Consider the following 72,089-nt stretch of genomic DNA (forward strand, 5'->3'; position numbering starts at 1 on the left):
TCAAAGGGAAAAAATACAAAAGATCGAAAACGAAATTGAACAAATGGAAAATAAGCACTTTACAGAAATAGATATGATACGAAAAAAAGATCTTGAAAATCAACTCGATAATTATTATGAAAATAAGGCAAAAGGAGCGCAGATTCGATCAAGAGCAAGATGGATAGATGAGGGTGAAAAGAATACAGCATACTTTTTAAGGCTCGAAAACAAACATCAATCACATAACGTTATAAACAGAATCAGAGTCAATGAAGAAACCCTTACCAAGACTGACGATATACTTAATCAACTATGCGTATTTTATGAAAATTTGTATTCATCTCAGAAAATTACAGTTGAAAGAATAGATAATTATCTACGCGATATTGAAATGCAAACTATACTTACTGATGACGAGATAGATTTTTTTGACAAATTTCCTACATTAAAAGAATGTTCCGAGGCAGTATTTGAAATGAAAAACAACAAGTCCCCTGGACTCGACGGCTTACCGGTTGAGTTTTACAAAATGTTTTGGAAACATTTAAATCAATACATGTATGATGCGCTTATTAAATCCTACGAAGAACAAGAATTAACAAATACACAAAAATGTTCCGTTTTGTCTTTAATTCACAAGAAAGGTGATCTTGATAAACCTCAAAATTACCGTCCCATAAGTTTAACAAATTGCGATTACAAAATTATAGCCTGCGTCTTTTCTCGGCGTTTAAAAAAAATTCATAAATAAATTAATTAACCCGGATCAGTCTGGGTATATAAAAGGACGATATATAGGTAGTAATGCAAGACTTATTTTAGATATCTTTGAATACTGGGAGAGAAACAATGAATCGGGTATACTGTTATTTGCTGACTTTCAGAAAGCGTTTGACTCAGTTGAATGGGAATTTCTGATTCAATCAATGAAGAAGTTTAACTTCGGTGACAACTTTGTCAGATGGATCAAGATCTTATATACAAACCCTTACTTTCACATAAAAAATAATGGCTGGATTTCTAGAAAATGTCAGATGAATAGAGGCATCAGACAGGGTTGTCTTGTCTCAGCTATATTATTTCTATTTGTAATGGAAATCTTATCTACAAAGGTAAATAAATCAGAAAATGTTCAAGGTTTTAAAATATGTAATACGCAAAAGGAAATAAAATGCATACAGCATGCGGATGATAAATGTTGTAGTACTTTTCCAGTCAAAGATGAAGAATCTCTTAAACATGTAATTAAAATCATTGAAGATTTCGGGTCGATCTCCGGCACAAAGTTGAACTTATCAAAAACAGAATGTATTCTATTGGGAGATCTTAAACAAGACATGGAAGAGGAGACATCTCTACATGGTGTCAGAATTAACTCTATAACAATAAAATGCCTCGGCATATACATTGGGCATGACAAAGCAGAAAAAAATGAGAAAAACTGGCTATGCAAATTAAGAGATTTTGAAAAAATACTTGACTCTTGGCGAAGCAGAAAATTAACTATTTTTGGAAAATGTCAGATTATTAATTCTCTATTAATTTCAAAAATATTATACACTGCTTCTATATTAGAGAATCCAGAGCAATTTTTCATCAAAAGTCTAAACAAAATAATATTCTCCTTCATTTGGGGTAACCGTGAAAGAATAAAACGCAAAACCTTAATAAGAAGCATAAACGAAGGCGGAATTGGTATCACTGACTTTGAGTCTAAAGTCAAAGCTATTAGAGCCTCATGGGTTACAAAGATTACGAAAGATAAAAGTAGTCTACTCTCTCTTGTAAATGCTGTTTTATACAAAAATAATATAGATTTTGCGTTTTTAACAAATTCAAGTGTTACAAATTACAATGATCTCATACTAAACCCCCTTCCTGAGTTTTACAAAGAGGTTGTCTTGGCTTTTAATGAATGTAAGGATAATACTTTTACAAATCTTGCAAATCAGAATATTTGGCTTAATAAAAACATTTGCTTCAAAGGTAAACCACTATTCTTTCCGAATTGGACTAAAGGGGGTATTTTGTTAGTAAAAGACCTCTTTAGTCACAATGGTTTCAAAACTGTGAATGAAAATAAAGAAAAATTAGCATCCACTAATAATTTCCTTTGCGAATATCTAATGGTAAAGACCGCCTTAAAGAAACACTATTCACGCATAAACCTGCAAACTATAAACTTCGTAAACACAAACGCTAATCAACAATTCTATTTTGATGGAAAATTTGAAGATATTTCTAATAAAAAAAACTTGTTTTTTCTACAACATTTTAATAAAAAAGAAATCGCACAATCCAATCATGGAAAATATCTGGTGTAGAGAATTCCAAATAGATAAGAGTCATTTCGATACTATATATGAAAATAAAGTTCGCTCATTATTTGATAAATCTGTATCAGAATTTAGTTATAAGCTACTACATAATCTGTTGACTACAAATCTATCCGTTAGTAAGTGGGATAAAAACAACAGTGGCAACTGTGATTTCTGTGATACACACGAAAATATCAAACATTTGATCTTCGAATGTGACTGGATAAAGCCAATCTGGAGTAAAATTTCTCAATTAATAAAGATAGATATAACATGGAAAATGATTGTTATAGGCTTTATTTTTTTCAACAACAAATACACTCTTATTTTAGATAATACATTGTCATTCTTGGCGTGCAAGATTTACAAATATAAAATGAAATGTAGAATTGTTAAAGACCAGGTTACATATGAAGGAGTGTGTCGCTTTTTAAAAAGCGCGCTGATGCAAATGTATTTTACTATTAAAAAGACAAAATGTATAAATTCAGATTTTAAAATTCTTGAACTTTTGTCACAAAACTTATAATAATATGTATATTAATTGAATCAATTTTATATGTACTAGAGGGTGAGCTGGCCCTCTGCATGTACATCCATGTGGCAGGACAAAATGGACTATGAAGTGAACTGTTAATGGAAGTCCTGCCGCATGATATTACTGTCATCTATTCTGTTTGCAAAATTTATGTATATTCTACTATAACATTATATTGTTTTATTAAAATGATGTCACTGCTGCATGTTTTTGAAGCAGCTAATTATCGTCTATTGTATTGTATAATCATGATGTCAATGTTACCAACTATATTTATAATAGAGCTACTTTTTACTAAATACATACACTATATTATATAAGTTTATGCTTGATATATTTACTTAACAAAATTACTCTTGATTTACCTATTATGTATGTATAAATTTTGTTACCGATCCAGGGAGCCCCTGGCACCCCAGGTGAGGTATATGATGAGGGCCTCTGCGGAGGTGATGCCTCAAATATCAAACTATGTATGTATTTGAAATAAAATCTTTTATCAAAAAAAAAAAAATAAAAAAGAATAGTGAATTGGAATGATTTTGTATATTTTATTTATACTTAGATGGTTACTCGGGGGGGGGGGGGGGATTAATTGTGAATGTCGCATTACAGATTTAAGACTGCTTATCTGTACTGAGGATAAACCTTTTCAAAAATACTTTGATATTCTTCTCACATTTAAAATGTTCTTACAACATATTTGCTACGACATTCTAAAAAATGTTTCAAAAGTTTAAAATGCCAATTCATGTGAACAAATCAGTTGTACTTGTATACAGAAGCAAAAGCAAATATATCTACGCTATAACACGCTTCTGAAATGAGAAAATAAATGGAAAAAAACTATAATAATACATATAATTTGATAATAATTGTTAAAACAATAGAACTTTGAATGCGTAATTTTAACATTTTAATATTCTAAAACAAAATAGAAAAATCTATTTAATATAAAATTAGATATTCATATTTTATGCTTAAACAGTCATATCTATCAAATTTCTATCTATCTATATTTTTCTCTATTTAAATAAAATTATACCAGAAAATAAGCTGTTTACTATTACTATGGTTACTGTTTTTAGCTGTTACTGAACATACCCATAATTAATTATTCTTTATACTTAATTTAAAGAATGGATCACAATCCCCGCTTATCAGAGATCCTCTATGCCTGTCTGAGTCGTACGATAGGGACACCAAGTAAAGTGGCCATCAGAAGGGATGTGATGGATATTGATGACACTTACTGCTAAGAAACGATTTTATGTGTAAATGTTATACCTGTAAGGGAAAACACCACCCTTGTCAAAAGGAACCATGCTAAGCGGAAGTTATAGAGAAAAATTTAGGTTTGATACATCTGACCAGGATTATATGGGATGTTCTTCTTGTAATAAAATAATAGATGATATTTCTCAACTATGAGATTACAATTCATCGAAACATCAAAATGTTATGCTGATGGAAGCCACAGATAAATCGCCAGGATTTGTTAGACTACAGCTTTTAACACCACCTTGCTCCGAATCCATCAAATCGTCGGTCATTTTTTTTTAAATGATAAAACTTATGTATCAAGTTTTCTTATGGAGAAAAGACTCTCACAACTTAAGAGTCATTCTCTGTAAGCATCAAAATGGGCTGGAAATTAAAAAACACGGATTTTGCTGAAACTTTGTGAAATAGTTACATTATAGGCACAATTTACAAAAATATTATTAAAAGTGATCAATTGGTCTTGTTTCCATGGCAACCAGGTTACCTGTTTTTTTCACATAGTGGTAAATACCTAAATTGATATTTCTTCCCATTCATGTACATTTAATTAAATAAAGGTGATTATTCTTATTTTTTCCTTTGAGATAATTTGTTATTTATATTTTCTATTAAAAAAAATGAAAAAAAAATTTTGGACTTGCTGTTATATGCCAAATAACATAAAAAATTGCTTTAAAAAAGGGGGGTTAACCATAACAATGTGTACAAAAAACGCAGGCACTGGTGGAATATTTTGATGCTCTGAATTTCACCTTACACATTTATGAAGAACATATGAAAAAACTGGAGAGGCATTATTTATCTTAAGAAATTAAATTGATTGTAAAGTTTGTAAAAATCTCTAAATTTACACACATTTTTGACAAGAGTTATTTCCCCTTTCGGAAATCTTTTGCTTAAATCAATGAAAATGAAAGTGAAAGTAAACAGCAGAAAACGACTTTGAGGAGTAAATACTGTCTGTTTTGGATATTTTTAGGGGTTTTAATCAAACTTGTGAAGTATTTAACATTACCCATAGTTAAACTTTTAAATGATTGTTTAGGCTTTACTGTGACTGAGAGATACATGTTTTTGTTTAACGTTAGATGTGATAAACTTAAAAATAGATTGCATCTTATGAAATTCTTGCCTCTGTGACAACAAGTGCTGCATCATTGGAAAAAATTAATTAAAAACAAAGTAACATCAGTTAAATAGACTTCAGACCTATTAGGGTGGGATAATAAGGTTGTGATGAAGAAATATACATGGCATTAAGTTTGCTGTCTTTGGGCGACACTACTAAGAACGAAAAAGATCCTCCAGGAACTTGTTCTTCTTGTTCTCAAGAACAAACGCCCTAACAACCAATTTTAAGACTAGTTTTAACAAATAGCGACCCTAGCTGTTTCAATATATTTGGTCGTATCAGTACCCCAAAATGACCCTACACCAAAAGTAACAGTGTTTTTTGAGAATGTTGTTAATATATGATCAGAAAAAGAGTGAAGTAGACACTTTAAAGTTAGTAAATCAATGTTATTCCATTTTATAAATGAACTAAGGGACCCGTATAATTTTCTAGAAAAAAACCTAAAATTTCTTTTTTATTTTTTTTTTTAAATTTAAATGATTAATTTTGATACACAATACATTACATTAAATTTTTTATTGGACAAGATTTTATCTCTTCAAATAATCATTGACATGCACTACCAGAAAATGATCTACCAATATTATTGTGGTAATATTCTTGATTCCTTGAATTTTACTTTTTATTTAAGTACCGCTACTTTTAATCTCACCAAGGCTGAATTTTCAAGAATTTATTTTTATTAACCCTTGTCCATCGTCCATCCGTTTATAGCTGTCCGTCCGTTTGTAAACTTTTCACATTTTCGAATTCTTTTCAAAATCCACAAAAGCAAATTTAACCAATGTTGGTACAAAGCATCTTTCGGTAACAGAGAATGAAAATGGTTAAAAGGAAGGGATAAACCATCTTTCAAAGGGGGATAATAAAGAAAAAAGAAAAATAGATTGGGCTCATTAAGAAATCTTTTCAAGAATCACTGGGGCAGAAAAGCTAAAACTTGTGTGGATGCATCCTAAAAAATAAAGCTTATTCTTAATTGTTCATATCTTGACCCCCTGGGTAGGCTGGGCCACAATGATTATCGCAGGGGGACAATGTTGTATCGAACAACAGGGCCAAAATTAATCAGGTTAGCATTGTAGCTCCTGGACCTTTTCCTTAAATTTAATACAAAATAGGCGATAATTTATTCATATGTATTTCTTGTTACTAAATAGCTTGGACAAAAAGAAATTTTATCGGTAAAAATATTTTTTTATAACGAATTTAACTATATATTCATAATTTATTAATTATACAAATTTATCCCGAAATTCCTCTGAATCTTTGTTCTCCAAGTTCCTGCAACTGAGGTGGTGTGAAATTTTTGTTCTAGGAACAAGTTCTTCAAGATTGTTCTTGTCGTTTGGGTGACACAGATTTTGTTCTTGTTCCGAGAACAAACGAGAACATAGTTCTTGCTCTCGCCCAAGGACGGCCCTTAAGAAGATCACTAGGCAAGTACCAATGAAATATTTACCTCGTACATTGAAAGTTGCACATATTTTTTATGAGTTTATTGATAATAAGGTATGCCTATTTACATTGATTTACTTTAAAAAAAACATTAAAGTAACCGAAGCATAAATAATGACATGATTCTAATTATATCAATAATTTATAGTATAGACATTCTTCTCAATCTTATTAAAATCAGATGTTGATGAAAATTATATAAACCATCTGTTGATAAAAATCTTTTATGTAAACCTAATTAGACTAAATTAATTCTGTATGCATGATAAAAGCTAAATACCTCATAACAACAGCTTTTGAATTCTGTGCTTGAAAAAAAAGGGGGGGGGGGGTAAAAAGTTATTGCCATGTAAGGTAGTTCATCATTTTTTAAAAAAAATAATTTCATTTATACATTTAAGTTTATAGGGAAATACGGAATTTTTCAGTGGAAAGGAGTTCATTTTACGTGCATGCAGAAATTTGGGATATGTAAAATGGTTGTTGTTGAAATAATGGATTTATGTGCCCAAATTATACCAGAAAAAAAATTATATTTCATTTTGTCATATTTTATAAGGACATCTCAGTATTCCATTTATTACAGACTTTATGTTCTGAAAAATATTTCTAATCATCTTCGCTAGCCAAGGGTTTCTGATACGCTTCTCTCCTCATAAACCCTGGGTTTATGAGGAGAGTAGCGTATCAGAAACCCTTGGCTAGCGAAGATGATTTCTAATAAGCTTTCCAAAAAGTGTTAGATAAAAATAAGTTATTTAACTTGAAAAAAAAAACTAATACAAATAAATTAAACCCCCCCCCCCCCCGCTTTGTAACATATTGGAGGGGGTGGTGGTAACATTTTCACCCCCCTCTCACTTTAACCCCCCAGAAAACTATTTCAGATTATTATATTTTTCCTGCCATATTTCGATGAGGTTCTCTGTAGATTGAATTTCAAAAGCTTGTAGGGAGTTCACTCCCAGGGGCATAGACCCTACGGATAGTGTTTTGGAACGAATAAGAGTGGCGGTGGTTTGTATAATTATTTACTTTTAATCTAATTGCACTTTCCCTACTACTTATTTTACCCTCTGTGCCTTAATGAGGGGGAACAAAATCTTTAAATAACATACTGAATTTTGTTTGTCATTCTTAATGTGTATGAATCACGCTTATCTCGGCTGGGGAATCTTCAACAAAATTTTTTTTATGTACGGTAGGACAGACACACGAATAAAGAGGAAATGGACATCAGATTTAAGAAACTCAAATGTTACCCACCTATGCCACAATACATGCCTTAGCAAATACGGTGCTAAAATTTCAAGCATTTTCAATGAATAGTAATTGCGGAGAAAACTGCAATTAAATATTTGCTACGTTCAGACATACAGGCAGCCAGACAGACAGACGAACAGACTGACACACAAAGGTAAATCAGTATACCCTCCTCAATACATATATATGTATCAGTGGAAAACGGCATTTTTAAAAACAGCTTGTAGAGACAAAAGAGTTGCATTTTTGATAACATATAGTGCATATTAGAATAGAAAAAGAGGAAAAAGATGACTTGAATCCTGATTTAAAAAGAAAAAAAATGGAAAAGGGGGGGGGGAGTCCATACCCAAAGTGCCTATGATTTCAATAACAGCAAAAACAAGTCGAATTGAGGAGGGGGGCACTCTTGACTATGTGCTTGTCCTACTTAAACGAAGAAGCGCATGTACACGTTAAAACATATTATATGTGTTTCAATTAATAAAGCAAGTTGCTTCCAAAAGATCGGTCATGATTTTATGTCGGTATTTATTGTTTCCATGGAAAAAAATACCGCTGCAGTAATTCAGATATATGTCAGTTTAAGTGTGAGTTCATCTGTTTTTGTCCCCGTAAATAAATTAATTAGAAGTATAAACAAACATTGGTGGCAGTGCTATGAGTTTTGTGTACTGGTACATCAATACTTATTTGGATCATTCCTGAATATTTGGTTACCATAGCAACTGGTTTTTTTTTAATTAAATTATGAATTTATAGTCTTTTTTCATGTTAGTGAAGTGACAAGGTTTATGGAATTTATTTTATTGAAGAAGACACATAATCGTGCAATAAAGCAGTAGATTTTGTATATAAAACATATCAATGAAAAAGGATTTTCCTGAACTATTGGCTGCCATAGCAACCATTTTAAAAAATAAATTATGAATAACTATTTAGATATTTAGTGAAAAACAATTAAATTCAATTCATTTTACTGAAAAGGAGAAAAAAAATAATGAATGAAGCTATGATATTATTTGTTGTATACTTGTCAGTATAACAAAATTTGTGAAAGCAACCAATATAAGGAAGTGTTCAAAAACTATTTGGTTACCAAAGCAACGTGATTTTAGACGCTTGAATTTATTATTTATTTTTATTTAAAATGTGTATTAAGTGAAATAACAAATATAATAAGTGTTGTCTATTTAAATTTGAAGAAATTAAATCATGCACCGAGGCCACAGATTTGCATAATGATAACGTCAATAGCTATATGATTTTTCCTGACTTTTTGGTTGCTATAGTAACAGATTTTTTTGTTTAATTTATGAACTTACATATTTATCATAATATTTTAAAATTATGATGTTTAGTAGTGTGATTTGGTTTACTTTTGACCTTTTTTAATGTAATGATGTACAAAAAGGAGCCAAATGTTGAATCTACAAATTAATCCAAAATCTCCATAGCAACCATTTTCATTTTCGTTTTATTTTATTTTAAGAAATAATACCTCTCTAGAAATTTTATATTTTGTTGAGTTAGGAATGACCTTTTCAGTGATGGTAGTTGTTTGTTATGGGTTGCCCGCGTTTTCTTGCTACTATGCTTAGAAAATGCCAAATATTGGCATTTTTTCAAATTTGTAAAATTTTGAAAAATTCACACTTTTCACTGGAACACAACTCTTTTATGACCAACTACAGAATAATTTCATCAATTGTGGTAGTTACTCCAACAAATAGTCTACCAGAGTAGACAACAATTAAATCTGTAAATAATATATAGAAAATAGAAATTTATGACGAAGATGGTATACTTTCAGTAGGTTGCTCTGTATTTTTGGCCTCAAAATGGTGGTTTTGGTTACCATGGCAACCGGGACTCAAAATAAAAAATTAACCCCAAAAATGTTCTATACATGGTGTTTCTACATTGCATGCAAAAAATCAGCAAAATCTGTGATGTACCATTTCCAACTTTTTTCTAAATTCTTTGATTCTTACAGAGAATGACTCTTAAAAGTCACGGTATAAAAATATAAATCTTCATGGTCCTTGTTTGGGTGGTTACCGTTTATAGACTCAAGTTGATTTAACATTTCGTTTTAGCTGCAAGTACTGGCCAAGTACTACAGAAATCTGGATACAAAGATGCCATAAGCATAAATGGTCTCCTGCAAGTGTACCGAAAGATATTTTTTACGATGGTTTTCACTGTGTGACTATTGGAAGTAGATGTACCACCACTAGAAATGATCTAGAGTGGAGATTGTCTTTTTCTCTGGCAGAACAAAAACTAGTTTACACTATTAATCATACTCAGTTTATGTGCTATGGACTCCTTAAAATATTTCTCACTGAAGTAATTAATAAGAACATAAAGGAACCATTACTGTGTTTTTACTTCATGAAGACTACGACATTTTGGTTAATACAGGTTGGAAATGTGCACTAACTATCTACTGAAATTCTTTTGGATGTGTTTAAAATATCTCATTCTCTGTGTGTATCGTGGTAAATTTGCAAATTTTTTCATTCCGGAAAACAATATGTTTATAAACAAAATTGTTGGTGCTGCACGTGAATCTCTTTTAGAATCACTTGGTCAGTATTACAGACAAGGACTGTCCTGTCTTCTATCATGACAATCAGATCTATCCTTGAACCAGCCCTTTACAATCTGTCATTGGTGATCCCCTCATCAGAAGGACATTGTAACGACATTGCATGTAATGATCGTTGTGTTTTGAGGGAAATTGTGGGGTTGAAATTTGATTTTTATGATGAGGTTGTAGATGTAGAATATCTTATTTTTAAAAAATCTGTTGACACTGTGTTACATTTGTCACTGTCACCATACCAATCAGTAACATTACAATACTTGACAGCTGATTGTCTTCTTCTGGCAGCCTTCATGATTGTAAGCAGTGTCCAATATTTTGAGCATAAATATGTTTACTGTTTGGACAGAAAAAATTGTTGAAATTATCATTACAGATAGGAACCATCTCACATTCGCTGTATTTAGCTTTGTATTACTATAGGACAGTGAGATATATTGAAACACTGTATATAACTAACCAAACCAAACGAAGACTTTCAGAGCCCTATGTTATGCATAACAGTGAGGGAGACAGTTATAGATACAGGGAATATGTGTGTGGTCTGTCGTTGTCTAGGAGAATTAAAAATGCTTGGGCATTGTCAATTATACTTCATCCTAAGATATGCTATATTGAAGAATTAACATTAGAACAATCGGCTACATTTCAACATTCACGCTTTTTACATATTCCACCATGTGTAATACTACAAATGCTGTCAGTGTTATCTCACTATAGACTGGGAAATAGATCCCAGTGTTCACTGTCACTGAAAGACCTAAAGACACTGCTGCTCTACGATGAGGGGACATATGTTCCTTTAGAAGAAAGAGATATCCTGGCAGATACTACGAATATGTCAGCAAGTTATGGAAGACTTACACGGTGAATTGTAGCTTAAACAGGAAGCTTCAAAACATAGAATAGACAACTTAAAAAATTAATTGTGTAGAAATGTTTTTGAATAATTTAAGATTCTGATTGTCATTTCATTTTTGCAGTATATCAGATATGCAGTGTTTTAAAGAATGTCTAGAAACACCTACCAAAAAAGAAGGAAATAACTTGTAAAATACTATTACTGTATTGATTTGGTACATACTGTATGCACCATTTTATATTTCTTCTTTTTATTGTTTTACAAAATGTATATACTTATACATAATTGTGTATACTCTACATTGAAACACTGAAAAATAAATTCAAACCTAAAACATTAGGTTTCATACTTTCCCACCCATATTATTGCAGAGGTGTTATGTAAATCTATATTTCTGTGGGGAGAGTTTGCAGAGAAAATGTTAAGTGTAATCCCACTACATGTAATGTCTTACTGTGAATCAAAATAAGTCCATATGTGTACTGCATATTAAAATAAAGCCACTGCACATTAAAATAAAGCATACATTATTAACGTATGTGGTCATTTACTTACTTTCAGCTTATATGAACCTTAATAATTATCAAAATATAATAAAGCTCATGGGTATTTGCTTAAAGCAATATGACCTGCATTTTTGAGAATTTTATTTTTCCATTAAAATCTGTTATAATAATAGATTTGTATGTAATTTAAACCTTTATGTTCAATTATACTAAAATAAAGCATCAAACTGTTTCAGAAGAAAGACTTCTGTATAATCAAATACATAGTATTATGTAAGAAATCAATATTGTACATGACTACAATAAAGCAATTTTACTTCAATTTTCATGATCATAGATTAAAAACAGTTCTTCTACCGAAAACATGATACATAGAACATTACGAATGTTCTTTTTATATTATTAAAACACTTAATCACAGATCTGCAATAATAAACTCCAACATCAAAGTTGCAGCTCATATTGCTTTAAATATCACAACTAACTATCTCTCAGTGGGATTAATGCACAAAAATGATGTTATTTATAAAGTTATCATGACTTGACGAGATAGTTATCCTGATATCCTATGCTATGTTGAAAAAAAAATTGTGGATGGCATACATATGCCACCATAAAACACATCATTAATTTCTTTTAAATGTGCAAGAGATTTTAAATACAATGGACATTTTGTAATTAATTGCAATGAAACAATCCAACTATAAACGTTTTTTTGTACTCTATGTTACAAGTCATTAAATCATCAAGCTTCTTTTCCATTTTTGCACTTTTCTTTGCTCCTTTCACCAAGTTGGTAAAATGACCAGACATTTTTATTTTCACTTTTTTCTCAACAATATGTGTTATCAAAACACTAGACTGTATACCTAGGTTAATTCATTCTTTATTTTCTGTACATTATCATGACTTATATATATTACAATAGTTTTTCTTACGAATTTATAATTAAAAGCTTATTTTATCCGAAAATTATTGCGACGTTGAATTCTGAGAAGCGTTTGTTTAACCAGAAATTCAAGGTTTTAATAATTCGAAAGGAAATAAGAATTTAACTGTATTTTAGTACAAAATGCTGAAGCAATATATAAGACATTAAAATATACAGAAATTTTGAGAAAGTATTAACTTCAAATCTGTATTTAAGGACTTTTAATCTTGTTTTCACTTCCGAGCACAACTTCAATTTTTTATCTCTTGTTGAGAGCTTGAATTTAAATCTCACAGGAAGATATACTAGTATGATTTTCCAGTCTTTTTGATGCCCCGCTTGCTATCTTGGCTCTGTATTCACTGCCAGCTTCCCTGACGGGGGGGGGGGGGAGATCTTTTGATTTTTGCAAGTCTTAAAATCTGTGTATACCCCCTCCTCCAGCTATTATAGAAAAATCTTTTCTACATCTTTTGTATGTGTAATTAATACAATGATAGCATGGTCAGTGAATAAATTCACGGGAATATATTAAGGCTACACTTTACTTTCTTATACATTTGTTATTTGTTATGTTACATCGATATCTTTGCTTGTATGATGTCAAATACTGGCATTTCCGTATTTATTTAGTAAGGAAGCAAAATTACAACTTATTTCTATAAAAAGAAATGTAAGTAACTCGAATGTGACATAATAATTATGCATGTATACATATTTATTTTGCATTTTGACATACTTTTCTCGCATGTCAACATAATTCATTAAGCATGCAGGAAACAAAATATGCAACAATATAAACAAATAACACTGGAGTTAGTCTTTAAAAAGAGATCTATGGGCCACATCGCTCACCTGAGTAACTTGGGTGATGCAGTTCTTTACCAGATCCCCCCTCTTGCTATACCTATCATGCCCAACTACACCTTTCCCTTTTATGATTTTAAAACTTTAGAATCAACACTACCCAAGGATGCTTCACATAAGTTTCAGCTTTCTTGGCCCAGTGGTTCTTGAGAAGATTTTTTAAAATTAAGATTTGTTCTATATATTTATTTGTAAACTTGGATTCCCTTTTATGGTCCCACCCTACCCCCGGGGGTCATGATTTTAACAATTTAATATCTACTCTACTCATGGGTTCTTCCACATAAATTTCAGCTTTTATGGCCCAGTGGTTCTTGAGAAGATTTTTAAAAATCTGTTCTATATATTTCTATGTAAAAATTGGATTCCTTAATGTGGCCCCGCCCTACCCCCCTGGGGTCATGATTTTATTAATTTAATATCTACATTACCCAAGGATGCTTCCACGTAAGTTTCAGCTTTCCTGGCCCAGTGATTCTTGAGAAGAAGATTTTTAAACATTTGTTCTACCGGGTATATATTTCTATGTAAAACTTAGATTCCCTATTGTGGCCCCACCTTACCCTCGGGGGTCATGATTTTAATAATTTAATAACTACACTATCCAAAGATGCTTCAACGTAAATTCAGCTTTCATGGCCGAGTGGTTCTTGAGAAGAAGCTTTTTAAAGATTTGTTCTATATATCTATTTGTAAAAATTAGATTCCCTATTGTGGCCCCGCCCTACCCCCCGGGGTCATGATTTTAATAATTAAATAATACACTACCCAAGGATGTTTCCACATAAGTTTCAGCTTTCCTGGCCCACTGATTCTTCAGAAGAAGATTTTTTAGTGACCCCACCCTATTTTTGTCTTTTCTTGATTATTTCCCCTTGTAAACGGACTTGGCCCTTTGTTTTAAAAATTTAAACTTGCCTTTAACGAAGAATGCTTAGTACCTAGTTTGGTTAAAATTTGCCCATTGGTTCTTGAGTATAAGTCGAAAATCTGAAAAGTTTACAGAAGAGACGGACGGACGACGGACAAAATGTAATCAGAAATGCTCACTTGAGCCTTCAGCTCAGGTGAGCTAATAAACTGCAACACGAATTCTAGCTACTCTGGCAAGTACAGATTTCAGTCAAAGATAAGTGAATTCTATGGAAAAAAATATTGAATGAGCATCATGCAAAGTTTAATACTCGGTATTTGCATCAATTTTAGAGAAGCTTCCAAGGACGATAGAGTCGAGGTAGGTCGTGATAGCCCTGAGACTTAGATTGGTTATAATTTAGAGACATGTTTCTGCTTCTGCTATGGATTGAACCCGGGGCTCTGTCCTGTCAATCCAGTGCTCTACCAATTGACTATCGTATAAACGGTTAACCCTCTAGCCCAAGCTAGTATGAAGCAGGTTTTATTTCCCCCACTAAAACACATTTTTTTATTTAAGTTTATATTTTTACTAGGAGATTACACAATTTGTTGATTCAATATGGTGACTTTGAGATTTGTTTACCCAAGGAGTGCTAAATTGTTGTAGAATCTCAAGAAGTGAAAAATACACCTTGACCTAAATATTGGAATATATTTTCAAAATCAAAACATACGTCGATGATTTCTCCTGAATGACAAATGATATGGCGATCATATTTGACACAATATGCCATAAATAATGGCATCCTATCCACTAAGACGCCGAAAGCATGAGACCACAAATCCTTGAATTTGCTTGTTTTAATTTAAACAAAATGTTTAACCAGTTACTTTTTAATTGATTTTCAATTCTGTAAATCCTTTTTGTATTTTATCCATGCCCCATTTATCAGGATTAATACAAATTCAAATTACAATTTTAAAAAAAATGCTAGTTAGTACATTCAGCAATTTTAATTCCAATTGTTTTAACCTATTTCTAAAAGAATTTTGGGCTATATTTTTATCCATTTAAAAATTTTAGAAAGCTTACTGTCGTCAATTTTAAAAAAAAATAATCACCTTCACTCCTTTAATCAGAGTACCTTGTCAAGAGAAAATTGGTAAAAAAAGACATCTGATTTATTCTCTAAATTATTTAAAGACATCTGAAGACTCGAGTGCTATAATTAAAAATAATATCCACGTTAAATATCAAATATTTTCTCATTAATTACATCGCTAGTAAGAAATAAATGTCATATAAAAATGAACAATAAAAATTAAAGGTAAATACAAATAGTTGCAATGTGAAGATGTCTGTGATATGAAGTCACAACTTTTCAATATTTCTATGGGGTAGGGAATAAGAGACTAGCATGGTTGATTGTGTGTTATATGAATATAACTGAATTACTACAGGTATTTCATTTACAGATGCTGAAATTTCAGGACTTCTTAATTCCTTTTAACAAACAAATAATTTAGAGAATAATAAAAAAGTTTTATTAGGTGTTACATGTATTACATGGTTACAAATGTAAAAAATCAACGATATAATTAGTATTAAAAACCCATATCCCACACAAAAAAGTAAACGATATTGTTTTCTGATGGAAAAAAACAAGATGTGTTTCTGACACACAGATGCTCTCGTATGGAAGCTATGATACAAGGTACTTTGAAAAATGACCCACTTTTTAAAAAAAAATTAACATGTGTTAAATTTGGGACTAAATCAACGCACTTTGAAAAAATAAATTTCTTTTCAAAGTGCGTTAATATCAACCATATTAACGCACTTTGAAAAAATGTGTTTGGTTGATATTCTTGCAAATCTTAGATATGATAAGTAATTGAACCTGTTGAATACATTTTTGGTGATCCAGTCATTTCAGGATGTGAACGTGGGCGATTTTTATTTTTACATACTTTCTCTCGTAAATGTTTTCTCATAGGCGTCGGAATCGTCGAGGGGGGGGGGGCACATAATATTGGCATTGAAAATTAGGGTTTACCTTTGTTGAATTAGCACCCCTTTTAATTTGCTTCCGATACCTATGTTTAATTGTAATTTTTTTCCTGATTGCATGCATTTAATGTTAACTGAAATTTATCGAAAGTTTCAACGTCATGCTAGGTATGCAAATATATTTGGGTGAAGCATAGGCATCACAAACGGGAGGGGGGCTTAGGCACACATGTGTTTTACAAATATATAGTTACATAATATAAACATTGAAAATTAGGGCTTACCATCGGGTGGGGGGAGGGAGACACGTTCAATTAATTTGTTTCCCACGGCTATCTATAAAATAAAGAGTTTGATTGAGAGACCTACTCGTCTTTTCCTTGTTCTCATTAAGGTTAAATCAATACATATTTACTATGAAGTTTTTTTTATTATATATCTTTAACAAATTAACTCTCTCAATTATACATTTGAAGTCTAGAATTTTTGTTAATGTACACTCTTAACGAACTTTGAAAAAAAAATTCATTGTGCGTTGATTTTGTCCCAAATTTAACGCAGTTTGATTTTTTTTTCAAAGTGCGTTGAGTGTCCCAAATTTAACGCTCTTTGAAAAAATTTTCAAAGTGCATTGGTTTTGTCCCAAATTTAACGCACTTTGAAATTTTTTTTAAAGTGCGTAATTTTTTCAACGTGCGTTGCCACACAGCTTATATCATGGCGAGGATTGAAGATTTTCAGATGCAAGTTCTAGCTCCAAATGTCAATGTTATAAATTCAAAAGTTGTTGGTACCCAAAGGAAGGTCTTTTCACAAAGAATAAACCTGTGAAAAAATTGAAGCCCTAATTCTAACTGTTCAAAAAGTGGCCACGATAAAATTAATTTAAAAGTTGGCCAAACTCTAAGATCAAGTTCAAAAGGTAAAAATATTTATTCTCATTGAAAGGTCTTTTAACAAAGAATAAACAGATGAAATGTGTAATCACTAGCACCAGCCGGTTAAAAGTTATGACCTATGTAAGAGTTTATATCTTTAAGTGGTTCAAACTTCAAGAGGTCAATAAACGCTTTGATGGTAGCCAAGAAAGACGGACAGAGCAAAAACTTTTACTGACGAATCTTTGACATGGGGGCATAAAAGGCTTATAAGCAATTTTAACGATTTTTGCTCCTGATATTTAAAGGCTTAAACTTTTTTGTCAAGCATATATGTACTTTCTACACACACAGCTAATTAAAAATCAAATCAAAATATGAGGGTCAAAAAGCTTCTTTTGGTGCTACAATACATTGAATATTACCTTTTTGCACTGAATTCTATGTCTTAAACCAGAAGTCTCTGTCGAGACTGAAGCTCTACTGGTTTGAACTTATAGCAAAGGAAGAGAAAGTACTTAAGCAGCTGGGATTTGAAACTTTATAAACAGCATTAAATAGAATAATGATCGTTGATAAAGTCTCTTTATGTTCTTAGTGTAGTCTACTTGTGTGCTAAGTTATACTGAAATCAGACCAAAACTGTAGGAGGAGTAGCATTTTGAAACAATTTTACAGACATTTCTATTTTTAGTAACCACGGCAACACCGTTCATCAAAATTAAAATTCGATACACAGAATTATGTGTCTTAGTGTATTCTACTTGTGTGCCAAGTTATATTGAAATCAGACTAAAACTGTAGGAGGAGTAGCATTTTGAAACAATTTTACAGACATTTCTATTTTTAGTAACCACGGCAACACCGTTCATCAAAATTAAAATTCGATAAACAGAATTATGTGTCTTTGTGTATTCTACTTGTGTGCCAAGTTATATTAAAATCAGACCAAAACTGTAGGAGGAGTAGCATTTTGAAACAATTTTACAGACATTTCTATTTTTAGTAACCACGACAACACCATTCATTAAAATCAAAAACCGATATACAGAATTATGTATCTTGGTGTTTTCTGCTTGTTTGCCAAGTTATACTGAAATCAGACCAAAACTGTAGGAGGAGTAGCATTTTGAAACAATTTCACAGAAATTTCTATTTTTAGTAACCACTGCAACACCGTTCATCGAAATCAAAAACCGATGCACAAAATTATGTATCTTAGTGTAGTCTACTTGTGTGCCAAGTTATACTGAAATCAGACCAAAACTGTAGGAGGAGTAGCATTTTGAAAGAATTTAACAGAAATTTCTATTTTCAGTAACCACGGCAACACCGTTCATCGAAATCAAAAACCGATACAGAGAATTATGTATCTTAGTGCATTCTACTTGTTTGCCAACTTATACAGAAATCAGATCAAAACTGTAGGAGGAGTAGCATTTTGAAACAAGTTCACAGAAATTTCTATCTTTAGTAACCACGGCAACACCGTTCATCGAAATCAAAAACCGATATACAGAATTATGTATCTTAGTGTAGTCTACTTGTGTGCCAAGTTATACTGAAATCAGACCAAAACTGTAGGAGGAGTAGCATTTTGAAAGAATTTCACAGAAATTTCTATTTTTAGTAACCACGGCAACATCGTTCATCGAAATCAAAAACCGATACACAGAATTATGTATCTTAGTGTAGTCTACTTGTGTGCCAAGTTACATTGAAATCAGACCAAAACTGTACGAGGAGTAGCATTTTGAAACAATTTCACAGAAATTTCTATTTTTAGTAACCACGGCAACACCGTTCATCAAAATCAAAAACCGATATACAGAATTATGTATCTTAGTGTAGTCTACTTGTGTGCCAAGTTATATTGAAATCAGACTAAAACTGTAGGAGGAGTAGCATTTTGAAAGAATTTCACAGAAATTTCTATTTTTAGTAACCACGGCAACACCGTTCATCGAAATCAAAAACCGATACAGAGAATTATGTATCTTAGTGTAGTCTACTTGTGTGCCAAGTTATATTGAAATCAGACCAAAACTGTAGGAGGAGTAGCATTTTGAAAAATTGTTTACAGACAGACAGACAGACAGACGGACGGACGCCGGACGCATTACTATCGCATAAACTCTTCTGGTCTCTGACCAGTAGAGCTAAAAATTACATCTTCAACATTTCCCCATTAATATTTTATTCCAAAATCAGGGAACAAAATAATCATATTTCATCAAAAGAATTAATATGAATAATTTCATAAATATTTTAAACAAGCACAACACATTTCATTGCAAATAAAAGCTTTGTGTGCAACCAACATGGAAAATAAGAATTAAAAATAATCAGTACTTGATATAATTTTCAAAAGTGAAAAATTGATAACTTTCTTCTAAAAAACCTTCCGCCACAAAATATAGTTCCTGGCTTAATCCTTCTAAACTGGAATATAATTGCTGTTTTTGCAATAGATATATTTTAATTTGCATTGTAGACTCTTAATTCAATGTTGAAACTTAAAAAAATTGAATGCAGAATTTTAGAAGTAAAGAGCTAGACCAAAATCGACTCAAAAGTACAGGAGCAAACGTCTCTAAGGTACACATTAAGGTCAGACGAGACGTTCCTCAAAATCTGTTTTGTATATCTTCGTAATGTATGAAAAATATTCAAAATTTTCATGAAATTCTGATTTCAAAACCAGTTTCTAGACGTTTTTAAAAAATCCAAACACTTAAACATTTGAAATTGGAAAATTATTTTTCTTCCCCAAAGGATTATATAAGAAAAACTACCCCTGGTATCTTGCAGAAATGCCTGGTAAGGTACCTCAATTTTTTGTGAGTAAACATGTTTCAGTAGCAACACTTCAATGACAAACTCTTAGAAAAATTTATCTATTATTAAGGAACGTCTCGTCTGTCCTTAACTCAGATGACAAAAAATTGCACTGATAAGAACGAAAAGCCACTTATTGCTCATTGTACATCTATGATTCTTGTGTTACATATTGATTTCAAATAAATTTGTCCATGACAACTTTCATGCTAGTGGCCGCGGTGTATATTTGGGAAAATACCTGAATTTTTCAAGCTATGAGTAGTTTTTCCTTGACACAAAATATTACATGAAACATAACTCTTTAAATAATGAAATATTATTGGAACGGAACAACGTTGCTTCATATAAATGTGATTAGAATTTGGCCCAAACTTTTATTAATTATTTCCTCCGTCATTTTTCTATTTTTTCTCTTTTTTTAATCGAATTTTATCAAAAAATTTAAAAAAATAACTTGTAGACTTTTTTTGGTAGAATATGTGAAAACATCAGTTTTTCCTTAAAAAAAATTCAGTTATGATGCATTAATGCAATTTTTCTATGGCGCTTTTGAAACATGTAGGCCTACTTCCTTGTGGTAAAGCAGCAGGTTATACTATTCAATATTCGGGAAAATTGAATAAAAATAACACTTTTCAAAATTAAAATCGATCATGGAATATACAAAATATATAAACACGTGTGTAATTAAGAAATTAAGAAAAAATTACATTCTTTGAAAGCTTATGTGCAAATGATATTTTTTTTACTTCCTTTAATTATTAAATAATGCATAGTGTGAAAAAGCCTTTGTTGTCATTGCAAAACCCACAACTTCTTCCTAATTTTATATCATCCTGATTAGCATATTAGCTTCAATAATTTCTTATTTCTCTAATACTGAATTAATGTTTTGAATTTTAATTAATCATATTTTTTCATTTAAATAAAAAAGGACAAAAGCAAATGTAAAAACACACAATCCTCAAATTTCCTTATAAACAAATCTTTGCGATGATAAAACTAATTATCCAATAGATGCCATGTCGATTATTTTGAATATACGATATCATAACTCCTACCTATTTATTAGAAAAAAAATCCACTTGTTTTATTTTGCTCTTCAGATTGTTTTCAATTATTTCTTTTAACAAAAGTAATCAGGTAAGATGGATATCCCTGAGTGTCATTAAAAATGATGTACATCAGGGGATTTGGTAGAGGATATACCACAGAATCATATAAAATATGAGGCTGTCTTTTATCTTTGGCTGGCGGTACCCTCATTTTTTCTTCTCCAAGTGTAAACTCGCCTGTCAGGACCTTGCATAAATAAACTCTTTTGTGTCCATTGGGATCAGGCTTAGAATAGGTATCATGAGCTGAGTAATCAGCATTTACGGCAAAATAAACGCCATTGCCATGAAGAGCAGCTGGAAAATGTAATTAAAATAATCAATAAAACTATTTTGAATTTTACTTATTTCTGTCATTAAAGAAATTAGTAGTTATATTCAACAATCTTTCGTTAATAACAAAATAAAACATTGCAAATAGAGAAAGAAAAATTGTAACTGTAACACCTTTCGAGAGGGTACTAGTATCAAAAAGTTCGTGGACTAGCGCAATAAAATTAATACCGCATTAGCTACATCAATAAATTTTAAAATATATAGTAAGCATCATCTTTTCAATCTTAAGAATAAACTGCAAATCATAATTTTTTTTTAAATAAATAGGCAAATTAACAGTTTTTGTAAGCATTGGTATGCCAAGGCGGCGAAACCTCGAAAACGACGTTTTTTCGAACTTAGAAAAAAACTCTTTTGCTAAGAACAATTGACATCCTAAAATCCCGTTGACTCAGGTGGGTATTTGGACACTATTGTTCCACAAAAATAGGAAATTCTGCCTCATTTTGGAAGTTCTGTGAAATTTTATTGTAAAAGAGGTGGGGGGTTCCTTTTCCTTTTCCAAACTTTCTATACAATTTTGTCCCTGAAAAAACTGATTTAGACCTTGGAAATATTTCAACTGTCTACAGAAAAATAATATGTATCCAGGGTGCTTGTTTTTTTAATGCTAAAATAGATCCAAAGAGGAAAGGGATGCCCAGTTAATGTTGATTTGTAGTCAAGATGTGAAAAATCAATCACGTCAAAAATGACGTTGATCATATGTTGTAGCTATTGAACACCAGAAAGCAAAAAAAAAAATAATAAAAATAAAAAATAAAAAGCTGGTACAATCGAGCAAGGATCTCTCTCTATGTATAAATACATTTGCAATATTATACGCATTGGAACTTGCCGTTCATTTCCTTGTAAAGTCATATAAACAAGATGGATTTAAGCCCTTACTCAGCTCTAGGGAATATATTAGTATTCAAAATTAGTGCATGACGTAGAAAAAGCGGACATTTAAAAACAATGACGATAACGGACGTCATGAAACTAAACGACGAAGGCACCAGGTGATCATAAAAATGTCGTTTTAATTTGATGATAATTTGGCAAATAATAAATGTATCAAGCTAAGATTTTCAACATTTCTTTATTTTTTGTTTTATCTTCCTTATAAATTTTCAAAGCACTGCTTCTATATTACTTATTTTATAGCCTCAGTCCACTCACTTTTTGATAACCCCTCGTATAGAAAAGTGATTTTATTTAAATGCCATTACAATCTTTCTAAGAAATTACATAGAACTTTTTTGATCGTTGTGACAGTGTTAACACCTAAAACAAAAATTAGGGATTGATATTTATTTAATAGCATTCACTTAAATTGAAACAGGACTTAATTAACATTGCCCTGACTACATGACCTACTTTATCTTGAACTTTGAACAAAGTCAGATAAATGTATGATTGGTGGTATGTCGTTACATGTAAAACAAAGTTAATAGGCCGAGTAAAGAGAAACAAATTAATCACATTTTCAAACATGCTATTTGAACGCACTCGGACTTTTTAAAAAGCGACAGAGAGATAAAACCATATAAAATAACTTGGCAAATCCGAAGCTGTTTATACATACATGTATCACAATGTAAACGTGTGTCGAACCAGGTCTTTTTTTAGTATATATTTATTGATATCGAGGGCATTCAAGAAATCCTCATTGCTGATTCCTTGTCAAGAGTATCTTTGGGTGTTTTAATAAGCTTGTTATCATATATTTTTCTAAAGAAGGTCAGAGCAATGAATCTTGATAGATTTTATTTGAGGCTAAGACTTTCTGCAGGCAATATCATAGGAAATAATATTTTGATAAAATAAGATTTAGAAGAGTCAAGAAATTATTTACCATTAGCCCCACAGTAGCTCCTGTTGAATCCTAAGGCGTTGATGCTGTTGACTGCTCCTGGGGCAGTACCATGCCAAAGTTCTCTTTCGTTCTGTGTACTGGAGGGGTTCTGAGTATCTAACAACTTCTTTTTGGCCACATATTGCTGGTACAACATCTTGTTCTGTATTCTCTCCAACTGTATAAAACAAATTTTATAAATCTTGAATATTTCACAAAAATATCATTTCTGAGCTGTGAAATGCATCATCTACTGTTATTTTTATCACAATCAAACTATATATGAATACTGTCACCTACTTTAATGATGTCAGATTTTATTCCCTTTGACCTCAATTCCCTTTGAAATCTGTCGATAACATTTAGATACTCCAGTGATCCGTTGGGAACTGGAACAACCAAAAGATTTTCTGACTCCTTCATATTTGTCCATTCAGATGGTGGCTCAAAAGTAGAATCTGATTAGATGAACAGCGATAATTTAAGAATAATCATTATCTGTGCACCAATGAATTTTTTTATTAAACAATTTTTTTTAAAAATGTTTAAAATGAGATTCAGCTCAAATCAGCGTTCAGATACATTATGTGTCAGTGAAACATTGATCCTCGGTGATTATGTATATTATCATAATTCATATAACTAATCACTAGTAAAAAGGAATCTGATTGCTCGAGCCAGTCTCTTGGCCTTCGTTTTTTTTTTCCTTGCAACAAAAGAACGTATTTCACGATGGTGACGTCATAATGCATTGACTAATAGGGTTAGGACTGAATCAGATTTTTTATATCGTTGATTGATTATGTCGATTTAGAATAGTGTTCTCATGGGTGGGTTCGAATATTGCTGGTGTGTAAGTCACGAAGGATTTTTTCTGAAACACGGCTGAAGTGGTATTACTTAGAGCTGTTTCATATTGTTCTTATTAAATGTTCACTTTATTCATTTGATCTTTCTTTATATTTTCTGCATTGTGTTCGAATCATTATAATAAACAGTTAATTAGTGATAGGGTGGGAGACATGAAGAATACTTCCCCCCGTGGAAAGAACGGGCCCTCGAGAAATATGATTTTTATGAGCGAAGAAATCTTCATGTCTCCCTCACTATCATGTAATAAATGTACAGTATATTGTCCGTTGTTATCAATGCAATTGTATAGAGACTTCATCGAGGTTTATTGTGTCAGAAAATCAAAGTTAGAGTGTCTTTTTTTCATTTCATTTGTTGTAACTATCGAAAATTCAAAATACATTTCTTAATATTTCATTCAAAAATTGTCGTTGTTGGAAATTCTACATTGACAAGGAGTTCATCTTATGATTAAAATGAAATAAACGTGACAAAATATTAAAGGCTTGTGATACCATATGAATATAAAAACAGCATTTAAAGGATGTTCAATATCGGTGGTTTATAAAGGATTGTAAAACCTGGTCACTCATCAGGAAAATGTAGGTCAGATTTAGCATCCAAAGCAAGTCTGGAAGTTTCCATCCCTAGATGTATCATCCATGCAAGTTTGGTTTAGATACGGCTTATAGTAACTTGGGAATGGACTTGCTCCTAAAACTTTAACCTGGGACACCAATGCCAACGTCGGGGGTATAGCATAAGCTCATCTCGACTTCGACTAGAAAAAAGCATTTATACCTTTAATTTTGTCTCGTCTAGTCACAGTCACGACATCTCTAGGATCGTCGATCGGGTACTCCTCCATTTTGGAAAAATCGATGATGTATTGCGTCTTCTTCTCATCACGGAAACTGACACTTGGCTCCTTATTGCGATAAGCTTTTTCCACAAGGGAATTTATGTTCTTTGGGTATTCTTGGAGTTTGTTTTCGCCCAAATCATTTTCAACGTAATACCACGTCACGACATCTGATATATACTCAGCCTCAATTATATTCCGATCAACATTTCGCAGCAAATCCTTAACAATATTAGTAGCTTCTAATAAGGCTTCATTGGTTCCATGGAGAGTTACAATTCTTTTTTCTTTATTTATACAAACTTCCACATCAAACTCGTTCTTTAAGTTTTGTATAGCTTTAAACTGTCAAAAAAGTACTTCTTTAATTGAAGATAATTAAATAAGAAAATTAGAGGAACTGACTGTTATTAGCGCTGAACTCAAAAAATGATACCCCACCTCTCATATGATTATAGTAGCAATATCAGATTTTGTTTTGGGAAAACCGAAATATGTGTTTGATTAAAGAGTGGAATAACAGGTGCACAATGACATTACATGTACATGTATGTAAAGATCTATGAAAGTAACATTAATTTTTATTCAGTGGATAGCAGGAGTAGCGGATGAGATAAGTAAGTTGCAATGTTATAGAAAGAATCGCAAATTCCAGATTTTCTACGGGAAACCAAATAAGTGTTGGATTATAAAATAAAACAAGATGCCCACGGGCCTTATAGGTCACTTGAGTATCATGTAACAACTTTTCAGCAATTGTATTTGGTTCAATCCAAAATTCATACAATTCACAAATTTTGAAGGAGGCACCATTGCTTATCAAAGGACATATTTCAAAGCATTAATTTATTTTTAGTCAAAGTATCTCCCTGGTACCCCTGACCCAGCGGCCCTGAAATTATCTATTTTGAAAGAGGCCCCTTTCTTCATTATAAGGCCAGCATTTTTTTTATGTTCAGGTTTATTTATGAACATGAGAATAAAAGTTTTTTTAAATATGTGTTAGTTAAATGTGTAGACATTGTTCTAAAATTTACTTGATGCCTAAAATTATAATTCCTATCATAAAACAGACAGGGATGAATTGGGGAGTAGAGTGAACATTTTTTCAATTAAGTGTAAAATAATTTTTCTGGCTGATACAAATGATACTACATGCCTGTATATATTTGTATATTCTTGCCTTTTAATAGCTGATTTTTTTTTTTTATTTCTTCAGGTTATTGTTTATTTCTTTCTCAAATGGACTTAACTTCTCCCATAGTTTTATTCTTTACATCTGATGCATAAGCAACCCTTTTCCGAAGAATGATGCTTAGACTGTAAGCTATAACAGAGTCCTAAAAAATGTCGCTGGCAATATGCAATAGCTACCATGGGCAGTTTAAAACCTGGGGGAGGAAAATAATTTACAGACAGATACTTTTGAAACGAATACATAATTATCTCACCAGCGTGTCATTGTGCAACAAAGTAGTCAGCATTTTATTTGTCCTTTGAACGGGTGAAACGTTTTGAATGGCACTCGTATCGAAGAATTTTACACTAAACCAAGCTATCTTCTCAGACCATCTAGCTTTATTTACCCGCCGTTTCATTGTTTCATCAAAACCGGAAGTGCAAGTTCGTAAATTTGAAATCTCGATCTCGACCAAAATTTGTTTTTTTTTTCCTGAAAATTCAAAACCTTGAGCGGAGGGTGTGTAAAACTGAAAATAAAATAAATCCTGGCCTTAAATATGTAATTATATCATTAGTATATTAACCAGGAGCAAAGGATAAGATGTTCAAAGAATTCATGCATTTCACTATACAATCATTAGCCCCCCCCCCCCCCCTAAAACAAGAACCCCTGACACTGGGGCACAATTTTGGTAGAGGCACTCTTGCTCATCATAACTATGTACTTAGTTAGTTGATTTAATACCCAGGAGCAGAGAAGAAGATTTTCAAAGAAATCATGTATTTTCACTATATATAATCAATAGAGCCCCACCCTAACACCAGAACCCCTAACCCTGGGGCCATAAAATTCACAATTTTGGTAGAGGCACTCTTGCTCATCATAACTATGTACTTAGTTGGTTTATTTAATACCCAGGAGCAGAGAAGAAGATTTTCAAAGAAATAATGCATTTTCACTACCTACTTATTTAGCCCCGCCCTAGCACTAGAACCCCTGACCCCAGGGCCATGAATTTCACAATTTAGGTAGAAGACTCATTGCTGATTACAATCATGCAAACAGTTTGACTGCTTGATGTCCAGGAGTAAAGAAGAAGATTTTTAAAGATTGCATTAATTTTAGTGGTTTTGGCCCCCCCCCTAGGCCCCAGGGGGGCAAGGATCATGAAATTCACAATTTTTGTTCCCCTTTACCCATAGATGCTTTGTGCCAGTGGTTGCAGAGAAGAAGCTGAAAATGTTCAAATGTTAACGGACGACGCATGACGCACGACGACGGACGAAAACGGATAGCAATAGGTCCCTGAGTTTACTCAGGTGACCTAAAAAGGTGCAATGGCACTATGTAACAAAGATTCTGTAAAGGTCTCATAAATGCATTAATGCTATAAGAGAAGTTGCAGATAAGAGATTGGTACCCCAAAGCGTAACAGATGGAAGGGTGGATATCTCGATCACTATAAAGCCTCCAAACTTTTCAAGAGGGGAGTATAAGAAGCTGAAAAAAATATCAGAAGTCTCTAATGAGAGCTTACATGTATATTTTTTACTATGGTTTGAACATATGGATCAAAGGAAAAGATTTATGATATTATTCTCTATATTTATACTAAGCTTCGTTAGATACAAAATTCTACATGTAGAAATTTAAGAAATAAAATATGAAAAACCGATAATCAAGGTAAAAAAATCCATGATAAAATGAATTAAAGCAGGAGTTTTGGAAATTCAAATTTGAAATAGGGGGCAAAACCGTTTTGAAAATGAAACAAATTTCCAGAACTCCTCTTGCGTTTTACAAAATAGTTTAATTATCATTTGGAAGATAATCAGTGGTGTCCTGTAGATTTACAATAGGGTTTTGGGGATTTTTATTTTCATTCTGGGGGTGAAATGGGGTAAAAAAAACCGAATTCAGTTCCCAATTTATTTTTTTCTTATATTTTATGCACTGGCCTTATTATTCTTAGGAGTTTGTAGTGTGATGTAGATTGATTGATTGATTGGATATTGTTTAACGTCCCTCTTGAGAATTTTTCACTCATATGGAGACGTCACCGATGCCGGTGAAGGGCTTCAAATTTAGACCTATACTCGGCACTCAGGGCCATTGAGCAGTGAGGGTACTTTATCGTGCCAACGCTTACCGTGACACGGGACCTACGTTTTTAAGGTCATATTCGAAAGACCCGTGATTTTCTCTTCTAGTGCCGAGAGCTTGGCGAAGGAACAATCACTACCTTTGTTTACGTCTTAGGTATGACGTTGCGCCGCGATCGAGAATCGAACCCGGGCCTCCCGATCACGAAGCGAACGCTCTACCACTAGGCTACCGGTGTAATGTAGAAGTAAAGTATAGTTTTCGATTATTATAATTATTCATCGTCAGATAGTAAAATGGAAGTTCGTCGTTCGCGTGGCGCAGTGGTTATGAGGTCTGCTCTAGAGTCGCGAAGAAAGGAGTCAATCCTTACGTCGCGGGTTCGAATCCCACTTTGGGACGTGGAGACCGGTCCTTCGGAAGAGATAATCCGAGGTCCCGTTTCGCAGTAGTTGCTGGCACGAAAAAGATCCCTACCTGCTCAATGGCCCTGAGTACCTAGTATAATACAAAAAAAGAAGGCGTATAAGGCGTGGAAATCCCCCGCTTTTAGACAAATGTTTCTCAATTTTCAAAATTCACAGAAAAGTTATATTTTTCTAAGATCATATTTTCAGTCATCTTCAAAACATTTTATCATTTTATTTTACTTAAGGACTTATTATTTGATAATCTTTATTTCAAAGTTGACACTCAAGCATATTCAGTGGAAAATGGGTTAACTAGTACTATATCAACTGTACTTTGAACATGAATGAGTCAAGCCTCCATTCTTCGTCAACGCTTATATGATGGAAACATAAATGTGAAATCTATTTCTTTTGTCCAAAAATGGAATCTGAACCCATTCTATATAAAAATCGAAAATTTCTGAAAAAAATATACGCTTCAACAAACCCGTTCATAAAAATCACACTGACAGACGTCAGTATAATACATATACATCGTAGCGTATTGGTGAAAGCAGTCGGTCCTGGAACAAACCCTGCGCTATGGAGAGAGTTCGAACCATGCGTAAAGCTTTTTCTTTTTTGTTTTCACATATCTTAAAAACATGAGTGAGAAATAAATTATTAATAAAATATTAAAACAATGAAATACAGAATTGAATGTGTAAAAGATGATTTAAACATTATGAGTTTAAAAAATATAACTTAGAATTGAAAACAGTCTTTTCTCAAAGCGGGGGATTGACCTTGCCTTGTACGCCTCCATTCTTCACAGCTCTCCACCGGCAAGTGGTGGCGTTTCCATATGAGTAAGCTAATAATCTATCCCCATTAGCACCCATTTAAGATGGATTGCAGTTGTAGACTGATTATCTGTATGATTTACTAACCTGCTCTTGAGAAAGGTGAGAAATCACAGGATCCTCAATTTCTCTGCTTTTAAAGTCATCATTAACTAATTTCTCAAGTCTTTTTAGTCCAGCATCATGATTTTTCTCATCATCTGCGAAAACTATTATGGTAACTGATGATAGATCATCAGGCTTTGTGGTCAAAACTGGCTCCCACCGCCTGGCACTGTCACCCTTTACACCTGTAGATAAGATGATAAGAAAATTTGCCTTAGAGTAATTTAAATTGTGAATAAATAAGTGCAATCGCTGCTTCTCGGGCCTTTCCGACCTGCGGAAAAACGACCTCGAATGTTTATGGTAGCCGCCATTACAACCCTCCTTTTTCACGATCTTGGAAATAAATGCATGGAGACATTTTTTCTGTGGAATATGGAGTTTAAGTTTATTCAATGTAATGATATTACCTCGTAAAATATACCATAAAAAGGACTTCTTACTCAATCTATCCTATATTTGAATAAACAGGAAATACATAATTTTTAAAAAAAAAAAAAAAAACATCCAGTGATGTTAATACATTCGAGGTTGTTTTTCCGACCTCTGACGGAAAGACCCGAGATGATGCGATTGAAATAAGTGATTAATACTTAGAGGTAAGAAATATAGCTATTGTCTAGTAAACATTTAAATACGTAAGTCCGCGAGTACCTTTTAGTTATCTTATTACCTCTCTTTTGCAGGGGGGGGGGGGGGGGTCAAGAAAGCTTTTGATATAGCAAGATTTCTGGAGCACATGACATTCTTTACAGAAGGGACAATGGGATGACTTAAACAATTTTATGCCGAAAGTACGAAGCAAGGCCAATTTTTACTGCTCCATTTGTCTCCATCTAACAGACGTTTCCTATCTCCAATGCAAAATAGTTCCGCGAAGTAATAGGGATATCAAGCATTCATTATCATTGGACTTTATATTTTCTGGTTGGCAATTTTATACGAAGATTTATTTGCCTTTTCCATTCACAAATTACATGCATAAAAAGACACATGTGCGGTAGGATATTTGGAAATACGTTTTCTAATTCAAGTTCTAAATTCTTACCAGTCAGATATTTTTTAACTGCTTTCCATTTTCCTGTAAACCAACCCTTTGGTTTTGATCCTTGCGATTCAAAACACTTTCCGATCTCTTCAATGAACTGTGAAACTTGATTCTGATTGAAGATTATTATATGAACTTCGGAAAGATTCTTCACTTCAGATGACATTTTTTTCAATGCGTAGAATACGTCTTGCGCAAAGTCCTCAATTTTTCTCCCTTGCTTCCCTAAATAATATCAATAGCAAAGACATCACTCTTACCATTTCTATGAAACATTTTTTTATTAAAAAAAGTCTCAAAGGGTTAATGATGTGATCAAATTATACAAAGGTTGTTTTTATGTCTCGAAAGAAATTTTTAAATAAATTCAAAGATCAGTTATTATTTCCTATCTTTTTAAAGGTTTTTGCAATCTGTTCAAAGAATATTATTATACATTTACATTTGCAAATGTTTTCCTTTATATAACACTACTGAAAGCAATGCGTATCTATAACTGTATAAATACAGGTATGGGGTCAAGAGGTCATAGATGTGCACATTGATAAATGTTTGACGTAATTTCTCAGTGACGTCATAAAGGGTCGGCGCGCGTTCAACGGATTATACTCATGCCGTTGGGTTTGAAAAATAATGCATCTTCACACGTTAAAATCACAATCAGGCAAAGTTAAAATTTGAATAAGTCACAAATGTAAAATTAATATAAGTAATAAGGTATCATTTTAAAACATCTTTCGGACTATAAATACGGTTTGGTACGAGATTAAATTCATTAGGAAGTCAATTTAATCTCGTGACCAACCCAAAGGACAAGATAGGGTAAGACAAGTATTTGGCCCCCGATTTTGGTTGTCTTTCAGAATGATCCAACAAATTATCAATAAAAACCTGTTTTCACCCCTGCAACAAAATGAGTGTTGGTTTTAAGAATTAGAATATACAGGGGTCACAGTGAGGTCAGGAAATAGGTCAATTTTCGATATTTCTCATTTTTATGCAACATTTCATGAATTTTACAGCACATTTTCTTTCGGAAAACATAGAGCACACGCTTGCCTATCTACCAAATTTATATATTTTATACACTGATATCAGATGCAGTATATGTGTAAAAATCTCAGATAGGCAAGCCTGTGCTCTATGTTTTCCGAAGAGAAATGTATCCCAAATATGATGAAATTCCACCAGAATTGAGAAAATTCGGGAAAATGTCCTATTTCTGCACCCTCTAGTGGCTTCCATGTAAGCTTTGAATCAAAATTAGTGCTTGTCTTAAAGTAAGCATCATTTTAACTTCTTAACTACAAACTATTACAATTTTACCAGTGTTCTGATTTTTATATCAAATAAGGGGCCAGATTTGGCTCTTACCCTATCTCGTCCTTTATATCTCTATATGTGTTGCCTATCATATGTATTATTATTATTGTTGAAAACTTACATGGTAAACTGAATCTTGGTATGACTTAACTAGTGTAACTCTGTTACTATTTTTGGTATGAGTTAACTACATTTTACTCACTTCCTGTTTACCTGCTTGACCAGCCCCAGTGTGGCTATTATTTTTTGTGTAAATCACCATGCATCCTACATTTTGAGTGCCTAAATCCACTATGTAAGTCTTTTTATGTTATTTTTGAGCTATATTTTCACATTATTTGAATGTATTTTCTAAAGTTTCCCATGTAAATAAAGTTTTTTCTGAAAGGTCAAACATTCTCTAAAGTATGGAACGCCATTTTGGTCACATTATTTGTAATACCTTTTTGTGTTTAAATACAGTGTACTATCTCTGTTTTACAACTTTTAGTACATTATTTGTAAGCTTTTGTTCGTATTTTTTTTGGTAGTTTTTTACCATCATACATCATACGCATACGTTTGCTCACACTCACTCAGGCATACCTGTGCTGTATTTACATGACCCACACACCAGAGGATAATAAACTTGTTTTTCGTGTGACTTTGACTTCATGTGTTTACAATGCCTACTGCGAGTAGATTTGGTTAGCTATCTGCCTGTACCAGGCAGAATACGATAGTATATTGTAATGATGAAAGAAATATTCAGCGTAACCTGCATCCGAATCCATGATTTGAACTACATTCCACTATATATTTAGCATTTTTGGCCAACTTGTTCTTAAAAGATATTTTAATAACCTATCACACTTTTGCTTTTCCTTGATAATCTCATAGTGGACTTTTACGAGAAGCGCTGACTTTTACAGTTGACGAATTACTTTTACACTAGGAAAATGTACGGAGGCTCTTATACGATATAAATAATTAGCTCAACAATGAATTAAACGAAAATAGCGGCCTATTTCTAAGTACAGGCAACTTGTCCTTGAAGAAAACGACAACCACTCTACCCTCATCTTCCAGCTTTCACATTTAAGCGTCCCTAACAACATTACCAATATTTTCTTGTCATTATCAATTCTGTACTTCCATACATGACACAGGTTTAAATGTCCAAGTAAACTGTCAACTGTAAAAGTCAGTGCTACTCGTAAAAGTCCATAAGGCGCTTGGTCCACTATTTTACTGTAGATCTGTAGAATTCTATATCAGGAGGCGCCTTGCACCATCATTGGGTAAAATATAACAATTTGCTTCTTGAAAAGGAGTTGAAAAAGTGAAAGTGACGTTCAGATAGACGGAAAGACAATGATAGCAGATAAACTTACTTTTCATACGAGTGCACTGAACAGGTAACCCAACTTACTGAGCTATCACCGCTATACATATTAAGACGATTTTAAAAGGTCAAAGAAGCATCATATTTACACATTTATACATTTGGATTTTTGGGAGGAAAGTTTATTTTTCGTAGTCTCTGGGTCTTCTATCCTTTTTTTGAAAAATAGTGTATTAATTCGTTTCTTTGAATTAAAAAACACACAAAGAACGTTTCAAAATCATGGAGAGAAGACCCAGAGATAAAAAAATTAAGAGAAAATTGTCTTTAAATGTACCATTTTGTACCAAATGTCTGATCTGGCCAATTTTCAAGTTATTTATTTTTTTTTTTTTAGCAAATCAAAACTCAATTTCAGGAAAGTATTTTTCTTTCCTGTTGCACAGGAACCCGATAAATAAAAAAGATGTTAAAATTTCATGTGACATGTCGATAAAATTTTCACTTTTCAATTACGCCCAGATCCCTGCTGAATGCCAATCAAAACCGTCCTCCATCTTTAATCATTATTGTATATCTTTATACTTTATATGGAGCTCTTTTTCTAAAGGAGATAAAAATAGTATAAAAATGGCCACGACCCACAGGCAGTTGGTTCTAGAATAAATTTTTTAACCCACAGTATAATAATAACACAAGGTATCTAACTCCAAATTACACGGAGTACCCCCTCCCTTAGAATCGCGCTTATTTACACTTTCAGAGAATTCGAAAAGGCAGTGGCAAACTATACCTGTGTCTTCTACGATAATATAGCTACACTACCATATAAATGGCTAGTTTGTCTTTGTTTTTTTAATCTCCGTAAACTGCGTCAAAACTCTACTCGCCGAGTAGAAACGTCGAACTAAACCATCAATCGCATTATCTCGGGTCTTTCCTTAAGAAGTCGGAAAAACGACCTCGAATGTATTAACATCACCGGATGTTAAAATTTTATACATTTCCTGTTTAATCAAATATTGGAAAGACGAAGTTAGAAAACCCTTCAATAGTATATATTAGGTAATATCATTACAATGAATGAAGTTAAACGCCATATTCCACAGATAAAAGGTCCCCATGCATTTTATTCAAAGATCGTGAAAAGGGACGGTTGTCATGGCGTCTACCATATACATTCGAGGTCGTTTTTCCGCTAGTCGGAAAGGCCCGAGAAGTTGCGATTGACTAAACCATAAAACGGTGTGTGCTAATCTCGGTCAAAGAGAAAAATTAAAGAATGCGTGGGTTTAAAAATTCAATTCCATATTTCAAATATTGTATTAAAAATATAAAATTTCATAGTGTCATATTTTCCAAAAAACACTACGATGTTTTTTTTCGATGTAATTTTAGAAACAGACTTTTAGCCAATCAAATTCCAGGTATAATTCTTTGCCCGAGCTTCGAACATACCAAACTATGGTTAAGTTTCACTTTCCACTCGGCGAGCAGAGTTTTGACGCTGATTACAGAGATAACAAAAATTTCAAAGTACTGAAAGTACTCATAGGAGTTGTACAATTAAATCTTTGATCATCGGGAGGATAAGTGAGTGAACAGTAAGAACAGATAACTGTTTAAGATTTTTTGTGTTGCAACAATCTTGAGAAAGACATTCAGAGACATTGAATAGCAAAACAATACATGGGCCATAATGCTGGCCTGCCAGCATTAGTCCTTTTTTATACCCCCTGCTTGAAAAGCGGGAGGGTATTTATTAATCGGGATGTCCGTTCATCTGTTTGTTAAGCTTTAGGTATACATGTACCCATCTCTTATCCGCTACTCCTCTTACACCACTGAATGAAATTTTCAAAGAATCTTTATTTCATATTGTCGTTGTGCACCTTCTGTTACTTTTTCATCTTACACATATTTTGGGTTTCCCGTTGCAAAACATGGACACTGCCATTATATTCATATTACAGGCGGTTGATCATTTATATTATTTGCTGCTTACAGTACCTCTTGTCCATCTTTAAAATTGTAATATATCCTTTAACCATGTATTATGAAATTTTAAGTAACACAGGAATAATAACGTTGATGGTAAAATGTGGACTTTTACATAGCATCCTTTTAAGAGTTAGCAAGTTTGTTATATAAAACTTCTCTGTGAATATAATTGTATATCAATTACACGAACATTATACATGGAGTACGTCAGAACTTAAATGTCTTAAATATTGTGAAGAAAAGAAAACAATACAAAGTTAGAAACATATACAAACATAAAAAGAGTTGTATATGTGAGACTTTGTGTGCAACATGTCTAACATGTAAAAGAGGTTTCCTTTTATTTAAAAAAAATATACTTCACTTTGTTGTTTTAATCGCGATTCTATGAAAACACGCTTTTTTGAGTCTGTTTTTGGTTTTAACATTTATAACAGAGTATTAAATTTATCGCTTTTTGGTAGGTGATACTGCTGACTTAGGAATAAATACGCATGTTTTCTAAAGTTTTTATGCAATATTGAATTCATTTAAACCAAGAAAATTTTCAAGAAAAATTTGAATAAATTCTGTGCGCTGGTAAAAAAAAAATAATTGCTAAAATCCAAAATCTGGGACCGTCGGCTCTCGGGAAGCCTAGATTTCTCACTTGCCGTAAGTTTGTAGAGTTGTCTTTCGCATCTCTTTCAGTGTTTATAGATGACGCTACTCTAAGAATGAGGTTCTTTATAATTCAGTTTTACTTTGAACGAAATCTAATATTCAAAATAAAATTACTTGATCATATTACATTTACTTACATTTTGATAAGAATTAGATCAATTCAGGAGAAAATGACATGAACTATTTGTGGCGGATGTTTATGCATATTTTCTGTTCAATATCATTGGAGTAATTTGGTCGATATAGTAGCTTTGCTTTCGGCTCTTTATATAATCAACACAAATTAATGCGCATGTCGATTGCGTGATGAACATGGGAGATGGAACATAGTTCAACTTCAACATTTGCCAATTTTTTTTCCTTACATAACAATGCTAAAAAAATGACATTCAATTTTCGATGACATGCAGTCGGTCACATGATCAGACTTTCTTGCGTATGAAAAGCAAACTGCACGTGCAATTTGGAAAGTTCCAACTGTGACGTCACATAACGTCGCAGGAACGTTACGTTCTATTTCAAAATATAAGTCTAAATAATGCCTTCATTTGTTTGTAAAATGAATGAAAACGTAAAATATGAATATAAGAAATAAAATATCATTTTTTAGAGTTGCATTGGGGTATGACACGAAGTCGGTACGTGATCAAATTTGATCAAGTGACCGACTTCATGTCATACCCCAATGCAACTCTAAAAATGATATCTTTTTCTTAAATAAAAACAAGCATGTCAGATATGGTTGTGTAGATAAATCATCGTAGAAGACATATAGGTAAACAGTTTACCGGAATGGGGGTACTCGGTGTAAAGGTTAGATACCTTGCGTTATTATTATACTATGGGTAAAAAAATAATACAGAAAAAAGTGCCTGTGCCACGAACACCAAGCTTCTCTAAAAATCTGTAATAAATATACTTCTGAATAAACATTATATAACGACATGTTTTCTTGTTTTCATGGTGTAAAGCCGCCTTCTAATTACATAAAAACTTTAATGCTATTACAATAAACTTAAATAAATACATATATGTTTTTAAAAGCTTAACCGGTTCTTAGGGCTGGGAAGGCAAGAGTTTTCAGGGCCATTTTATCCGCCTTTTCAAACACACTCATGATCATTCTTCTGTAATTTTGTTCGGTAGCATTAACATGGATAATGAATTTCGATGGCAGATTTGAGTTATCTCCGTGGGTAGTTACAGCGATACCATATTGCTTCATGTTTTTTTCTAATAAAATAACAAGATAAGAAATCATGAGCAAAATTGTTTTAATTATCAATAAATGTTAACGAGGGAGTAGTCCCAAATGAGTAGATCTAATTTTTTGCGGATCTGATTTCATTACAATTTTCTGAAGAAATATTTTTCGAATTTGCAGTTAGTAAACCTTTTAAATTTAAAGTGAAACATTTATGTCTTATACATCAAATACAGAAGTTTTCTTACTTTGACTTTCTATCTGTCTTATATATATATATATATATATATATATATATATATATATATATATATATATATATATATATATATATATATATATATATATATATATATATATATATATATATATATATATATAGCGCTATGGAATAAAATGTGATCATCTTTTCCAAACTCTGGATTATTTTTCTATATATATATATATATATATATATATATATATATATATATATATATATATATATATATATATATATATATATATATATATATATATATATATATATATATATAGCCTATATATATATATAGATAGAAATATATAGCCTATATATATATATATAGATAGAAATATATATATATATATATATACTCTTCAAAAAAAGAAACGCATCGTAAAATTTTAGTGACAAATTGAACATAAGGATTATTTAGTAAAATGATGCATTGATAAAACAGAAATGTGGTAAGCAACAGGAATACTATCTAAATGTCATAATTACTCAACAATTCTAAAATTATAGTCAATTTAAGACCATTAAAGATCAATTTCTTGTATGCCCCCCGCAGACACAAATGATAGCCACAAACGGCATCTAATGGAAGCAAATGTGTGTAATAAAAACTGTATAGGAATACTTTCCCACTCCAAATGTAGAACTTTAGTCAGGTGTTGCAGAGTCTGGGGATGCGATTGTCTTTGGCAAATCATTTTAATCCATTTTGTCCAATGCTGCTTAATTTGGATTAAATCTACCGATTTAGATGACTGTGACTGAAACAGGTTGTTGTTTCTTTGCAAGAATAGGTGTGTCAAACGAGCCATATATGGCTGTGTATTGTGAGATTGCAATAGGGCTCTAGGATGCTGCAAATTTGAATGGGTATGTGTAGGTAGAACATGGTTAGAGTACCTTTTTTCATCAAAGTCCATTGAATTCGAACCAAATCAATCTTACTTTCTTATAATACCGTTTTCCATATCATTACACTACCACCACCAACTTTTTTAACGTCCTGGAGGAGTTATCTGTCTAACATTCATTACAAAGCATTAGCACTCTTAAACTTATAAGAGGCTTTCAGATAAACATTCTGGACTAGTAGGTTAACGAAAATGTTCAGCAGTGATGCTGTGGTCATACTCTATTGATCTGAGATCTTTGAAGTCGATATTTGGGGTGTTGTGGGGTCGAAGCAATGGCATGAATAATCCTCTTGCAATAATTCGTAGTCAACTGAAAACGGTCTTATAAGATGATCTGTGCAGTTCAGGGATAGCTTATGCTTTAGATGACGTCCTTGCATTACATTCATGCAATTAACGTAATCATCGGAAGTGATGCTGTGCTGCTGATGTCACGCGTAGTCTACCATATTTTTTGCGAACATTAGGTGTTCGATGTGAATGGTTTATGTTTTATAGGTTAGATATGGTCTGTGTGTAACATGAAAACCTCTTGCAATTATAGAATGCGGCACCCCTGCTTCCAGTCGCCCATTTTCCTTTTTCTGCCACACAATATTCAGATGCAGCAATTTTAGGAAGCGTCATTTTTCAGATAAAACCAGATTCAAAATATCGAGAACCCCCGCTTTTGATAGCCCCTTTGTACCTGAAGGAATTTTATCGGAATTCAATAAATGAAAATTGAGATCAAAATTTTGGGGGAAATTTTGCAAAATCAGGTCTTTTTGTCTGTGAGACTTCTAGAATAGCTGTAAAGTTAAAAATTGCATTAATAAATCATGTATTTCACTCGAAGACATCGTATCCATACAAAAATAAAAGATTTGACAAAACTATCATACATTTTCAGGGCATTGTTCCTACTATGCGTTTCTTTTTTTGAAAAGTATATATATTTATTTAAGGAATGTTTTTTAGTTTTGGGTGAGTTATTGGAGTGTGAATCACACAGACTTGTCACGTAGGCATATTTCACGAAGCGCGCTGGCGCTTCATGAAAAATATGCTTACGTGCAAGTCTGTGTGATTCACACACCAATAATTCACACTAAACTGAAAAACATTCCTTATATTTATATTTTACATGTTTGGAAGTAACTGAATTATGCTAAATATTTGAATTTCTCGCTGCCCTATATCGTTGCATTTTTACTAACGTCGCTGCAGCCTCATTGTGACGTAACGTTTCTCCGTGTATATTTCTACGCGTGAGTATACACGAAAATGGTTTACAAATCAATTTCACAGTTGGCTTACTAGAAAAACACAGCGAATGTATATATATATATATATATATATATATATATATATATATATATATATATATATATATATATATATATATATATATATATATAGATAGATAGATAGAAATATATATATATACCAGGCTAAAATAAACTCAACCGGTTTCATTTACAATCTTCAGGAGTTTGACAATACAATGCTTAGTTACACAAAATCACTTCTCGTATTGTGACGTCATAAAGCGCCAATACTTGTCGCGCTTAAGGTCAAGATCTAGTGAATAACTTGAGACTAATTTTTTGGTGCTAGATCCATTATGACGTCATAATCAATTTCAACTTTCTTTTTCCGTACTTTTCGGCTTCAGCAGAATTATGTAGAAAATAGGGTATTTTCATGTCATTCAATTTGAAATCATATGAAAAGTAAACCGGATACCTGTATCAAATTTGATATTGATTTAAAGATGAGGCCATGAACATACTAATGACCGTTTTCTGAGAGACTGTATGCAATCTGGATACATTTCCTTTGCCGAACACGAAAAAAACTCCCATGTTCATGACTAGTTTTCTTAATTTTTAATTGGGAATGACAGTTTAAAATACAGATTTTCATCTTGTTTACCTACAAATTATGCCCCGAAACACCTTATTTGGTGTTTACCAAGCTAAAGTTGTAAAGCATCAATAAAGGAATTTATTTTTCAAGTTTCATAAATCTGTAGGCACCTTTCATTTACTAGATCTTGACCTTAAGCAAAGTTCATTATGACGACATGATAATACGTAAGTAAGTTCTTACGGGAAATTATATTTTTCATACAAATAGTATAGTTATATTATGCGGATAAAAGTACATTTCTTAAATGAAATATAATTATGTTGCATTTAAAACAGGTTTATGTCTGTTTGCAAAATGTTTTTCTTTAGTTTCACGTTCTTTTTCTGTAGTATCCTTTCGGAATTTGTAGAAAGGAAAGACAGTACAGTTTGGGGGTTTATTTTTGGCACAGTTTCTGATGTGTTCTCTTACGGTGGTACACTGGTATTTTGGTTCCCTAATTTGTTGTGTGTGTGTAACGGTCATTATGTGTCTCAGGGTGTCTCCTGTCTGGCCGATATAATTTTCACCACAACCGGCGCAGGTTATTACATAAATATGATTAGAGCTGGTGCATGACATTGATGTTTTAATTGTAAATTCGCTTCCAGTTTTAAATTGAAATTTGGATCCCTCTGTCAGGTATGGGCAAGTACTGCATCTTGGCTTGTTGAATCTATTGATGATTGCTGGTTCATTGTTGTTTGTATAAAAGGATGCTTTTGTAAGGATGGATTTGAGAGACAGACTTTGTCGTTTACTCTTAATGATTTGTGAAGTTTCTAATATTTTTTTCATGTCTGGATCGTCCTCTAAAATGGGCAGAATGTTCCTTTTACACTTTTGCATTTGCCGAAAATTATTACATCCAAACCGAAAAGCTCCTCAGCTTTTTAGAAAAGTTGACACAGATCCTCTTGCTTCAAACTATTTATTAATTTTCAATTTTTATAACATATTTGAATTCAACAATGTTTATGTCTTAACATTCAACAAAAAAACTGTTCAAAAAACTACAAAGCGACAGGCGTTGGCACGATAAAGATCCCTCACAGGTAAATGGTCCTGAGTGCTAAGTAAATGTCAAAATTTGAAGCCCTTCACCGGCATATGGTGAGTTTTCCATATGAGTGAAAAATTCTCGAGAGGGACATTATACAATCAATCAATCCTGTGGAGATATGTAATGTTACCACAAGGACCGTTACAGTTTCACCATTAGCAGTTTTGTGTGAACTTCAGCCTGTCCAGATCTTAAACACCATGGTGTCTGAGACTACCATAAGCCCTGATTTACAGAACATCTATGACAAGATTAAGATGTCATCATCAGTAACTACAGAAGAACAGCATCATTGTAAACAACTGATCTCAAAATTTTCAGACATCTTTTCCACCATCTCAACAGACATTGGAACAACAAATAAGGTGAAACATCAGATCGACCTGTATGATACACCACCATTCAAGCAGAAATATAGAGGGATTCCATCAGCCATGATAGAAAAGGTCAGAATATATACAAGAGTTATTAGCAAACAGGAGTGATTCTTCTATCACACTTTCACCCCGTGGGGATCCGGGTTAGAATATGTCCTCAGTACCCCTGGCTTGTCGTAAAAGGCGACTAAATGGGCGGTCCTTCGGATGAGACCGTATAAACCGAGGCCCCGTGTCACAGCAGGTGTGGCACGATAAAGATCCCTCCCTGCTCAAAGGCCTTGAGTGTCGAGCATAGGCCTAAATTTGCAGCCCTCCATATCAGTGAAATATTCTGGAGCGGGACGTAAAACAGTGTACAATCAATCAATCAATCTATCACACTTTCCTTTTTCATTCAATGTAGTGCTTGTTAAAAACAGGATGGGACATTAAGGCTGCGCATCGATTATCGCCAACTAAATTTCAGAACCATCAAGGATAACTAAGCACTCCCACGTATCGATGAAATCTTAGACTCCTTATCAGTCAACAAATACTTCACAGTATTATAAATGAAATCAGGCTTCCATCCGATACAGATAGAAGAATCCCATAAAGAAAGAAGGACTTTTACAGAGTTTAATATGATAAGTTTTGGACTTGCCAATGTACCAGCGACGTACCAACGACTTCAAAAAGAGTGCTTAGGAGATCTGTACTTGAAGATATGCTTCATTTATCTTGACGACCTGATTATATTTTCAAGAACTTTTGAGGAGCATTTAGATAGACTCAGCCAGGTGTTCACCAGAATAAGACAATATGGATTAAAGCTCTCACACCTAAATGTGCATTCCTAATGGATAAAGTCAAATACATCGGCCACATAGTTTCAGAAGATGTTTAGGCAGACCCAGACCCAGACAAGATCGAGAAAGTGAGAAATTGGCTAACACTGAAGAACCCAGAGGATGTAAGATCTTTCTTAGGCTTCGTAGGATATTACAGGATGTTTATTAAGAATGTTTCTAAAATTGTCCGCCCCTTATAGATGTCATGGCTATTGGCAAGAAGAGTTGCAGCCCCAGTACCAAGAAGCTTTCCAAGTGGAAATGGGATCAAGAACAGGAGACGGCATTTTTTGCTTTGAAGGACAAACTTACATTTCTACCTGTCCTGGGTTAACCAGACTTTATCAAGCCATTCGAGCTCCACAAGGATGCATGCGGTACAGAGTTTGATGCCTTTCTCTACCAGAACCAAGATGGATATGACCGGGTAATTGCCTACGCCAGCCGAAGTTTAACCAAATCTGAGCGGAACTACCCAACACATTAATTAGAGTTTCTAGTTTTGCAGTGGGCCGTAACTGAAAAGTCTTCGGACTATCTCATGGGCAATACCTTCGAAGTGTTCACAGACAATAGCTCTTTGACGCATGTCCTGACTACGGCCAAGCTTGATGCTACTGGTCATTGCTGGATAGCAGCACTATCAGCCTATAATTTCACCTGACAACCTACGAGCTTCATTGTTAAGTATATCTACAACTCAGTCCTTAGAGCTTGTATGTATGAAATTATTGACCCTTGAACCATCTAAAGGTGGAGTTCAGAATATACTGATAATAACTGATCATTTTACCAAGTTTGCAGTAGCTGTCCCAACCAAAACAACCAAAACCCAAACAGCGAGGACCACAGCTGACGCTCTGCTTAATCATTCCATCATCCCTTATGGACTTCCGCGACAGATTCATTCGGACCAAGGCACATTTTTTCTAGCAAATTAATTCAGGAGTCATGTTATACTACAGGTTTTTCAAAATTTCGAACTACCCCTTACCATCCTATGGGTAATGGAATCACCGAAAGATTTAATTGTACCTTAATATTAATGCTTGGGACCCTTCAACCTGAACTCAAGTCCACCTGGAAAGCCTACATAGGTCCACTGATCCATGCACATACAACGCCACCAGACATGAAACTCGACTTAAAGACAAGGGGAGGTACACTGAGTACTGGAGATAAAGTATTATTTAAAGTGGTTACCTACGATGGAAAGCACAAGATTGTTGACTGATGGGAGGATCACCCCTATGTAATCATAGACCAACCCAGCACCAGTCTCTAGGGTTAGAAAAGAGGATGGGAAAGCCAGATGTAAGACCTTGCATATGAATTTGCTTCTACCCATTGGAACCAAGGTCCCTCCTCCAGTACCAGCACCAAAGAAGAGCATGAAGCAGAAGGATTCACATCGTAAGCCGTCTTTCCACCTATGTCGAAGGATGACGACGATGATGATGAAGAATCTGAGTACTATTTTATATCAGGTACCGGTACATGTACCACCAAGACTCCAAAGGACCAGAGTATGGAGGACGCTCCAGTGTCCATTAGTAATTCTACTAATGAGGAAGACGAAGGTCAGGAGTCAGAGTCAGTTACAATAGATGTGCTCAACGAACTTGTTTCTGAGGATGACCCAACAGATGATCCTACTGCTGAAGAGACCGAGGAAATTCAGTCTAAGGGAGCAGCAGCAGAGGAGGATCATTGTGATGAGGAGACAGGATCAGATGATAACACAATAGCGCTCGCTCCGTGATCGGGAGTTCGTATCTCGGCCGCGACTGACCTAGTCGTTAAAATAGGTAGCAACTGTTCCTTCGCCATGCACTCGACACTTTAAAGTGAAAGCTGCGGGTCGTTCAGATGAGACCTTTAAAACCGAGGCCCCGTGTCAGCGGCAGGCGTTGGCACGATTATGATCCCTCACTGGTCAATGGCCCTGAGTGCCGAGTAAAGGTCAAAATTTGAAGCCCTTCACTGGAATACGGTGACGTCTCCATGAGTTTAAAATTTTCGAGGGGGACGCAGTACAGTTAAGGTGGAGTTAAGGTGCGCAGTGGAAATATCGACTAAATTTTGTATTTAAAAATGTATTCGTAATCGGGATGGCGATTATTTCTAGTACATTATTTATATCGGATAATTGTAATTATGATTAATAACTACATATCGAGGAAGATTATATTTTACATTTAGACAAGTCACGTAATGCGGGAGTCACGCGATTTTAGCACATTGACTTGATAGTACATATAAATATCACTATTGCAAGGGCATAACCGAGTTAAATTTCCAAGTTTGGTATATACATATTTCAATACGCATTGTAGTTTCTAAAAAGTGCTGCGATCCTGCCTCAGTTCTGAAATTTCATTGTTAAAATTATACTTGTATGACCGAATGCTATATATTTCGCTGGTTAGCGGCATGAAATATTGATATGTTTTTTAGATTTCCTCAGCATCGCAGCACTTTTCAGATACCTTAATAGTTCTATAGTTGAAATTTAAAAGCTTACTTTATCAATAGAGTGTATGCCCTTGCACTCGTTCGATTTATTAAGACCCCGTACATAACCCTCCTATGTACTTGCATAAAAATATACGGCAGTGTCTATTAAATACGTAATGTACAGAAAATATATTAATAAAATAGTGAAGAGGACATTAAATTCAAGTTTTTGGCCCACAGAATATCTGTAAACTATATTTTATTTAATTAGAGAATACATATTTTGTTGAGAAAATAAAACTTGATCTGTCTCTCGCTGCATACAAACTACGTCACATTGTAAGAAATGACGTCATATTGACAAGTGTATTACAATCAGTGACTTGTTTATAACTTGCTATGTGGGATTTAACTAACGACAAAACAACTCGCTGTAAGTTTTTATGCAGTTTGATGATTTCTTACTGGTTAAATTAACAAATAAACTCATTTTATGGTATATGAAATGTTGTATGACGTATATTGTGAATGATGTCATATTCAAGTTTTCCCGTACAAATTAGTCTCCGCTTCCTTTTTGTAACCTTAACTGTGCTGCGGAGGTTTAACAATATACAATCAATCAAACAATCAATAGAAGACCCATCTCCCCAACAGCATAGGTCAACAAGACTTAGAGTCAGACCAAAGTTGACAGAGGACTTTGTTATGCCTCAACAATTACAGTCACAAGGATGGTTACAGAGAGCAAGATATTTTCAGACGTAAGTGGCTAACGGAGAACTCGCCAGTATGGATAAAGATGCCGCGAAAGTACTTGTATCAATAAGTAAGATACAGGTAAGTGATATTTTATCCTTGTTTTATGATAAAATTTTTTTTTACAGTATTTTTGTAACATTATCGGGTTTGGTCAATGGCACTGACGCCATTCTTGCACAAGGGGGGATATGTCATATACGCCGGGGTCCTATGGTATCGCGGTAGTTAACCTATTTTGTAAAAATATCTACCATACCTGGGATATTTCAAGAAAGTAATATCATTTTAAGTTTCTTCTACTATTTATCTATATTTCTTGTTCTGATGTTGAATTTTCATCTTGTTGTTTATTTACTAGAGCTATCGAAAAGAAGTACCATTGTTTACCTTACTACGCGAAAGAGTTCTATGCTATCGCGGTATCCGGTTGACACTAGACTATGGCAGCCTAGCAGTGTCATATTTGAAAAAAATATAAGAGTGCAATTTAACTATGATATGCCTATAATTTAATGACTTTGTTGTAATTAAACTTTTATGATATTGTACTTCAAAGTGAAATAAAAGATTATCAACCATTGAAGTATATGTATATTTAAGAATTGGGGGGGGGGGCAATTGGAAGTAATGTACTTACCCTTCCACCCACTTGTACATTGAAGTGGAGATATAAAATTATTTTTAGACTAATAGGATTTTATCCCTTGTTTTAACTTTTATAGGGTATTTAAGAACAAAATAGATTATAGTTGCTTTATAGGCAGACATTCTTCATTTACAAACACCACATGTTCTCTCCAGACATGCAAAACTCTATTGAATTCTTCAATATCTCTCTTTCTTTTTACACTAAAAAAAAGGATATGAAAAGTAGTAGGCAAATATTTATACAATGTACAATAATCATTGTTTTTTTAATATAAAAAATGCAATAAAAAGAAAATTGACACAAATATTTAAATAGAAAATAAAAAAATTAAAAGTAACAAATGGTTAATATTTAACATGTATCTATCGGTTTGATATTTTCCTGAACTTAAAAAACTGCTGCATATTTTTTTTTATTGGTTTAACTTTGAATTTTAATTCATTAAATATATTTGTTTCTCTAGTGAAAAATATTTTTATAAAAAAAGAAAAGAAAAAAGCTATATTTGATAAATAATTTGTAATGTTTCAACTCGAACTGAGGTGTTCAATTTTTTTTTACCAGCAAAAACAATTCTCAATTTTTTGTTAATTTTTTTACAAAAACTGTTTTCCATACTTTTAAATTTTTTTGACACTTCCATAAAAGGAAAACACGTGATGTTTGAAGCCTCGTTTTCATAATAAACACCAAACTACAGCATGTCCCGATTCAACTTTGTTATCCTAGTTTTTTCATCGTTTTCATGGTGGTATATATCACGTAGTTTTCGTAAAATTTATCAATGTCGACAAAAGTGCAAAAATATTACAGAAATGAAGTTAACAAATCAAAGGATGCGAAATTCTGCTAAAAAAAATTGTCAGGGAATACAAGGTGGCTATGTTTATAATGTCTAAAAATATCTGACAATCACGTTCCGTTTTCAGCGCGTGCCAGCTAATAAACAGAAATACCGCGATACCATAGAACCCGCGATATCATAGGAAGAGAGTACATGTACTCATGTTTTAATATATTATGCATATGTGCATAGCGATCCATATTGCATTTGCATCTATTCATTACTTTTTAATGTTTATGTTTTATTTGCAGCACACTTCTACAGCTGAATTACATAATTATTCATTTAAGCTGTAGTTAAGGTCAAGATCTAGTAAATGAAAGGTGCCTACAGATTTATCAAACTTGAGAAATAAATTCCTTTATTGATACTTTACAACTTTAGCTTGGTCAAATAAGGTGTTTCGGGGCATAATTTGTAGGTAAACAAGATGAAAAACTGTATTTTAAACTTTCATTTTTAATGAAAACTTTAGAAAACCAGTCATGAATACGGGAGTTTTTTTCGTATTCGGCAAAGGAAATGTATCCAGATTGCCTACAGTCTCTCAAAAAAACGGTAATTATCATGTTCATGGCCTCTGCTTTAAATCAATATCAAATTTAATATGGGTATCCGGTATACTTTTCATATAATTTCAAATTGAACGACATGAAAATACCCCATTTTCTACATAATTCTGCTAAAGCCGTAAAGTACGGGAAAAAAAAGTTGAAATTAATTATGACGTCATAATGGATCTAGCACCAAAAATAAGTCTCAAGTTATTTACTAGATCTTGACCTTAAGTGTATTGATTTTAAATGATTCTTTTCCAAAGAGGTCCAGAGTTAGCCCCAGGGCTCCTGTACGCAGTGAGCTGTTAACTATGACAATAACAAGAAATTGTTTTTTTTTTAATCAATAAATGCAGTTAATTAGTTTATTACCAATAATGGGACACATGGGATAAATTATCCAAAGTTTAATTTCCCAATATTGTTGAATGCCCTGGCATACTATAGTAACTAGACAGTGATTCCTTATATTTCCATTTCATTGTGAAATAATTTTGTAGACTTAGACTTTAAAAAATGCAGACAAACATTAAAATTACACGAGGACTCCCATCCAAATTTCAATAGTTTTCGCCCACTGACGTCAAACACACCCGCAGCCGCACGAGATTTATATGCATATTTGGCCTCAGCGTCAGACTCAGAGACAGATGCGAACTAGATTTGCATGCATATTAGCCCTCCTTAGCTCATGACCTATTGGCTTGGCTAATTTACATTCCGATAAAATTATCAAGAAATTAACTCTGCTAACTTTCAAAGAGTTATCAAAGAGAGAAAAAGGTTAGAAATGGAAGTATATTGATTATAATCAAGTTTGACCCGAGTCATGCCCCTCTGAAATCTAAGTTAGCAATTGATGTGTCTTCGGTATTTTTCATCAATAATTTTCTATTTATTTTTAATTAAGACCTAAAAAAACATTCATTATATACAAAATACGCCATCCAGCCTAAAATCAAACAAACCATACGTTAGAATTTCCATCTGTAGAAACGAGCATTGCACTTTGTTTATTGTTTATGACTTTCCAATTGCAAGTACAAGGTAAAGTTAATCCTACTCATGCTCTTCTTTATCCGAGTTTCCTTATTGAGAACTCTGAGTCGTCATTCAATAACATGACATGGAAACTATTTTTTTTTGCCAATTTAATCCACACAAAAAACTATTTAAATTCGTTTTCAAGAGGCTTATGAATCGAATAAGTTGTGTCTTTTAAAGGGCCTTTTTTAAAAAAAAAATTATATTAAATTTTTCAAGTACCAAACACAGAATTTATAATATTTTTACATTTTAAGCTAACCTAAGCTGAAAGCTCAAATGAGCAAACTAACCCACTTGTTATTTCTATACTCAAAGATTTCTGGATAGTGAAACATAATAAAGGGGAATAATCGATTGTGTTGAACCTACTTTTGATTGTTAGTTTGGATGTTGAATTTCAAAACTCGAATTTCGAATCTCGTATTTCGAAACTTGGATCTCGAATAAGCCTTCTGGGCTTTCGTAATTTACTTTCCATGATGTGCATTTTTTTAGTTACTTAAAATATATCATAAAGAGTTCTATAAATGAGAGAATCTAAAATATATTCAATTGCAACTCATATTGCTATTGCAATTGCACCGATGTATGTTTCATTGATGGACACAATCATGTTCAAATAAGATTATTAAGTGGATGCGAATATTCAAAGTTTACAATTACCTTGATTGAGATTTACCTTGATTGAGATTTACCTTGATTGAGATTCATTTCAATGTCCGTGCTATTTACAATAGCATCCACACAAGCTAGTGTGATGTCCCCTTGATACATGCTAAGTTTAGTTAATCCAACATTTACGGAGATCTCTTGTTCACTATCGGAACCAATGGTCTCATTCGCAATTGCTCCTTCGTGACGTTAACCACGAGTTCTTGGCTTCAAAGAAGCATTTTCTCTGGCCCTTTTGTTTATTTCCGTTTCAAAAACCTGTTCAAATTCAGGAAATCTTTAAAAATTATTTTAGTAAAATTTAATTATATAAGCCATTACAAGATTTCAAAATTTTTCATGGTTAATTTATGCTTTTAAGAAAAACCTTAAGTTCTCACACCAATAACTGCTTTAACTAGCTTATAAACATATTAATTAAAATATATGTACAGTAAAACAAAGCAATGACTTGCGTGAATAGAAGGTTTATCTTTCTCGTAAATAACAAACTCCACATTTTTCAAACAAGTAGTTGGATTGTTCCTTGCGAATCTGACAATGGCGTTGCACATTTCTTCTGCTACTATTTCTTTTGGGTAATTAAGGTTACCGGTTCCCAAGGCAGGGAAGGCAATACTAAACAGCTTCTTAGCTTGCACTTCGGTCAAACAGGTCTGCATAAATTTCTGAAGCACCTTTCAGAGATATAAATACAAAATAATTACTGATATTATAGTTGGAATCTTCACTTTTTATTTACATTTTGTTAAAATATATTGAAGTATTTGATTTGTAGTCTTACAATTGCAGGTGACTAAAATACTTCACCGAGTATAATTCAGGATTTTTGAATTTGAGATGCCATCAAATCCCGTCATACAAATACCAAGAGTTATTTAAGGGATAACGGTCTATGCAAATTATCACGCAAATCAATCGATTGGTCATCGTCTTGAAATGGAAACATTGGACAATAGTTATCATTCCTTATATTAATGTGTTTTTGATTCCGCCAAATCCACGTGCTCCAAGAGTTGCTTCTGTCTAGCTATTTGTCCTGCCATGCACGTGATTTTGTTAAGCGCGCCTATTGATGAACCAATAAATTGATGGAGAAATAATATACATTTACTTTTGTAATTTAATCTCGGACAAAGACATTGGAAATGTAAATATTTTCACATTATAGCATTGTGAAACATTTATCGTCTGCATTCTTTGTCTCTCAAAGTAAAAACCTAAAGCAACTTCCACCAGAGGAAATTATAGATAGTTGAAGACTTGTGTTGTATAATTCTAAATGAAAAATTCTGTTATCTGAGAGATTCCGACACATTTTTGATTTCACAAAAAGGTTTTATTAGTTTTTTTTAAAATTTTCCTTGAAGATAAAATTTTTTCTATTTAAGTATTTTTTTAACAACAAAAAAAATTCCTACAGGAAGAAATGTAAGAGTGGAAAATGCTTTGTACTTTCAATTCTTATAGGTAAGTTAAATTTTTTTTTATAATATTTGATTTTTTTGTTCAGAAAAACAATTTACTAGTCTGCATCTTTACAACCATGTGGAATATAATACCAGTTGTATCCGCTGTTTAGATGTTCGGTTACAAAAAGCTTTCCTTAATTTTATTTAACAATTAGCAAATATCTTCCATGGCGCTTTATGTAGTAGTTGTTGATACTAAAGATATATCACCGATTTGTTTAAATGTTCATTGCACTACACTTTACATACTGTTAATCATCAATTACAAACCCCTTTTGATCCCCCTTTGGCCTGGTCCCAGTTTGGAAGAGCTCCATGAAATATAAGCTTGCAGTTTAAATTTCAGCCGCTGGTGACTGAAATTTGCCCAAAGTCGATACCACTTGGGTATTTAGAAGAAAATTCATGCTGGATGCTTATACCTCCATATTTAAGGATGGAGGCTGAAACACCTCCTTGATTTAGATTTAAATTTTTTGCTACTGTATTAACAATGACATCAACCTAAAATAATACAGTGTAATTCAATTTTCATAAGTTAATGAATTTATTGGTTAAATTCGTGATATTTTGAGATTATATAATTCAAAAAATTGACAACGAAAACATTTAATTAAAAGATATATCATATTCTATTGGGTATAGTTTATTCTGTAGACCAAAAAAATGATATCGATGAAATTTTTAAATTCCTTTGATGTACCTTGCCTAGATGTTATTTATTGTAGACTTCTATCTGTGAGTACTTTGATTATTCATCAAGCTCGTTAAAATACCAATCAACCCAATTATTGTAAAATATGGTCAAAATTTAGTATCATGATGCTCCATGTTACTCGTATTCTGTACACCAATACCTTTTTTTCAAAAGCTGCACATACCTTCGTTTGAGCCATTTGACCTCTCATTAATTTTATAAGAATGCAACCTGCTTTAAATTTTGTTTCATGTGACTGTGACTGAGTTTGTCCTGGTATAAAAATGAATGTAATATAAATTTTCATAAGCAACAGTAACATTAAGGGTCGTCCACACAATGTGACTCGTAACCTATATAGTGAAAAAATACTTTTACTTCCTGTTTTATCTAGTTTGTTCCATTGATCCTCTGTGCGCAATTACAGCAGTAGCCATATAAGGCAAACAAAGGTTTGTCAATGTAGATGATATTACACATTTTTTACCAGCGTATCAGTTGCTAGTGAGCTGTAATTTTTGCAGTAAACTATGATAAGATTAATAAGTATTTAAAAATTGTTATTTACCCCCCCCCCCCCACAACCCATTTCTGTTGAAAATCATGAAAGTCTTTCTGAAAGTTGTGTAACCACATTTTTCACAGGACATGTTTTCAGAAGAAACAGACTATAGCAATTTTCTGTTTACTGCCAATTATATTTATAAAACCGGTTCCACTCTATGACCTTTGATTAGGTAAACTTAAACCACGTGTCTTGAAATTAAATCATAATATCATTAGTAGGGGTGTGTAAGAGAGTCTTACAAACGCTTAAGAGATAAAAGATTTGCAAAGAGAAAAGTTTGCATTACACTGCATGAGAGCAATACCCTAACCGTAAAAAAAGGAACACATGGCATGATCACGGAGAGACCGACGGAAATAAAAGAACAACATACGTCTGGGATTATGTTACATAATAATTCGAAAACAACCGGAGCCGGTTTGACGAGAAACGTTTAAGTTATTTATATTTTCAGTCTGATCAACCGATTCTGTTTGATACATGTAGTTGAAATTTTTGCACACTATATTTGTGCGTTTCAATAGTACATTATCTCATTATGTGTCTATGAATATTGATAAAATAGTGTGCGTTTCTGGTTTTCCGATTTAACTCTCCAGTTCAGTGGCCAATAATGAGTAAATATAGTATGGTGACGTAAGCGGAGATTTGCCAAAGTATTTGAGTCCCGGGCAACATGAAAAATAACCCCAGAAAGGAAATTTGATACCAAAGATTTTGAAAATATTTCTTTCCGTCCAAACGTACTTCTTCCACAAAGATTTGTCTTTCGTTAAACAGAAGTGGAGTTTTTTGTAGAACATTTGAAACAACTGGAATAAAATATAAAAGATTTGTACAACTTCTAGAAATAGGATATATTATGCAAGTTAACCCATTTTTATTCATACATACCATAAGCATCTTCAAACCATATAATAGCACTGTTGGTATCTTCATCATACTTCACCCTTTTCACATCTCCACCCCCACACATTCTACGATTTTCAAAGAAAAGTTTTATTTGTTCTTCTGAAGTTCCTGGAGGAAGCTTTGTAACTTTAATTGCTCCTCCTTGATCCTCTTCCACATCTGAACTGTTTCCATCATCATGACAATATTCCTTTACTTCTATATTTTGTTGTTTATCATCAGTGGCTTTGAAGCATGCTTTTGTAGCATGCTTGTTGTCCCCCGCTTGAAAAGTGGGGGATATTAATTTGGGTTTGTCCGTCCGTCCGTCCGTCCGTCTTTCTGTCTGTCTGTAACGCTTTCGTTTCCACACGATATCTCGAGAACCCTTTGAGCCTTTGCAATGAAATTTAGCATAGCAACTCCCTATGGACTAAAGAAGACCCCTATTGATTTTGAGGTCAAAAGGTCAAAGGTCAAGGTCATAAATAAGCAAATTCTATCTGTTAAAACACTTTCGTTTCCACACGATATCTCTAGAACCATTTGATCTATTGCAATGAAATTTTACAAAACAACTCCCTGTGGCCTATTGAAGACCCCTATTGATTTTGAGGTCAAAAGGTCAAAGTTCAAGGTCGTAAATTTACACATTCTGTCTATGTGTAACACTCTCATTTCCGGGCGATATTTCAAGAAGATTTTGAGCTTATGCAATGTAATTTTATACCAAAACTCCCTAGGACGTCTGTTCGCCCCTCTCAAAGTGCCCCGCCCCGTTTGTTTTATTAGTATTTATAGTATTACATGTCGCTATTTTTAGCGCAGGGGCATGAGGAGAGTTATTGCGTATAAAACAGGTTCTCGGCGGACTTTATGTTCTTATTACATCTATTAGAACTGTTTAATAATGGCTAAATAAATCAAACACCATGGATTGTGTAAAATTTTGAGAATACCGAACATGAATATATACATGTATGTGACTTTAGTTCTGCATATACTTGACACCGGCTAAAGCGATTTCGTGGTCTAGTGGTTATGTCACTCGCTTCACATGCGAGAGGTCCCGGGATCGAATCTCGGTCGAACCTGTCTTTTTTTTTCTTTTTTTTTTTAAATACTTTTCTTTTTTTTATTAGATGATAGTATTCAGCATGTGAAATAAAAAATTTATGAGGTTATAAAATCATCATTACAGTGTGATAAATATTCCATATAAAAAGAATCTTCTATACACATAATACAGAATAAGCAATCAAATCTTTATATGCATATTGACATACATGTATTTTATTTGCTTCAGTATACATGTATACATTTAATAATTCTACAAATTCAGTCAGGGGGATCCGACTTTTTCCCTAAGCGGGGGACACGAATTCTCTGAATTAGCTTGTTACAACTGTAACGGGTTTGATTTTCATCAATTAAATAAATATAACTATACGATAGCTGAAAATTGAGTAATTAGTATCCGTCCATCTTATATGTTGTTTCCTTTTTTAGAGGAAAAAAATTCTGCTTATCAACCTCTTGTTAACAATGTTTTTTTAAGTATAATAAAATGGACTAAAATGAATTACAATTTCTACCAGAACATAATGTCCATATAATATGTACCTTGGTAGTCTTCAAACCACACAATAGCACTATGAGATGCATTATCAACCTCCACTTTATATACTTCCCCGCCCCCACTTCTCTTGTTATTTTCAAAGAAAAGAGTGATGTGTTCTTCGGAAATTTCCAAGGGTAAGTTTGTTACTTTGATTGTTCTTTTATGATCTAGTCCCTGTAAATTTTTAATACTGCTTTCTTGAGGAGGAGGATATTCCTCTACCTCTATTTCTTGCTTGTTCATCTTTAGTGGTGAGATTCTATCCCTCTGTAGAACGCTGGCTACAGCTAGTAAGCAAAACAATGTCCTGATTAAAATCCACATATTCTTTATGCTGTTTTTATATGCACCAAATAAAAATATCAAATTTTTGGACTTTCTATCCACAATCAAATATTAAGCAAATAAATGAAAAAAAATATTAAAATTTAACCTTGATAAACAGAAAACAATGAAATGAAATTCTTCCCACTTACTTTCAGCATCTTTAAATCATATAACTGCACTGCCTGTAGCTTCATCAAACTGTACTTTTTCTACTTCTCCACCTCCGATCTGTTGTTTGTACATGAGCAAGGGTGAACTTTCATGCTTTTTCATAACATTTTTGACCACTGAAAAAGAGGGATTCTCTTTTCAGATTAAAAAAACAAATCAGAAAAAGACACCAGAATCTATTTCTGTATAGCTAAGATAAACAAAGGTATGTAAAATGGTGCATTTTAGAAAAGCATGTTTCGAAACATGTTTGGTAATTTTTACAGCAGAAATATATATGACAACCTTTAGTTTTGCAACGCAAATTTTTTTTTCAAAACATTTGACCGGTCACAGTAGCCTAGTGGTAGAGCGTTCGTTTCGTGATCGGGAGGCCCAGGTTCGATTCTCAATCGCGGCTCTGCGTCAAACCTAAGACATAAACATAGGTACTGACTGTTCCTTCACCAAGCGCTCGGCCCTAGAAGTGAAAGTCACGGGTCTTTTGAATATGACCTTAAAAACGTAGGTCCCGTGTCACGATAGGCGTTAGCACGATAAAGGACCCTCACTACTAAATTTCACTTAGTGCCGATTATAGGTCTAAATTTTAAGCCCTTCACCGGCAAACGGTGACGTCTCCATATGAGTGAAAAATTCTCTAGTGGGATGTAAAACAATATACAATCAATCATTCAACACATTTGTACGGGTTAAAAATATTGGGAAAAGTTAAAGTTTAAATATTCTGTAAATAACACACATGATTTACGATTAGAATCCTCGAAGGTGACGATGGCTGCTTAGACAAAGACACAGGTCCACCCCCATGTCTTTTCTCATTTTCAAAAAAATCGGAAATAAACTCCTCGTTTACTCTGTCTGGTGGACATGTTACTTTGATATTGACACATTCATCAGCAGTCTGGTTTTCAGTAGGAAATTCGGTCTGATTGGATGAGTAATCTTAAATGATGAAAAAATAAAATAACAAATCAATATCATTATTAAATAATAATCAGGAAAATCCAGAACGAAGCCCTTGTTTTATACATGTTAAGAACTCCCTATCGAAATTTAACTCCCCTTCTTAAAGTCCTCAAAGCCCCCCCCCCCCCACCACCACCACCTGGAATCGTGCATTCTCTTTTTTTCCTTAAGCAGAGGACGCATAATCTCTGAACTAGTTTGTTTATTTTTTACCCAAACTAAAAAATACATAATTTTAATTTCTTTTCAGTTGTGGTGTGTTTGCACAGGAAGATGTTATGTCAATTAATTAAATTGTTTAAATATTCAGAAGGAGGGAATATAGTCTCTTTTTTAAAACAGCTGATAATAAATGATCCCCAATCGATCTGGCTTATATCATTAATCGATTAAACTAAACAGATTTGCTGATTTAAAACTGATTTCACGAATAGTTCCAATAAAAGCTGCACATACAGTAAATGTTAACAAGAGGCCCATGGGCCACATCGCTCACCTGAGAAACTTTGGCCAGACTGTTCTTTAACAGATCCCCCCCATTTGTAATACAAATTGTGACTAGCCCTTCCCAGGGGTCATGATTTGGACAATTTAGATTCACACTACCCCAAAGTTTCAGCTTTTCTGGCCATATGGATCTTGAGAAGAAGATTTTCAAAGATTTTTCCATAAATATTTCAATGTAAAACTTGGATTCCTATTTTGGCCCCGCCCTACCCCAGGGGGTCATGATTTGAACAATTCAGAATCTACACTACCCAAGGGTCTTTTCACATAAGTTTCAGCTTTTCTGGCCCAGTGGTTCTTGAGAAGCTGATTTTTCAAGTTTTCCCTATATATTTCTATGCAAAACTTGGATTCCCTATTGTGGCCCCGCCCTACCCCCGGGAATCATGATTTGAACAATTTAGAATCTACAATACCCCAGGATGCTTCCACATTAGTTTCAGCTTTTCTGGACCAGTGGTTCTTGAAAAGAAGATTTTTTAATGACCCCACCCTATTTTTGTAAATTATTATCTCCCCTTGGAAGGGAACTTGGCCCTTGATTTTAACAATTTGAATTCCTCTTTACCCAAGGATGCTTTGTACCAAGTTCGGTCAAAATTGGCTCAGTGGTTCTTGAGAAGAAGTTGAAAATGTGAAAAGTTTACAGACGGACGGACGGACGGACGGACAGACAGACAGACGGACGGACGACGGACAACCGGTGATCAGAAAAGCTCACTTGAGCTTTCAGCTCAGGTGAGCTAAAAATTAATCACTATGGGTTTCCTTTCAGACTTCATTCGGACCAGCGGGCAAATTTTACAGGTAAGATTATTAATGAACTTTCAGGTAATCAGAAATCCAGAACGACATCGTACCATCCCATGGGCAATGGTATGACGGAGCGTTTTAACAGAACCCTATTTCATATGCTAGGAACTTTGAAACTTCATCAGAAAAAGAAATGGAAAGGGTATGTTGCGCCTCTTGTACTCTTGTATAACTCTACAAAACATGAAAGCACAGGCCAAGCTCCATGTGTTTGGAAGACACCATAGACTTCCTATTGATCTGGCATTTGATATTAAGCAGAAGAACTATGGGAACCGAAACGGTAATGTCAAGAATCTTAGAGAATGAATGAAAGAGGCCATAAGATTGCCAAGGAATCAGCAGACAAAACCAGACATAAACAGAAGAAAGGGTATTACTTAAGATCTAGAGCATCAAATATACAGGTAGGAGATAGAGTCTTAGTTAAAATAGTTTCTTTAATTTGACGGAAAGCATAAGATAGCAGACAGGAGCAACCATATATTATGAAAGAACAACCAAACAGAGACATACCAGTTTATGTGGTATAGAATGGAAAAAGACAAACAGAGGGTTTTACCCAGGACTTTATCGTTACGAATAGGGTACTTGGATACTGATTCTGACGATCATTCACAAACCATACAAATACAACACGAAGACCAAAACCTACACTAAAACCGAGACAGAAGCAACCAAAACAGAAACCTAAGGAAGATGCAGAGAGTGACCTTGAGAGTGAAGCTTCGTACCAGCTGGTAAAACCTCCTATAAATGTTGATACCAACATTAGTATAGAAGGAAGTACAAATGAGACAGATGGACTGCCACTGGGAGATATATCTAATGAGCAGTCCGGAACTCAGGAAGAGTTACCAGATGAAGATTCTAACACTCCACCAGTCGCAGTATTAGAATATCAAGATCATGGAGTACCTCATGATACTGACGAAGAAGCTGATAATGATGAGGTTAATGATGACACTGAAAAGTAAGTCACTTTCAGGAGAAGTACAAGAGAACGTCGAAAACCTATATATTTATCAGATTTTAAATGCCAGAGGATAGATCATGACTGGAAAGAAAAAAAGTTTTATGCTTTAACACTTGATGGAATTTTCAGGTAAGAGGTATGAAAATGTTTTTATCAAATTGATTGCCGATGTAATGAAGAAATAAATGCAATCAATATTTTAATCATGTTTTAAATTTCAGATGCAAATGACGGAGACGTCATTTTTTCAACAGGGGTGAGTTTCTTATAATGCGTTATTAGTATTATGGTTTTTTTTAAATATAAATAAATTAAATATAAAATTATTTAATAAACAATCTTACTGCCATAAATAAATAAATAAACTTTACACACTGCATAATAGTACTTATTTTAGATTTAGAGTTATATTTTCTTAGTTAAAACTCTTTCATTCATTCAGGTGTTTTCAGGAGAACCAGTATATGGTCAAGCATAGTCGATTGGTTAGTCTTATTATGCAGAGTTTTTATTGGTAGGTCATTGAGGTCAAATTCCCTAGTGAGTTTTTTTGGTATTTTTAAATTTAGTTTGAATCTAGCCATAAGCCAGAGAGTGCCCAGAGTGCTAGCTTATTTGAAACATAGTACATAGTTTGATATATTATTCTTTGACTGGACATTTAGTAAATACAACAATATGTCTCATTTAATAGGTCAGATATGGTTTGGAAAGGCTAGAGCTAGACGTGACATCCAGATTTATTTAGGGGACAGTATAGGTCCTCAACTTGGTATTTATCGATGTAATTACTTATATTTTTGGTAAATTATATAAATTTACATGAGCTTATATGCATATGATAAAATAAGAGTTATTTCCCTTTGTTAATATTCATGAAGTGATAATGATATTTCACTGACATAGTTATTGCAGTAAATTTAATTAAAGGTCTACATACGTTTTCGTTTAATTGTCTCAAAATAGCAAAAACGAGAGCATGGCGGTGGTTCAAGTTTGTGGATCTAAGTAACAGATATTCTAAATGAAACTGACAACAAGCAAGGGTTTAATAATTTCATGATACATTATTAGTCTAAATCTAGCTTTATAAATACGACAATATATAGAATAGTATATACTCCACAAAAAAAGAAACGCATATTCAGATTAATATGAAAATCTAAGTTTTTAGTTTAAACCGTATTTTTATTCAGTGATTTTAGTGTGTTGTGATAAAAATCAAACATGTGCTATGTTGAAATTTGAAAAGTCAAGTTGATGTCATTTTCCTCGCCCCAAAATTCAAGAGGCATATCAATATGTACTGTGCAACGTTTCAGTGCTAGTAGGTTTCCAATGTACGGATGTCGTGGACGAATACCATCTCCTCTCAGTCTCTTGTGAACAATTTGTGCACTTTTATGCTGATTTTTTCAACCAGCAATTGTAGCAGCAGTTTATGCAGCAGTTCTGAATCGATTGCTGAAAGGGGGGTCTGACGTTCCTTTCTGGGTGTGGTAACCCGTCGACGGCAAGTTTTTGGTCCGTTATCCGTATTCTTAGCTAGTGGAGACGTATGTTAAACCGTTGCAAAGCCGATTGATGTACACTAAATGCAGTTGCAACCTCCTGTTGCGTAGCTCCGGTTATCATCATAATTAGCCCGTGTTGCGTTCATAAAATAGACCCCCGATTTACAGCGACCATCAGAATTTCTGAGCGTAACAAAGATCTGATTTTAATCAGATTGACAGACGTTAATCTATGTTCTTCAACACAATCTACTGTTTACGAGGGGTTATCAAAAAGTTCGTGGACTGAGGCTATAAAATTAGTACTATGTAGTCTATACTTTCAAAATTTATAAGGGACATAAAACAACAAAAAATAAAGAAATGTTGAAAATTTAAGCTTGATTCGTTCATTTTTTGCTTAAATATGATAAAATAAAAAATACTTTATATGGTTACCCGGCGCCATCGCCGTTTAGTTTCATTACGTCCCACAACGTCACTGTTTTTCAATGTCTGCTTCTTCTACCTCATACACTTAATTTGATGAAATTCTCTGGAGCTGAGTAAGGACTTAAAACCGTCTTGTTTTTATGACTTTACAATGTCAGGAACAGCGGCTTTAAATGCATATAATATTGCAAATGGATTGATACATTGGGAGAGATCCTCGCTCGATAGTGCCAGCATATTTTGCTTTGGGGAGTTTAATATCTACAACATATGATCAACGTCATTTTTTGACGTGAATGATTTTTCACACCTTGACTAAGAATCGACATTAACTGTGCATCCCTTATCTCTCTGAACCTCTTTTGCATTAAAAACAAGTACTCTGGATGAATTTAATTCTCTATAGCCAGTTTAAACATTTCCTAGGATTTACCGATGAGTTTATACTTTGCAGACCCCCACCCACACGCCCAGAAAAAAATTAAGTCAAGCGGTTATCTCAGTTATTTCCCTGTCACAGTCAGAAAGGTGGTACAGTGTCTCTTAACTCTAAACATTGAGTCAAATATATCTATAAAAATTAACACTTACCAATATCTGTACATTCCTGGAGCTCTACTTTCGTTTCATCCTTTCTGATCATGAATAACCATAGAAATTGTTCACAATGAACAACTTTTTTCACTTCCTCTTGAATAACACAATTTCCAGTCTTCTTTAACTTTCTGAATCCCTTGTAACGATTCAAAATAGAAGGTTATAATTAGGCTCCCAAGATCCACACTGAATTTTGCTTGATACTTTTTCTGAACGAGAATAATAAAATGTGCAAATCTACTCATAATGGCAATTCGAACACTGTTTTGATCTTCAAATGCTAGATCAATCTTTTCCTGGAATTTATCTAGTAAATCGTTGATGAAGACAATATCTGCCTTCTTTGAAGACGAATCCAAAAACTCTGTAATATTATCTTCAATTCTGGAAATATCTTGAACGTTTGTTTCCTTGTCAATGAATTCTACCATTCTATTCAAGGTTTTTTTTTTTTTTAGAGTTTCCATCATTTTATCAACACTGTCTTTTGTTTCAGTTGATTTTTTTCGTGTGAGGACATTAACTTTGACAATAAAGTGATAACACCCTGTTTTGTAATAAAAAAAAAGTTTAATTAATTATTATTATTATAAAAAAAAAACACTGCACTGTGTTCATATACGCAGCCACTCCTAATATAGTTTCACAATAGAACATTTCATATATCTCCATGAGGAGGAAATAAAAAATGCATTAATGGACTGAGTATGAGGGGTTTTAATTTAGGTTTGTATGTCCGTCCTTCAGTCCGTCTAGCTGAATTTCTGTCAGTCTGTAACACTTTCATCCTGGCGATCTTTCGAGAAGTGTTTTACCTATTGCAATTTAATTTTACCTAACAATTACCTATGGCCAAAAGAAGACAATTGATTATGACATCAAAACTTCAAAGGCTCGTGGAAGACCGTTTTTTTTATATTTAGGTGAAAAGTTCAAGGTCCGAATTAATACTTTTTGTGATTGTGTAAAGCTTTCAATTTCGGGCGATATCACAAGAAGCTATTAAGCTTTTCCATTGAAATTATATAATAATAAGCTATAGCTATGACCTCCAATCTATTTCTTGTGGTGGAAGGATATTTAGCAGATAATATATCTTGGAACTATAGCCTCACATACTTTTACTCGGAGAATAATTTCCATTGCGATTAGCAAGGAATATTTAATAAAGATCTTTATTTATTTTTTTAGAACAAGTTTTAACCCTTCGTTCAACAAACTTTGCCAAAAAAAATGAAGATATGTCAAATAAGTCAAGATAAAATTTACACCATTTATTAATTGTGTCAAGACCTTTCAGTGGGTATTTAAGGTAGGTCGCGGGTCTACTGCATATAAATTCTTACGAGAAAACATATCCTGAAAATTTGATGTAATTTCCTAAGAATTCACAGCGTATTATCTGCAATTTTTATTAAATTTGCCTACGTAGTTTAAATGCAATAGTACTGTAACACGGTATTGTTGTAAGTACTTTTTAGCTCACCTGAGCCGAAGGCTCAAGTGAGCTTTTCTGATCACATTTTGTCCGTCGTCCGTCCGTCTGTCTGTCCGTCTGTCCGTCCGTCCGTTTGTAAACTTTTCACATTTTCGACTTCTATTCAAGAACCAATGGGCCAATTTTAACCAAACTTGCTACAAATCATCCTTGGTTAAAGGGGAGTTTAAATTGTTAAAACAAAGGGCCAAGTCCCCTTACAAGATGAGATAATCAAGAAAAGACAAAAATAGGGTGGGGTCACAAAAAAATCTTCTTCCCAAGAACCACTGGACCTGTAAAGCTGAAACTTAAGTGGAAACATCCTTTGGTAGTGTAAATGTTAAATTGTTAAAATCATGACCCCCGGGGGTAGGGCGGGGCCACAATAGGGAATCCAAGTTTTACATAGAAGTATATAGAACAAATCTTTAAAAATCTTCTTCTCAAGAACCACTGGGCCTGGAAAGCTGAAACTTGAGTGGAAGCATCCTTGGGTAGTGTAGATGTTAAATTGTTAAAATCATGACACTTGGGGGCAGGGCGGGGCCACAATAGGAAATCCAAGTTTTACATAGAAATATATAGAACAAATCTTTAAAAATCTTCTTCTGAAGAACCACTTAGCCAGGAAAGCTGAAACTTATGTGGAAGCATCCTTGGGTAGTGTAGATATTAAATTGTTAAAATCATGACCCCTTGGGGTAGGGCAGGGCCACAATAGGGAATCCAAGTTTTACATAGAAATATATAGAACAAATCTTTAAAAATCTTCTTCTCAAGAACCACTGGGCCAGGAAAGCTGAAACTTATGTGGAAGCATCCTTGGGTAGTGTAGATGTTAAATTGTTAAAATCATGACCCCCGGGGGTAGGGCGGGGCCACAATAGGGAATCCAAGTTTTACATAGAAATATATACATGTAGAACAAATCTTTAAAAATCTTCTTCTCAAGAACCACTGGGCCAGGAAAGCTGAAACTTATATGGAAGTATCCTTGGGTAGTGTAGATAATAAATTGTTAAAATCATGACCCCCGGTGGTAGGGCGGGGCCACAATAGGGAATCCAAGTTTTACATAGAAAAATATAGAAGAAGGATATGGAAATAACGAACAGTATTCAATCTCAACGTCCATTAAACAAATATACAAAATAATCTTCTTCTCAAGAACCACTGAGCCAGGAAAGCTGAAACTTATGTAGAAGCATCCATGAGTAGTGTAGATTCTAAAGTTTTGTTTTAAAATAAAAAAGGGAAGGTGGTTGTTAGGCATGATAGGTATAGCAAGAGGGGGAATCTGGTAAAGATCTGCATCACCCAAGTTGCTCAGGTGAGCGATGTGGCCCATGGGCCTCTTGTTTACGCTTTACTATTGAAATGCATGGAAAAATGTCGTTTTAAGCCAATTTTGTGAAAATAGTTTCTTTTAAAAAAGATTGGATAACTTTTTAAAGACGTAGACGAATTAGTCAGGAATTTCAAATTGTGAAGATGAGGTAAAATCAAAACTATTAATATAAAAAAATCAATGTCTTCTCGCTAGATTTTTTGCTAAATAATTTCAAAGTTTTCTTTTATACTGATAAAATGTTGCGATTATGGCGTTATTTACGAGGGTCATTCAAAAAATACGTAGACAATGATCCTCATCGTCATATTATTATTACAAGATTATAGATCAACACATTTTCGTAAATAATAACATTTATTTTGTCGGAGTGTGGAGTTTCATTCCATTTGTTTAAATAGAACTAATGTTAGCAATTTTTTAAAGCAACATGTTTTGTTACCATGGAGCACGGTCATCAAACATTGTACACATAACATCAAAAACAACGTCGAGAAAATTTCTCAAATCTCAAAATTACTCTGCTTTTTAATTTCACACACGGTTTGTAGTGTCTTCTCCATTTTCGAAAACGTATTCATAACACTTGATACCGGTACCTATTTTGCTATCAATTAAGCAAATAGCTTGAACTAGATTTTCAGTGTTTAAAAATTCTGTACCGCAAATCTCTATTCGTTCTGCAACAATGAAACGCACATCACAGTTTATGACGCTTCTAACTCTTTCGACAAGATTTTTAAACCTAACCCCTTTCTTTGCAGACCATCCATTGCCCGATTCAAACTCGTTTCCAATCAATAATTGTATTTTCCATTTTATACAAATACATGGCTTATTTTTCAGACCTTTCCTGGTTTACACATGAAGCCTTAATTCAAACATATTTATTTTATTTCGTTTTCATCTCAATTTATTACAGGTATGGCTATAAATACTATGAATTGAAAAATAGTAAATAACTTAATTTTGACGTTGCTCCGTGACCCCTTTTTTGCTGTTCTAAACCTTTGATAATTTTTATAAATAGAAAGATATAGTCCATTTTTTAAAATCAAATTTTTCGAATTTTTTGTTAAAATCTGTATACCAAATTTGGATATAATATGACGTTTTATAAAAAAAAAAGTTAGGACAAAAGCCTACGAACTTTTTGAATGACCCTCGTACAGTGTATATCTACAACGTCATTTGTTGAACGTAATTCACATTTACGGTACAAGTATAACTATCTTGACCTTTGGAATATGCAAGATTTAAAAGATGAGATAGATACAAAATATCATTTAATTTATTGCGGAGACATATTAGTATGACCAGCAACTTATTTTCACTAGTATTGTGAAATTCATTTTCTGATCACAAAGGCAGAATATTGTTTTTGTAAAGTTTTAGTGAATTATATTGATGAACTTCAAGTATTAATTTCAAAGCACAGATGATTTGATATAGAATAATTTGTTGATTTAATGTCAAGGCAAAAAATGAAATGAAATACTAATTCTTTTGAATAGTTTTATAATTTATCATGTTGATTTAATGACAAGACAACAAATGAAATAAAATACTAATTTTTTTAAAAATAGTTTTATAATTTATCAAAATATCGAGATATGTATCGTATCGTGCCGATATATCGAGATACGTATCGTATCGCAAGATCTGCGTATCGTCCCACCCCTAGAATTTATAACCTTGACCTTTGACCTTTTGACCCCAAAATCAATAGGTTTCTTCTTTAGTCCATAGGGAGTTGATAAGCAAAATTTCATTGCGAAAGCTCAAAAAGTTCTCGAGATATCGTGTTGATACGAAAGCGTTCAAGACAGACAGAATGACGGACGGACAGCTAGGCGGACGGACGGACCCAAATTAATATCCCCCATTTTTCAAGTGGGGGACAAAGAAAAACCATTTCGACAGAAACTTAAAGGGATTCGTCACCTTGTAGTGGAGATTCACGTTCGTTCAAATCATAACCACCGGTTGAAATCGTAAAATATAAAGATATATAGGAAAAATACATTAAAATCTTCTCAAGAACAACGAAGCCCGGATTGGACAAATTTATATGAAAGCATTCTTAGATAGTATAGATTCAAATTTGTTCAATCCATGTTCAAACCATGACCCCCGGTTGCAGGGTGGGACAAGGGACAATAAAAGTTTAACATAGGGATATTCAGGAAAAATCTTTAAAAATCTTCATCTGAGGAGCAACAAAGCCAGGATTAGTTATATTTATATGAAAGCATCCTCTGGTCTCCAGGTAGTGTAGATTCAAATTTGTTCAAATCATGACCCCGGTTGTACCTGAAGGGGCCACAAGGCCAATGAAATTTTTACATAGGAATAAATTTTTATACGTGTAGGAAAAAGCTTGAAAAATCTTTCTCTATATAACAGCCAATCCATGATTGATCATATATTTATATAAGCATCCCCATGTAGTGTGAATTAAAGTTTCTTGAACTCTCTTCACATCATGGGACCATAATAGACGATCAAATTTTGACATAGAAATATATAATATGAAAAATTTTTAAATTGTTTCATTTTCAATGGAACAGCAAAGCTAAGATTAGTCATATTTGTATGGAAGCATCCTAAGGTTTTGTAGATTTTGATTTGTTGTGGCTGGGGTTTGTAGGGTGGGACCACTGTGTATGTGCAAATTAAAAGGGGAAAAAGCAATAGTTAATCTTAGAAATATGAAAGCATCCTTAATAGGAAGTGTAAATTCAAATACTAGTTTTAAAGTTTGTTTAAATCATAGTCCCTTCCTGTATGAGTAGGTTGGGACCAATAATGGATGTGAACTTTTCAATACTGAACTGATTTCTGCATTTTGTTCCAAGCCACAGTCAAATGAGCGGTATGGCCCATGGGCCTTTTAATAATTTGGATAAGTTTTTAACTTTTTTTCAATCAAAATCCAACAAGCAAATGCAAAGAATTGTGGTCCCGGCTTTCGGTGTCTTTGTGGGTGAAATGTCATTTTTATGACAAATTGTGTCAAATATAAACGCCCTATCACATGACATTAAGAAATTATCACCAAAGTGTTTTTTTTTTTTTAATTAGGTCAATCTTAAAGGCCAAGGGCTCCAAAGTTATCACATGCTCAGAAATATATTGTCACAGGTAATACACATGTCAAATATGAAAGCCGTATCTCTTCTCAATCAAAAGATATAAGGAAAATTAACAGTTTTGAAGAGTAGGTCTCTGTTCAAGGTCTAAATCAAAAATCTAGTGTAATTAGAAATGTCTTGTCACGGGCAATACACAGATATAATAGCCCCGTGGGGATCCGGGTTAGAATAGGTCCTCAGTACCCCCTTGCTTGTCGTAAAAGGCGACTAAATGGGGCGGTCCTTCGGATGAGACCGTATAAACCGAGGCCCCGTGTCACAGCAGGTGTGGCACGATAAAGATTCCTCCCTGCTCAAAGGCCGTAAGTGCCGAGCATAGGCCTAAATGTGCAGCCCTTCAACGGCAATGGTGACGTCTCCATATCAGTGAAATATTCTGGAGAGGGACGATAAACAGTATTCAATCAATCAATCAATCACAGATATAATATGAAAGGCCTGTCTCTTCTCATTCAGAATTCATGACCAAGGTTAAAGTTTTTAAAAATTAGGTCAAACTTCAGTGTTCATGGTCAAAATTCAGAATTCAAAGTGTTTTGGGGGAAGGTCTTGTCACAGGTAATACTCATTTTAATATGAAAGCCGTATCTCTTCTCATTCAAAATTTATGGTTAATTAAAAGTAATGTATAATTTTTTTAAAAGTAGGTCAAACTTGAAGATCAAAGTTTTAGCATCGAAAATCATAGAGTATTTAGAAAGAACTTATTACAGGTAATATACATTTGCAATATGAAAGTCTTATCGCTTCTTGTTCAAAAGATATGACCAAGCTTCAAGTTTTTGAAAAGTAGGTAAAACTTGAAGGTCACAAGGTCAAAATCATAGTGTATTGAGGAAGCTCTTGTCACAGGTAGTACAAATCTCTAATATGAAAGTCCTATCTCTTCTATATCAAAAGTTATTGCCAAGGTTAATTTTTATTTCATAGGTACAGAAATCTCCAAGGCCAAGGTCAAAAGATCAAAGTTGTTGGTATCCAATGAGAAGTCAAACCAAAAAGAATACATATTATCATTAATATGTGAAATATGAAAGTCCTAGTATCTAATGTTCAAAAGTTATGTCCAAAGTAAATGTTTGGAATTTTTGCGTAAAATATTGTTCAAAAGATATGACCATGGTTCAAGTTTATGAAAAGTAGGTCAAACTTTAAAGACATTAGGTCAAAAATCATAGTGTATCAAGGAAGGTCTTGTCACAGGTAGTAAAAATCTCTAATATGAAAGCCCTGTCTTTTCTAATTAAGAAGTAATGGCCAATGTTCATTTTTCTTCATAAGTACAGAATTCTCCAAGGTCAAGGTCAAAGGATCAAAGTTGTTGGTATCATGAAAGGTATATCAAAAGTTATGGCCAAGGTTATTTTTTGCTGTTGGTATCCAATGAAAGGTCTAGCCACAAAGAATTCATATTATCAATTATTATGTGAAATATGAAAGTCCTTGTATCTAATGTTCAAACGGTATGTAAAAAAAGTAAAAGTTTTAAATTTTTGCGTAAAAGTGGGTCAAACTCCAAGGTCAAAAGGTCATGTCACAAAAATACACATGTAAAATATGAAAATCATAGCTATACTAGATCAAAAGTTATGGGCAAGGTTTAAGTTTTTGTGACAGATGGAGAGACTGACGTACGAACAGACAGATGTGATTTAATGTCTCCCCGCTTTCAAAAAAGCGGGGGACAAAATTCAACCCATTGGTTCCTTAGCTTGACAAGCAAATATGATATGTAAACTCCCATCTATAAAATTCCCCTGAATCCGCCATTATAAGAAACCTCCCTTGAATCCCAGACCCGTGATTCTGCCACTGTAAGAAAGTAAAATACTTACACTTGTTAAGGTCTGGCAACCTCGATTTCAAATCCTTAATGTCCGAGTGTAAGGAAGATAATTTTTCTAAGACAGATTTGTCTTTTTCACTGTCAAACTTTATTTTTTCAATATATAGATTTTCTTGATCCTCATCAATGGTCCCCTGATATATATTCTGTAGATTGCTCGTGTACGAACCCCCTGTGTGAGATTCAAGCCTTTGGCATATATCAAAAATCATTCTCCAGTAGTCTCCAAATTCTTTTTTCGACATGGATGCCGATTTGACATGGCTATACACATTGTTTCGGAGCATTCTTATTCTCTCTATATCATCGCCGATGCCGACTTCTCCAGTTTCCGGAGGAGTTCCCCATTTTTTCGTCGGTGATGAGATATTTGTGCAAATATTCCTTAATAACATATAAATCAATGTTATGTCAAAATCGGCATACCCTTTTGTACAGGCATCTTTTAAGATCAAAATCTGAAGTGCTTTAACTCTGTTGAAAATATGAATTGCTGGTACATCTCGCTGCAATAAATCTCTGTAAACCTGAGTCAGTTCATCGATGATCGCTATTGATATTTTTGCAAACCTTGTCCGACCTCCTGGGTCTAATCCAAGAGCCATTTTTATCCTAACATATAGTGTATCTGTGAAAGTGAAGCAATTTCATAGGTCCCAATGACTTTGTTATAACCGAGTTTTACTTCACACTCATTGAAAATCGTAAGCATCCTGTGAACATTAGACACCTCTTCTCTTCACTGTTGTATCAGTTATGAGAATAGGGGGCCTAAAGTTTAAGTTCAAATGGCTTCTTTTTTAAACGAAATTACATGAGAACACACTAAATTGAGTCCCCCGACAAAATTGACTTTAATTAGTAGTGTTTTAGAGTATAAATTCAAAATGCAGTTTTTTAAAAATGTTTTTGAAAATCATATTTTTAAGTATGATCATGTTAGAACATAAAATCGATTCGCAATTCCGTGGGGTAAACAAGCCAAATAACTACGCAATTAAATACCCAACCACGGTTTACCATGTGTAACGTTACACTTTAAATCTACGTAAAAAAGCAAGTCATTGTAAACTGAATATAATAAACACAAAATTTTGTTATCAATATAGTTAGAGCGGATCACAGATCTTGTTTAATGACAGGTGATACAAACTTTTGTCAAAAAATTTGAAAATTACAACTTCGGTCATGTCTTAATGACAATTATAGTAAAATGAATGTTTCACCACGTAGTTTGTAATTTTTTATTCAAAGTTGCACAAAAATGGAATTTGAAGTGAAAAATATTTGGTATAGGATAATAAGGATGGTGAACATCTTTTTGATTTACAATTTCTTTATATTCTAAAAATTTATTCTAAAAATTTATATTTGCATCATTTGCAAAATTGAGGCAAAAAAATTATACCAATCCAGGCATGCAATTTTTGTTTCTATAATCTGTCCTTAAACTAGAATCAAAGTTTGATTTCTTAATAAATCAAAGACAAGATTTCACAGCTGCAATGTGCTGCAATAGGATGCAATATTCAGAATTTTGATTGAGAAGATTTAAATCTTTTCAAATTATTTAACTCAAAAAATGTATGATCAGAAAGTAAAATAGGAGGACACAATGGCAATATGTAATAAAGATTCTGTAAAAATTTCTTCAAATTTCATTCAATGGTATGAGAGGAGTTAAGGATAAGAGATGGGTACCCAAAAGCGTAACAGACAGATGGACAGACGTACGGACGGACATTCCGATTACTATATCATGAACCTCCTGCTTTTCAAGCGGGGAGTATGATAAAGATTCTGTGAATGTTTCATCAAATTTCATTCATTGGTATGGGAGGAGTTGCGGATAAGAGATGGATACCCCAAAAAGCATAAACGGACGTACAGCTAGACGGACGGACGGACAGCTAAATGTACAGATGGATGGACTGACGTACCGAGTACTAGTTACCCTCCCGCTTTTCAAGCGTGGGGTATAATAATGACAAAATTTCAACATGATATTTTTTTTTGCTTTTATTGCAATTTGCCTTACAATATCATAATAGGTCATAATTAGTATTGTAACTATAAATTGGATATTTATTAATAGGATCACTTGTAAAGTACTGCAGATAAACTTTTAGATTGTTTATAGTTATAGGTTACATCTGAATTCTGATATCTCTTTTCTCTAAATAGATCCATTTCAGTTCTAACACCTTCCTTTAATATGCATACATGCATGTTTTGTTAATCTGATTGCAACCTATGACTGACTTTCTGGCGTGTTGAAAATAAAAATTTAGCTTTTAATTATCCCCCGCTTGAAAAGTGGGGGATATTAATTTGGTCTGTCTGTCCGTTAGTCATTCTGTCTGTCTGTAACGCTTTCGTTTCCACACGATATCTCGAGAACCCTTTGAGCTTTTGCAATGAAATTTTGCATATAAACTCCCTATGGACTAAAGAAGAACCCTACTGATTTTGGGTCAAAAGGTCAAGGTCATAAATTCCCAAATTCTGTCTTTTAGAACACTTTCGTTTCCGCGCGATATCTCGAGAACTCTTTGAGCTTTTGCAGTGAAATTTTACATAACAACTCCCTGTGGCCTCAGAAAGACCCCTGTTTATCTTGAGGTCAAAAGGTCAAAGTTCAAGGTCGTAAACTTATACATTATGTCTGTGTGTAACACTATCCTTTCCAAGTGATATTTCAAGAGGTTTTTGAGCTTTTGCAATGTAATATTATATCAAAACTCCCTAGGACCTCTCTCACCCATCTCAAAGTGTACCGCTCCGTTTGTTTTATTAGTATTTATTGTATTACATGTCGCTATTTTTAGCA

At 33.4% G+C, this 72,089-nt stretch overlaps 1 protein-coding gene across 1 annotated transcript; it reads right to left on the minus strand.

The window, feature by feature from the left end:
- Nucleotides 1-21,428: 21,428 nt before the first annotated feature.
- On the minus strand, nucleotides 21,429-52,694 carry LOC134249059 (protein mono-ADP-ribosyltransferase PARP14-like). Its single transcript, XM_062731416.1, is given in 12 exon segments — nucleotides 21,429-21,755; nucleotides 23,632-23,809; nucleotides 23,932-24,089; nucleotides 25,285-25,690; nucleotides 29,971-30,173; nucleotides 31,037-31,261; nucleotides 37,398-37,580; nucleotides 49,899-50,061; nucleotides 50,331-50,552; nucleotides 51,618-51,851; nucleotides 52,229-52,317; nucleotides 52,676-52,694. Coding segments are annotated over 12 exon segments (2,379 nt in total). The 3' UTR covers nucleotides 21,429-21,456.
- Between the last annotated feature and the right edge of the window lie 19,395 nt (nucleotides 52,695-72,089).

The sequence above is a fragment of the Saccostrea cucullata genome, unplaced genomic scaffold, assembly GCF_032062105.1.
Source record: "Saccostrea cucullata isolate Sc308-1 unplaced genomic scaffold, CSIRO_AGI_Scuc_v1 ctg1827, whole genome shotgun sequence".
NCBI classification, from domain to species: domain Eukaryota; kingdom Metazoa; phylum Mollusca; class Bivalvia; order Ostreida; family Ostreidae; genus Saccostrea; species Saccostrea cuccullata.